This window comes from Drosophila innubila (assembly GCF_004354385.1).
Source record: "Drosophila innubila isolate TH190305 chromosome 2L unlocalized genomic scaffold, UK_Dinn_1.0 4_B_2L, whole genome shotgun sequence".
In the NCBI taxonomy this organism is placed as follows: domain Eukaryota; kingdom Metazoa; phylum Arthropoda; class Insecta; order Diptera; family Drosophilidae; genus Drosophila; species Drosophila innubila.
The window spans coordinates 1249893-1318561 of NW_022995372.1; the positions used below are offsets into that span (position 1 = coordinate 1249893).

General features: G+C 35.1%; 2 protein-coding genes and 2 long non-coding RNA genes across 5 annotated transcripts; all 4 read left to right on the plus strand.

Moving 5' to 3' along the window:
- Nucleotides 1-34308: 34308 nt before the first annotated feature.
- On the plus strand, nt 34309-34827 carry LOC117781854. Its single transcript, XR_004617210.1, has 3 exons — nt 34309-34354; nt 34608-34716; nt 34770-34827. It is a non-coding gene; the product is annotated as an uncharacterized LOC117781854 (long non-coding RNA).
- A 310-nt stretch (nt 34828-35137) lies between these two features.
- Nucleotides 35138-35688, plus strand: LOC117781208. The gene is made up of 2 exons (XR_004617156.1): nt 35138-35516; nt 35575-35688. It is a non-coding gene; the product is annotated as an uncharacterized LOC117781208 (long non-coding RNA).
- An 8883-nt stretch (nt 35689-44571) lies between these two features.
- LOC117780816 (ficolin-1-like) lies at nt 44572-45972 on the plus strand. 2 transcript variants are annotated; one of them, XR_004617119.1, is made up of 2 exons: nt 44572-45681; nt 45740-45972. XR_004617119.1 is itself a non-coding variant. In XM_034617482.1 (2 exons), exons 1-2 carry the CDS (start codon nt 45302-45304, stop codon nt 45855-45857), a joined length of 498 nt encoding a protein of 165 aa, XP_034473373.1. In that variant the 5' UTR covers nt 44577-45301; the 3' UTR covers nt 45858-45972. The 2 variants fall into 2 exon arrangements, 1 of the variants encoding a protein (XP_034473373.1); XM_034617482.1 differs by having other exon boundaries at nt 44577-45681.
- A 16769-nt stretch (nt 45973-62741) lies between these two features.
- Nucleotides 62742-63397, plus strand: LOC117780951. The gene has a single exon (XM_034617649.1). The coding sequence runs from the start codon at nt 62797-62799 to the stop codon at nt 63370-63372; it is 576 nt and encodes a 191-aa protein (XP_034473540.1). The 5' UTR covers nt 62742-62796; the 3' UTR covers nt 63373-63397.
- Nucleotides 63398-68669: the final 5272 nt, after the last annotated feature.

Consider the following 68669-nt stretch of genomic DNA (forward strand, 5'->3'; position numbering starts at 1 on the left):
TTATTAAAAAAATATATATACAGAGTTAGTAAAGCAAGTGTTTTGACAATATAATAATTTTGATATATTTTTCTTAATTCTTAAACTAACCTCAAATTGATTAAAAGACAACAGAAAAAATATTTTACTGAAAATAATTAATGCAGCTAGTTTAGAAAGTGTTTTTACAAAATAAGCATTCACAAATATTTTGTTTTTCTTTTTCTATTTCTTAAAATATTTAAATTCGATAAAAACACCGGAGAAAAAAATAAGTTAATTATATTTATTTTGCTGTTAAAATTATTTAAATTCAATTAAAAATCTACAGAAAAAATATAGTTTATCAAGAAATAAACTGCTTGTCAAGCAAAATAGTTTTTTTGTTATTATTAGAACTAGTTTATTTTGATGAAAATTACTATCTTTTTTTAACAGGTTAAAAAACTATAAGCAAGAATTATAACATAAGATATCAAATAAAAAGATTTTTCAAAACTTTCAAAAAAAAAATTTTGGATGTTGTCAAAACGCTTTCTTGACTTACTGTATACATAAAAAAATGGTAGCTAACCCAGGCATAACCTCTACTTAGCCCCAAGTCCGAGTGGTTGCTGTTGTTGCTCTTGTCTATGGATGATAAATTAAAAGCCTAACTTGACAATCACTTAAGCATAGTTTGTAAGGCGTCCTCATAGATTTAAGCCGTTTCGTTGCTGCTGCCATGCGCTAAAGTTGCTCCCTGTCGTTGTCGTTGTTGTTCTTGTTGTTCTCGTTGTTGTTGTTGTTGGTGTTGCTGGTGTTGTTGGTGTCGTTGTCTCACCAAGGAGCAAACCTGCAACGACGACATCGACGACGTGAACACGTTCCTATTAGTGGCGAAAGATCAGCGAAAAATAGAACGGCGGTTCATTAAAATGAAAATCGACTCAGGCTAAAGTCTAGAGTCTTGCCACAAGGAGTCGCCGCCGACGCCGACGCCACAAAGTTTAAGAATAATGATAGCGGTATTCTTGAGCTATTGTAAGCCAAGCAGCCGCAGCAGCAGCAGCAGCTTCAAGCCAAGTAACATGGCCAATAGCCGTGGCTTGGGCCTTAAGCCAGCGCCCGGATCAGTGTTCACTTTCGCGCCTGCTCTTTTAAACTGTGAACATACAAATTCACTCAGCGTTGATATCAGAACCAACCTTAACAACAACTTGCTGCACTGCAAAACTTGCCGATTTTACAACCCTATTAAAAGCTCCTATATTAAATACCCTAACATCGCCCTTCCACTTCAAGAATCCTAAGAAAGACACATATCCTAAATATGCAGAAGAGTAATAGGTAAGATTTTAATATTAACTGAAAATTGTTTACTTACTTTTATATAAAAATTTAAGTAATTTTTTAATCTTAATAATAATCAAATTTTATATTTTATTTGAAAAAATATTCATAAATATATACTGTTGTCAACCTTTAAGATTCACGTTTTAATTGATAAAGATATTATTTAATTTTTAATTGTTATTTCAGCACATTTGAGCATATTTAATTATAAATTATTTTCAAATTATTTTTGAAATTTTTTATTTCATAGTAATTCTTATTCTAATAATAAAGGAATGAGATATGTTAATTTGCAAATGAAAATCAAAGGCAATCATATAGTCTTGATAGCCATTTGAAGAGTGTAGAGTGTAGAGCAGACGCTGCCGGAGCCTGCGCTGAGTTGGGGGCGTTGCAGCTGCTTTTGGGGCGGGTATCGAAAACAAGTTGGCCGCATATTTTGTTCGAGTTCAAAGTTCAGGCAACGATCAGCCAGGGAGGCAGACAACCAGGGAGTCAGAGAGGCAGTTGGCCATTTGAACAAGTCCAGTTCAGTTCAGAGTAAAAAAAACAGAAACAGAGACAGAGTTCTGTTCAGTGAGTTTTAATCCAGAGGCAGCTACTTGGCCACTTGTCGTTGCAAGTGGCACGTTGCATGTTCCCAGTTGTCAGTTTCTCTCTCTCTCTCTCTTTCTTCTCTTGTCATTGTCACCGCCTGCGACGACGTCGTCGTCTGACATTTGACTATAAACAACAGTGAGTCGCCTCGACTCGAGACCCGAGACTCTCGACTCTCCACTCGCATATAGAAAATGCATTTGCAACTCGACTCGTATTGTTGCCACATATTTCAAGTGTCAAACGAGCAAATTGCATACCATGTTCCTGTTTCGATACCGAAAGTCTATTTACATGTTCTTGTAGGCGTACTTAAGATTGCTGAAATGCCACAGACCAAAAGACCAAAGAAACAATTGGCCAAGTCAACAACAGGCCACAGGCAACAGGCAGCTTCTCTTCTGCCAATTTGCTTACCAAAACCCAAAAAGGAATTTCTAGAAATTGTCACCATGATTTAAAATTCCTCAACTTCAATGCCAGCTGCCTGTTTTATATTTTTTTTGAACCTGTTGCCGGTTACGGTCAAGCTGTTATCCATTAACTATTAACCATAACGAAATCAGCTAGAACTACGAGTGAAATTTTTATGGCTTTACGCATATTAAAGTGAGAGCAGGGCAAAGAAATTAAAGAAATGGTAAACAATCCAACAGATGAACTCGATTAATCAAAAGATACAAAAAAGAAAGAAAAAAGACAAGTCCTTCAAAGTGTACCGCCTCTCTCTGCATTTCTCTCTGGCCATATGACACTGGAAATGCTGTTTCATTTTTAATTTCCTAATTTTATGCAGCCTCAAGGATTGCAGCCCAGTCTCAGTCCCAGTTCTAGTCCCACCATATGCTGTTTGAATATTCCATGAGCTGCACAAATTAAAAACACTGAGTCCGACCCTCTGAATCAGACAGAAGCTACTACACATAGTACAAGCCACTTGATTAATTTAGCCCGCACAATGATTAAGTACTTTTGCGCATCTATCAAAGGCCAGACCAAGGGAAAGGAAGGAAGGAAGAGAGGAAGACAGACAGAGAAAGACAGAGACAGAGACAGAGACAGACTTGAACTGAACCCTCGCTGACTCACTGAGCGAATCCTCATCATCTTCTCTGGAGTGCAACGAGAATTGCAGCATTTTAAAATACTTTGTTTGTACTCCTAGAAAAAATAAACAACAAATGGTGAAATATTTTAAGTTTCATTTTAATTTTTATTTCAGTTTTATGCATTTTATGCTGGATGAGCTTTTATGCCTGTCACATTTACAACGCACTGACAACACACCCTGTAAATGCAACCCTTTGTGTATTATGCTGCGTTTACACTTGAAAATAATAATGGATAGTGCATTTGAAGTTCTTTGAAAATATTAACAAAATTAAATAGAACACAATTAAAATACAAATACAAATAGATTATCACGAATTTAAGATTGACTTTGAGATAATTTTGATATATTTATAATTCTACTGTTTTTCTCAAAACTCTTTAGCCGATTTCAATTAGTTATTAAATTTCTTAAATGGTTTTCAGCTATGCGATTTTTATAAATATAGTATTGCACTTAAAAAAATTATATAATTGGCTGACTTTTCATTAATCATTATTGATTGTAATTATAAAAAGCAAACAAACTGTGCTTACTCCAAAATTTTTCCATTTTTAGTATTATAAATAAGAGAGCAAAAGTCGATCTGAACAAAAATTTTTAAACATAAATAAAACCACCAAATTTAATCTGCTGAAATCTAAGATCTTCTTAAATCAATTACAAATATATTTGAAATGATATCTGCTCATATTTAAATTAAAAGTTAGTGTGAACTCTGCATAATTGTTGTGTCTGCCTGTTGTTCTACCTGTTGGCAACCCACTCGACATGAAAAATTATAATTAATGAGCCCACGAGCTGTGCGCACGTCAGAAGGTGAAAACTTTGCCTCGCAGTCGTTTCAATTAGGCGTAAAAAGTTGCAGCCCTGGGCCAGAAGAGGAGTGTAGAGAAGGGGTGAGAAGGGGAGGGAAAAGTTGAAGCCAGCCAAGCGAGGCGTCACAGGAGCAGAAGTCCTCGATGAGGGTTGGGAATATTATTGGGACGCGTGCTCGTCGCCGAGTTGGGCTTTTGTCAGGTTACCTGACTGAGCCGACTGCCTGGTAAACCGATGTGCTGCGCCCATCCGGGCACATCCTTTGTCCAATACACAACACAACACCACACAACAATAACAACCAAAAACCATTAAAAACAACAGCAGGATGAACTGGAACTAAAAATGAATGTGGAAGTGGAGGAAGAAGTGGAATTATAACTAGAGTGTGGGTGTGAGTCACGTGACGCATTCGCGTTTGCTACGGATTTTTGACTACACTCGGAAAAAATATTAAAGTTTCCGTACTTAAGCTGGGAATATTCAAGTACAAACGACCTTAAAAGCTGAAAAAGTGCGGTTTAACCAAAGATGATTACAAAAATCTTATTTCAAGTTCGCTTTCCAGAAAATCTTTAAAGGAGAATTTTCTGGCATTCTTTAAGTAGGTTTTGGAATATTTTAAATCCATAAAAATCGAAAAGTACACAATATTATTTAAATAATTCTAACATGTACTTGTCTCTGGTAAGTAACATTTTCATATTTAATTTTATATAATCTTGAAAGAAACAATATAAGTAAAAAGAATTCTAACATTCGAATAAGAAACTCGGTTGTTTCTTGAAGTAACTCAGCCAAACTCACAGATTTTGTATTTAGCATGGTTTATTATGTTCTTAATAAGTTTTTTTTTAAATCAAATTATATAGTCATATAGCTGTAATAAGAATGTTTAGTCAGAATTTTAAATTTAGTTCGATTCATCTTTAATTTAAGGATTTGAGTGAACAGCAATTTTTATATTTTAAAAACAAAATGGTATAAATTCAAGTATCTGTTTTTCTGAGTGTTGGTCATGCAGATGGAGTTGGGGAAGTGGAAGTGGATGCATTAACGGCGCACTGCACGCGTCCATGGGCTGGTCGTCTATCCTCCATGCCACGCACGCAACATGCAAAGAGTGTCTCCTCCTCCCCCCCTACACCTCACCATTCTCCACTCACCCCTCATAATTCCCTGCCCACAAGCTGCAACGTCTGGCAGTTAAAATTAATAATAAACGATTTCTGTGTAATAACAATAATTTTACCCAAAAATTTAGTGCCCGCTCGAAGTTGGTTCAATGCTTCTATCTCTCCCGCTTCCACACTCACTCTCTCTCCCTCTCCCTCTCTCTCTCTCTCTCTCTCTCTCTCTCTTTCTGTCTGTCTTTCTCTGTTGCAGAGATGAAGCTGGAGTTTGGGAGTTTTGGAAATGGGCGTGGGTGCAAATGGCAAACAGTCGAACACGCAATGGGGCAAAATGGCAGGTAAAACTGCCTTAGAGTTTATGACGTAGGCGTTTCAATTAAATTGGTGACCAGAGACAGGCAGAAAGGGAGGTAGCAGGGGGTGGGGGAAATAACAACAAACAGCAGGAAGCTCTGACAAGCTGTCGAGGCAGGGGAACCCCCAAATTGATGGAGAAGTTTGTTTTGAATTTTCGTTGTCAGTTGCAATTTAGGAAACTGAAAAATGTTGAAAGACATTTGTAACCTTACCCTTACAAATTATTATACTCATGCTAATATTATTATTAATACTTAAACTAATACTTACTGATTCTAATATTTACATTTTTAATACAATAATACCTATAACTATAAATAAGTTTTACTGGGATTTTTTCCAATCCATGCAACAAATTTTGCATAATATAAAAATATTAAAAATGTCGCCAGATTTCATGCTTTTTAATGTTAACTGTTATTCAGTTTTAATTTAATATGTTTTTTATAAAATTTATTTTATTTAATTTCCATTTTAAAACTACTTTTGGTCAATAATAAAATAAAAGCACATTTTTCTCTATACTCAACTTTTCATTCACAAATTACCACAAAAGATCAGACTTCATTCATAGAATGCGCACAATATAATATAACTCAATATTAACAAGTCTCCCTTTTCTTCTGGTTCATATCTATTCAAATTTTCAATCAGTGCGTTCAATTCGATAGTAAAATTAATTTTCCACGCCATATTTGACTAAATTTCCAATCTCATTTAGTTTCTTATCTTGTTCGTTTCCTTTTTGTATTATGTTTCCACAGTCTGTCTACAAACAAGATCATTGAAAAGCCGACTGACCGTGTCAAGTTGAATATTTCGATAAATATACGTTTATTATTCGATAATTACGCCGCCTGTAAGCTGTAACCAAATAAAATCATCAAATTGCGTTACACATTCCCAGCGGAGCTTCATTAAAAAACAATCAATTCGAGAAGACGACAACTAGTATTGATTTAAAAAATAAGGAAAAATAAAACAGAAACAAAATTAAAATACAAATGCGAGCGAGCAAATCAAAGAGACAAAAGACCGGCAGTTCTCATCTCCTCATCATCATCAACAAACTAACTAAATACTTATAAATGTCACTTTATGATACCGTAAAAATTATACAAATTTTATGTCAGACCAACGACAAAACTGATTGGAAAAACAAGTTGATCGGTTGCTTGAATTTGTATGCATAATTTAGTCAAATAAGACGCCATTTGAAATCGATTTGGCCATGAAAAAACATGCGACAACAATCCACAGAATAGACGAGATTAGACTCCATTACGGACTTGAAATAGCCAACACCTGATTCGCTGTCTGTTTGCCAATAGGGCTGTCTTTGGAGAGTCTCCAATGTCGTCTTGGATCGTGTCTATAAACACGCGATAGCGACAAGTGTGGAGATTTCGATATTCACGGAACTAGTTAAAAAGCAATACGACATTAAATAGTTTGACAATATTTCAATGAAAAATACCCTGTAGACTGAAAATAAATTAATTTGTAAGAAGAGTTCCTTTCACTATTTAAATATATTAACTATAAAATGTAGACACAACGATATCAATTTACAAAAAAACTTATGTTTGTAAAAATTAAAATAATACAATTTGAATATGAAAAAATAATACAAAAGAAGATTAAACACTCACACGAACTGTTGTATGATTTAATATGAAATTAAAAAATTCTACAATAAATATGCAAGAGTGCAATAAATAAATTTATTAAACGAAGATTGATCATTGTAACAAGTTTGTAACATTAGGTGAATAAAAAATGTAGTTAAGTAAGATTTGGACTTACAATTTTAATTCTTTTAAAATGTATTACTTTCTGATATCTTTTGTATTACTTAAAGAAAAATTTTGCAAACCTGTCTCTTTCACTTAATTTATCACATCAAAATGGCTACAGGGTATAATGAGTTCTCAGCGATAGTCGTTCCGTTTGCTTGACATGTTTATAGCTACTTTTTACGAGCCTCAAAATGCGACTTTGTTGCCAAAAACAAAATAAGCAGTCAACTAAAATGATATTGTCAAATGTATAAATGTTCTCGGAGGATGCTCGAATGGAATCCCAAAGAAACGAATCAAATGAAACAAAATTAAGCGCGTGTATTCATTAAATGGCAACTTAACGCAAATATTGACCCCTTGAAAGCAAATAAATAAAAATGAAAATAAACTCTTAGAATTTATGGCACATTGAGCCGAGGCTAAAGAAGCTGGCTTTTATTTATTTTATGAGCCCTCAACATACACAAACAATTTGTTGAGCCGAATTTGAGAGAAACACGAAATTCTCATTAGGCGCCCCAAAAATTATTTCAATCAGCAGCAGCATTTTTTTTTTTTATTTATTATTATATGATTATTTCCATATGATTTTGTATTCGCCATTGACATTTTTATTTTGTTGGTGTTTTTTTTTAAATGAGCTTCCCCGACAGGTTTGTCAACCTCAAATGAGATCGCGAACTCGTTTAGAATTCATACGATTTATACAATGAGCAACTAATTTGTGTAAATTCTAAATTTACAAGGCCTGCTCTCAAAATGGCCGCTTGCTGTTTTGCCTTTTCATTTCCTCGGTTTATGAGACCGCCACATGCCAATTTTGGTAACTCAGCTAGTGAAAAGGGGGAGGAAATGCAAGGTGGGTAGGTGGGAAGGTGGATTGGTGGGTCAATGGACACGCAATGCGGTGGCGAGTGGAGAGAACTCGTGGTGGGTGCAGTGGCTTTTAATGAGCTGGTAAATGCGGTTGTTGCTCCACTCTATAACGCTATAACGCAATCCATGGTAACACTACACCTGACCAACCTTTAACCCATGGCTCGCCAATGTCATACTAACATACCTAATTTTATTATTGCAATCAGAGAATCAAACCGCAACAAATATTGGTTTTGGTAAATATTGTCTTTTTCTTTTCCGTTTTTCCCTTTGTTTTCAATATCAGTACAAATAAAAAAAACATTTTTTTATCATTTTGATAACCAGGCCGAAGCATTATCGGAAAGGATTTTGAGATATTGAGGGGAAATATTTTTTGTAGCAAATTAATAAAGTTTAAATGCAGAATGAAATAAGAAGCCAATCCATGATCAAAGCGATATTCTGCTTGAAAATCGGTTTAGTTTTGATAAAGTTATGACAGATTGAAGTTGGTCGATCCTTTGACTTAGGAACTTAACAAGTCAAAATTTTTGTTGAATTTTACGTGATTTTACAAAAAAATAAATGGTCTCAGAATCACGTTTAAAGTGTTGTTTTTATTAATTACGATATAAGGAGCTAATTAAATGTGAAAACGTGGGATTTAAAATTTAAAATTTTCAAAATTTCAAAGGGGGGACCCTTAGCATTGAAAATCGCAATCAGGATATTGAGGGGAAATATTTTTTTTTACCAAATTAATTAAGTTTAAATGCAGCATAAATTTAGAAACCAATCCATGATCAAAATGAAATTCCGCTTGCATATCGATTTAGTTTTGACAAAGTTATGAAAGTTTGAAGTTGGTCAATCCTTTGATATAACAACTTTACAAGTTAAAAATTGTGTTCAATTCTTTTTAACCTATTCTCCAATTCTATTTAGGCTATTACCACCACAAAGTGAATGTGATAAATTTAACAGTCGCAATAAAATGACCATCAATGGGTTAAGGTTGTGCACTTGGCAGAGCAACAAGTCCAGAACTGGAGCTTCAGTTCCAGACATGCAAAGTCTTCTTTCTGCTGTCTGCTGTCTGCTGTCTTCCGTCGCAGATGTTGCACGTTGCACGTACTTGTGGCTCGTGTCTGGTGGCCAGTGGTCAGTTCTGTGGCCCGTGTCTGGTGGCTGCCACATCTGTAATTGTTGTTGTTGTTGCAGCGGCTGCTGTGGCAGCTTCTTCTCGTTTTTGGACTGATAAAGTTATTGTCGCACCATGGAGACATTTAATAAATGGTGCAGGCATTAGAGCGACGACTCGTTGCACGTTGCACGTTGCACATTGCATGTTGCATGTGGCAAAGTTGCAAGAGTTGCCAGAGTTCCAAGGCAGCGAGCGGGCGATATGATACGAGTGCGAGTCCATGTTGCAGGCATAATGAGTGAGTAGCAGCCGTTGCAATGAGACGTTACAGACAGACGCGACAGTTGTCAACATAATTTAGGCGCATGCAAAATGCTGGGCGAGATTGTGGCCATTGGATTTGTAGACATACTCGCACACTCGAAAAAACAGGTCATTTTCAAATTCGGTACATCCTTACTTCAATTTAGACCGATTTATTCTTACAATTTAAGGATAGCTAAATTTCTTAAATTAAATAGGCATCGATCATACAGTTAGAATTTTGACTGCTTATTGCTATTATAGTATACGATATTATAGTCCGATTTCCCAAAAACTTGATCACAATTTAAATGAACATGTCATATAAAACATCTGTGAGCTTCAGTAAGAACAGAGTTTCATATTCTAGTATTAGATTGCTTGTACTTAAAATTGTTTCTTTTAGAATTAATATGCATTTAAATATAAGAATGTTTTGTACTAGAAATAAGTATATATTGGGATAAGTTCATAATTGTTTTGTATATTTTTATCTTTTTAAGCTTTTGAGCTCTTTTGTACTTGAAATCTTAATTTTTTCTGAGTGCAATTTGCGGATCGGGATTAGGATTTTGAATGGGAATGGCAATTGCGAGATGTGGGTAACATAAGTGCGAAGCACACTTTATTGTCACACAAATGCCATATTTTCTCATTACGATCGGACATGATGCATGTGGAATGCCAGTTGCCAGTTGCTGGTTGCTGCAACACGCAACAGTGCAACATCGAGTTGCAAAATACATATTGAAATAATTAAATCCGTCAAGTGTTGGCAACCTGTCAGGTCAGAATTCTAGCTGGTTGGCCAAGAGAACCTGAGAATATCGCACATTGGTTTGCTCTCCTGTAACTGGGCTGGGATCTTGTTTATGTGACCATGTTGCACATAAAGCAGACGAGAGATGCGAGTGTTGCTCTTACTGTTGCTGTTGTTGTTGCTGTTGCTGTTGCTGTTGCAAGTTAAAATGTTGTATGCAAAATACCGATACCGAGGACACTCAACACGTTTCAGCCTCCGCCTGCCGAGAGAGGTTTATTTGGCACCTCAAGATGATAATCGGTTACAAATTAATTGCAACTATGTTGACATTGTCTGACTGAAGCAGCAATATCTGGAGAAGGAGCAGCAGGAGAGCGGCAACAACTTAGGGATGGGTATCATCAAAAGAAAAGAATTGATATTGGCATCGGAAATCATTTCACAGCATACATCTTACTATAATAAATAACGCACTATTTAAAAAAATTATTTTTTGAGGTTATCGTCTTGTTTGTTAGAAAAATATTATTTTAATAAATTTAGCTTAAAAATTTTTCGAGGATTAAAAATTAAAAAATAAAAAACACTTCTAGTTTTGTAAAATAATTTTTTTTTTAATTTCTTGTTTAAAAAAAATTAAGACAATTTTTTTTTATTTTAAAAAGCGCTATTTTTGATCATGGTAAAACTTAAGAAGTGTGTGACTTAAGAGATCCAAAAATTTTAAATTTTATGTTTTTTTAAACAATACATCGAACATATAGCTAAAAGAAAAAATGGAAATAAGATCATCTATCAATAATAATTTTATTTTGCAAAAAACATAATTTTTTCTTGAAATATATTATTAATTATATTTATGAATTTTGAATATGTTGAGTTCCATTGAGTTTTTAAATATTACAAAAATAACAATAAACAACTATCAACATTTTTAAAAGAGTCCTTTAATTAACATAAATACAGTTTCTATATATCTAGAAAATATCGATATTACCATATCGATGTTCCATCCCTAGTACGAGCACCTTTCATCCTACTGGTACCTCAATTTATATAGACAGTTGCCAACTGTAAATAAATAAAATTGTCAACAACAATGCACTTGAGTCGCTCTTTTAGTTGAGAGAGGAGTGTTGAGAAGAGGAGAGAAGAGACGAGGAGTGCAAGAAAGGGTGGGAGAGAGGAGAGAAGAGGAGTAGAGAGATGGCTTAACACTGATTGCGTTGCTCTTAAATTGTGCTGCCAACTTTTGAAAAATCTGCAAATTTACACAGAAATCTTTTTGGGAGACAGAACGAGCAGAGTCACTTTTTTTTTTTGGTTTATTTCCGTTGACAGCTTTGGCGGGGGCATGCAGCGTGTGTTATAAGAATTCTGGAGCAAGTGGACGCTTGTGGCATGCGTAAATTGGATTAATGCATTTGATTCGCTCCGAATCAGAAACAGAATGAGAGACGCCACAAGTCCACAGTCCAGTCTGAAGTCTCCAGTCTGCAGTCTACAGTCTACAGGCTACAGTCTACAGTCTGGAAATGTCACAATCGGCTGTAGGTGCGGTCGGTCGGTTCACTCGCATTGTTCCAATTTGGCAGGCATATAGAGACGCGATTGTTGTTGTTGCCGTGCATTATGCCATGTTGTTGCAACTTGTTGTTGCACAGGTGATATATCAGACAAGTGACGACGGGCGGTACACGCATCTCCCCCCTTCCCTTTCCTCCCTTCTCTCACCCTTCTCTCCCCCTTCTCCCTGCTCTCATGATGACGTGTGGAGATAATGCAACTCTGACTGAGAGATCGCAAGGAATGTTGCCACTTTGAGTGAGGCAACAACAGGCCAAAGGCGTTGCAGCTTGTGGGTGTAGACTGTGGCATTGACTTAAGCCAACTTGCAGCTTGCAACTTGCAACTTGAGGCTTTTGTAGGTGTCTTGTCTGGGCGTTTGTTATTCTCTGCTGTTGTCTCTGTTGTCTTGATGCAGCTCAGAGGTCAAGGATGTCTGTGCAGGAATCTTGTTGCCTTGTTGCTCAAGTGATGACCATTGAGAAAGTTGAAGATCATCTGGATTGGCATTTAAAGTATGAGTTGACAGGCCAATGAGATGAGTTAGGCAAACGAATATGCTTAGAAGATGCTCAGCTTATGCAAACAAATGAAATGAATTACGAGTTTGTACTTGGAAAATTTAAATCATTCTATTTAAAGAGTTCACTCGATTTCTACTATTAGTACAGAGCAAGGAAGATCTATTACAGACAGAAATTTATCTGATTAAATCTCTACAAAGACGTACTCCAATTTTTTATTGTACTCTGTCATCTTCTTTGTTTCATTACAATTTATACAAATTGCAAAAAAAAATTTAAAATTTGAATTGGTGTTTCAAAAATGTAATCTAACCAAAAGTATTATTGACAATTTTGATATTAAATTTCATTTAAGTTTGATATGCTGTATATTTCTAGTTAACAATGTATGACTTAAAACTGTTTTTTCTTACAATGACTATTGAAAAATAAACAAATTTATTTTAATAATGTTATAATAATGTGAAAAATAAATAAAATTTGATGGAAAAGTTTTTAAGAACTTTGTCAATTAGTACGACATATATATATATATATTTTTAGCTTTGACACCAAAATTCATAAATCAGTATTATTAAATAAAAAAAAAAATATTTAATTTGTGCTTTTTAATTTTTGTATCTTAAATTTTTGTAACAAATTTACATCCTTATTTTGCACTTTAAAATAACTAAAAAGCACCAATTATGCTTACTATATAATTTATTTAAGTAAATCATCATAATCATCATAAGAAATATATATAGGCAATTCAACCATTTATTTGTGCTATTTATACGACCATATGTGTAACTTGCTTCCACTTTTTTCATCTTTGTTGCCTTCCACATTAGCACTTCACCTCTGACCTACTTAAGTGACCCATCTCCGCACTTTTAGTTGTTCCTGCTGCATCCCGCTGGTCAAATTCATTAGTCACCTGCTCATTAAACAGAAATTCACATCATATTTGCCATAATTTCCCCACTCCAGCCAAATATGCGGCGTGTTAAATCCCAACAGAGGAGCATTCAACGTTGACAGTGGAGGAGGAGGAGGAGAAGGATGAGGATGGAGGTGGAGGATCAAGTGGAAACCCATCATATTTTGCACAGTTATGTGCGCCTTATTAGCACATCATTTAAGCGAGTTACTCGACACTTCTGACCGTCGAGACGAGACGCTCTCACTGTCCAGTTGGTCGGTCCTCTCGGTCGGTCGGTCGGTCGGTCGGTTGGTCGGTCTTCCTGCTCATTAAATTTGAAAATATAGCCGCCGTTGTCATATAAATCTTGTTTCCATCAATATTGACCTGTCAATGTCGCCACAACGTCGTAACGTTCCATCCTGTTGGCCCTTTTGGCCAACGCGTATCAAAAATTCAATATAATCACACCATACGCATCTCTCTTAGTCGTCGTCCGTCCTCCGTCCTCAGTCGTCCGTCGCCCGATGTTGGCAATTATTTTTGATTTTTTGCGATTTTTGCGCCCGAGTCTCGACTACGAGTTGGAGTCGAAGTTGAAGTCGCTGTTGAAGTGTAGAGAGACGCACTTGGCCATTGTACACTTGCCCTGGCACTTGGCCAGCTTCCACATTCACATCCACCTCCGATGTGCGTAATAGCTAGAGATGAGAGCGGGATGTGACTTATCGTTCAACTTAAGCACGAACAAATATTTCTGATTACAAGAAAAACACGCTAAGGTCAACATTTAAATTTAATTAATATACTAATATATAAAATGAACCTACATTTGTTAGACATAAACCTACCTATAACATTATAAACTATTTGGAATTCTTCAATATCTGCATCCCATAAATTTAATTTCTGACTTATCTATATTTTTAATAATTTATTGTTAAACATTAATATTTATACATCTTACATCGAAATATTTCTCAATTAGTTTGCTAGGACCTTAGCTAGATAATATTTGCTTAGAAAGCTACAAATACAAAGCTATAGCTTTCTAACCACATAGTATTTAATTTTTAAACTCTTCTTAACTAATAAATTTTGATATTTCTGAATTTATACTCGTAAAAGTCGGTTAAACTACAATGTTTTAAATTTGTATATTACAATATACAGCTTTATACAGCACACTATCTTCAACTGCTCTGTCAAAAGCTCCCAAATAAACATTTGCTATTTTAGTTTTGTGTAAGAATTAGGTAGATTAGATTAGTAGATCTTTTGTCAATAAATATCCAATATTAACTGATTAATAGATATGACTTATCATTTAAATATTAAAAATAATTTTGAATCCAAGTCTGACTATCGATATGAATTGCATTGATGACCATCGCTAGTTAAAAGCTGTCAATAAGCAAACACAACTGCAAACTGTCTGCGATCCTTGGCTGGTTACGCTTGTGCCTATTAGTCCAAAGTGGGAGAGAGAGACAGAGTGAGGCAGAGAGAGAGAGAGAGAGAGGACAGTGTCCACTTGGTCGAGTGTCTGCTCCATTGATGTGTCAGCGCATATGTTCTTTTATTTCATCATTTCACAGCTAAGTGGCAGCTACCGACTGCGGATGTGGATGCAACTTCCAGCAAGTGTAAATTCAAATATTTGTTGTTGTTGCTTCTGTTTTGGCCCAGAGACTGCAACTGAGACTGAGACTGAGACTGGGGCGGAGATTGGGGCTGTGGCTCTGATACAATTCAATTTCATTCGCCGAAAACAAATGCCAGCCAATTAGATTTTTCACGCTCCACAGCAGCACCAACAGCAGCAGCAACAACAACAACAACAAGAGGTGAAACAACAACAAAATCTGCGCCTAATTGACATTTTCAGCGCAAGAATTTATTGTGCCCAGAGCGTACATAAGTTATTCCCTTTGGAAATGAATACATACGATGCTGACATGGACACGAGACTCACCGTCGAGTTATGGAAACTGTGGACTGTGGACTCGACTGTGGACTAGATGGCAGCCTGGTGCGTGGCCATAAAGTACACACACACACTAACACAGACAGAGTGAGAGACAGATCCAGGCACAAAGTCATACAGTGCTCACCCCCACGCAGCGCCAGAGGAATCGGAATCGGAGTGGGAATCGGAGTCCGAGTTGGAGTAAGAGTTAGAGTCCAACTCCAAGACGCAAGTGTTCCATTGTGTGTAGTTTTATGCCCAGTATTCAATGCTCACAAATGATTATAATTGTGTAGCAATAACATCTAGATATTAGCAACTGTAAGAGCTACAAAATATGGCGACAATACTTCTATGGAGGGACTTAATACCAACGAAAATATGGACAGTGATTGAAAAAATTTGAAATTAGAGGTTTAATTTTAATAAAATTGACATTTCGCAAGTAAATCGGTTGAGTTTTGGCAAAGTTATGGCAGTTTAAAGTTTTGATGAAGTGCAAGTAAGGAAATACGGACAGTGATCGGAAAAATTTAACTCTGATCAAAAAAAATAGGATTTTACAATTTTAATGCAGAATCAAAAAAGAGGTTAAAAAATTAAGAAATTGACATTCCGCTTGAAAATTGGTTAAGTTTTGGTAAAGTTATGACACTTTGAAGTTGGTCAAGCCGTTGATCTAGCAACTTTTCAAGTGAAACTTTTGTTGAATTTTATATGATTTTTTGAAAGAAAATGAAAGGTGTCAGAATCAATTTTAAAGTGTTGTTTTATACTAATTATGAGATTGAGATTTAAAGGGGGATCCTTATCACCAAAATCCATAACTAGAGGGGAAAAAATTTTATTTTTTTTTAAGTTTTTTATTATTTATCTATTAATATATTCATTATTTGTCTATTTTTGTATTTTCATTTGTTTGCAAAGATTGCAAAATACTAAAACTTTAAATATTGGTACTGGGCATCTGAAATTCTAGCATCCCAGCTGTAGCTATTTTTGTAGTAGGAGGTTGCACTCTCCAACAACAACAATAGCAATAGCAACAGCAACAGCAACAAATGTCAACAGTAGTTTATTGTTGTTGTTAGTGTCATTTGACTTGGGGGCTGCCTTTTGGGCCAACTCGGACAGTTGCAGTTGGCAGCGCGCTAATTTGTAAGCCTGATAACAGTCAACGAAGAGAGAGAGAGAGAAAGAGGGACAGAGAGAGAGGGGTAGGGAGAGAAGAGAAAGAAAGATCTATGCTGTATCCATATTGGTTGGAGAAACTTTCAACTTGTTGACCATTGGGCGTTTGACGTTCGTTTGATGTTTGGCGCGGCATGCAACATGGCAATGTGGCATTGTGGCAACATGGCAACAGGCCGCATCACGAAACCATCAAATGTCAGTCAACCAAATGTGGGAGAAAATTTCCAGCCACAGGGCTAAAAGCAACAACAACAACAACAATAGCAAAAACACAAACACTACACAAACAGCAGCTAACTTATGTTGAGATTATCCAATTGCAAGTATCCCTTTATTTATGGCATTTCCCCATTGAATAATGTTTTTAAAAATTATTGTACAACTGTGTACTTACTTTCAATTTGAGTGGCTACAAGAACGCACTTGTATTTTTGTAAAAGAGTTATGAGAGTTATTAACTCAGCCCTTAAATGCTTATTAATCATAAAAAAAAGTAGCAAAAATACATTTAAAGTCTATTGAATCAAATACAATCAAAAGCCTTAAGTGTGTTGAGAGAGAAGACATAATAACTGATTAGCTATAGTCCGCAACAAGAGAAAACAAATATAAGAATATTTATTATTATTTAAGTATTTTAGAAAAAACTTTCACATTAAATATTCAAATTATTTTGAATTTTTTTAGAGGGTATCTGCTTGCGGAGCACTCTCTTCAAAAGCATTTTAACTGCTTTTGAGTAAGTTTGTATGGTTTCTTTATTCGATTTGAAATACGAAGCGGGCTAGTTGCACTTGTTTATTTGTATTTTTAGTTAGCTGGCACAGGCAAAAGAAGCCCAAACAAGAAATCTGTGTACGAAAGATGCTAGTGCATAAATTAACACACACACAAATCTATAGAGAGAGAAAGAGAGAGACAGAGAGTGAGAGAGAGACAGACTGATGACAACGACTTAATTACGCCAAATTCAACGAGCAATTGCCATCAATAACATGGGCTATTAATATTCTTGCGCCAGGCTTGTTTATTACCACTTTAAGCCACAATTAAACAGTGGTGCTCAAAAAGCAACAGACACCGAGCCCAAGCGACCAGCAACGACAGTTGACGATGGCCAACAACAAAAGCAACAACAACAACAACAGCAACAACAACAACAACAATCAGAGTAGTAACAACTGTTAAAACAGGACTTCGAATGTGCGCGGCAAATAAAAATTTGTAGTAATAGCAAAACTATGTAAATAATCAAAAAATGCCTCCTCGCTGCGTTGTGCGTGTGTGATTCATGTTGTGCAGTTGGCAACAGCTAGGAGTGGGCCAGGCCAAAAGCCAGCCCAAAGACAGTAACAGCGCCACAGACAGCACCAGCCGAGGCACGAGCCGATGCCAAGTGGGCAACACTTGCTCTACACTGAGAAAAATAAAACAAGTGAAAGCGCAAAAGTTACTTTCTTCATATTTCTTGCATTTTAATTTATAAAATATGAATTTACATTTGTCAAGTCACAAATTATAATTGGTTAAAATTATAATAGACTTGATTATATTTTATTATTTTGAATATTATATTATTTTTCTTATTTATTAATATTTAATTAATTTATAATTTATATAAAAAACAAACTAAAATCATTTCTTTTTTGTGTTATGTAAACAATTTTTGCAGTGTAGTTGCTGTTGACTTAGCTTTGGAAATTCGCACTAGTTTTTCCAGGTTTTAAGTTCGAGCTGTAATGCGAAACCAGCGCCGAGCGGAAATGCAAATGAAATTAATGTGCTGACAACTCGTGCGCGCATGCGCGTTGACACCTTTGCCATCAGACAGTGAGAAAGAGACGCACTCTGCGAGTGTAAGCGAGAAAGCGAGAGAAGGAGAGAGAGAATCCCAATGCTGTTGTTGCCCATGTCTGGCCCAGAGGAATTACAATTACACATGGCAGCGTGTGCCATATTTCCTACAACTCTGGCAACAGTGGGTTGTTGTCTTATTGTAATTGTTGTTGCTTAAATAGTTGCTGTTGTTGTTGTCATCTGAGTGTTGTCGCCGTTGTTGTTAGCGTCTGGTTAAACAGGTACTCCGACTACCAACTACACTTGTTAACATGGCCAATCCACAGGAAAATAACTGCCCTAAGATTTAAGATACTCAAGAAAGAAATCATCAATCAGAACTATGTTAAGGAAAATGCATATCAACTACATATAGCATGTACAGTGACTCGCAGCCAATTTGTCCCTATACTCTTACTCGCATTACACATTTTAAATTAACTAATCTTTTAATGGAAAAGAGATTCAAATAAGGAAAATAACACATATTTATAAATAAATGTTTAACGTTAAGTAAAATATTTTAATTTTATTCTTAAAACATATTTTACCTGAATAAAACAATATAAATAACTAATTAACTAATTAATTTTCTACTCCAACTGTGTTCTCAGATTGACATTTGTGTTACTAGAATATCCTTCTAAATTAATCTACTAAAGACTAATTCAAAAAAATCTATATAATTTTAATTAATTTTTAAATTATCGTTCAAGTTACACAATATTAAAATATCTATAAATAAGAAATATTGGGTAGTTTAATAACAATAATTAATGGTATTTAATTGTTTATTAACAGTAAGCTTAAATTCATAATTGCTATTCCAGCACATTATTCAAACTATAAGCCATGATGAGGCACTTGTTAAAGACAGATCGAAATCAACAACAGCTAATAACTTAATTTCAATAAGCACTAAAAACGACAACAGCAACAACAACAACAACAAAGTAGCAACAGCAATAAAGAATTGCGAATAGCGCCTAAACGTCTGCAAATTAAACACTTTAAACGTAATAATCATTAAGTTATTTATCTTTATTAATAAGGAGAAAATTGGCACGCACAAGAAGTCAGTCGGATGACAACAAAGACGAAGAGGATGAAGATGAGAATGAATTTGATGATGATGGGAATGGGAATGGGAATGAGAATGAGAATGGACAGAAGATGTTGTTGGTGATGTTGTGGTTGTTGTTGTTATTATTGTTGTTGCCTTTGCCTAGAATGCGCACAATTTGAGCTACGTATATGGACACATAAAATGTGTGAGAGCGAGAGAAAGAGAGAGGGGAAAAGAGGAAGCAAGGGGAAGGTGGCAACTTGAACTGTTGATGAGCAAGACGTTCAACTTGTTGCTGTTGCAATATGAAAGGCAGCAGCAGCAACAGTTGCAACGGCAGCAACAGCAACGAGGATGATGATAAAAATCAGCTTAAGTGCACTGTGCCACAGTCACTGCCACAGACTGTGGCACACACACACACACACACTCAGCCCAAGGAGGCGACACTTGATACGCCAATAAATCAAGCAATCTGCTTAATTAATGTGCAACTTAGAACATTTAGATGCAATTTATTTTAATGCGATAATTTATTAATTTATTGACTTTTATTAAACGCAAGCGAAAACTCGGGCGTTGTCTGCTTGTCTGGCAGATAGACAGACGGACAGATCTATAGCTTTAAGTTGGGAAGAGAGGGAAGAGATGAGAATTAAACTCTGAAAAGATTTACGAGCTGACAGGCGTAGAAACTGTTAAGCTCTGTTGACAAAAGTGTCGCAGCCACTGTAAAGTGGCAACAAATTTAGCTGCAACTTCTCCTTAACTTTTCTTCGCTCCTCTTCGCTTCTCACTCCTTTTGCCTGCCACCTGCTGATTCACCTGTCAGGCATTCCTTGGCGTATCTTAATTGACGTGCACATTTCGCTATCGCGTAATGTGAAAATGCTGCTGGTTGCAAGTTGCTGTTGCAAGTTGCTGTTGCCAGTTGCTGTTGCTGTTGGCAGTTGCAACTAGTAGCTTCTTCTTCTTCTTGTGGCTAGTTGTAAGCTGTTCTACAACTTGTGGTTTCACATGATTTACGACTCATAGTTGTTGTTGTTGCTGTTGTTGCTAATTTCTTAACACAATTGTAATGTTATCATTAGAAGGCAATGCGTCAACAGACTCACAAAGCCCACTGTGCACACTTTATGGCCAACTCGCACCATTTATGGGTGAAAGTTTCACTCCGTTTTCCTCTCCTCTCATTTCCCCTCATTTCCTCTCAATTGGCGCACTGTTTGAAGTTTGATTTATGACTGAGAGTTTATAACAACAGCAGGATAAGAACATGAGCAGGAGACTTGACATTAAAAACAACACTGACTGTTCTTCCAAATTTAATACACATTTAACTAATGCATTAACAACCTATTTTACTTTTTAAGACCTTTTATTAAAAACAGTAAACGGGTTTATTAAGTTTATTTCTGAATAAAAATGATCCCACAGATGGTAAAAGCTAGGAGTATTAAATTTGGAATGTAGACTCTTTGTAATGAAATATATATTTGGATATTTGATTCACCGAGATCAACGGTTTCATATGACCGGATGGACAATGAACTCGGCATTTAATACAGATCATGAATATATGCAAAAAATATCAATGTCAATGTAATTTTTAAGTATGAAGAATCATACAGAATCTTTACGAGGTAAAAGTCTAGTGACGAAAGTCATTCCATGTCCCAAAATATCTGTTACACAATTTTGTGTTTACATCCACAAAAATTTGGCATTAGGCCACATTCCCCTTGACTTTCACCTTCAAAATACACACATCGCTAAAGCTGTCCAAGAATTCTAATATAATAAAAACCAACTCAATGCTTGCATATAAAATAAAAAAATAAATACATATATAAGCAAATAGTTAAAAGGAAAGAAAAGTTTGATTTTTGCTTTTATAAAATATTTTAGATCGCAACTTCAATTCCCTGCCTCCTTAAGGAACACTTGACTCTTGGAAGTTTCAGTTGTTCACATGTCACCTTTATTGCCCTTTTATCTTTATATCCTTGACTAGCATCGGTCTCTTTCCACTTGAGACTGTCAATATGGACACTTAAAACGATTATTTAAAAACTGTTTAAACTGAAATTTATGTTTATTAATAATATCAACAACGATTTCCAGTGTCCGTCTGTCCGTCTCACCATACGAAACGTTTTATTAACGCGCTGGCGAATACATTTTTTTGTATATTTTCTTATTTTTTTTTTTTTTTGTATGGTTTTTTGTCTGTTTTTTGTAGGTTTTTTGGAACTGAGCCTATGAATCAGCCAGGCGCAAATTGAGATCCAAGTCGAGTGGGGTCCAAGTGGAGGGCGAGACACACTTCGTGTATGTTTTTATTTTTGAGTCTCTTTCATATGCATTTTTGCGGTGTAACAAGTTTTTTTAGTGACAAGCAGCGGAGGAGTCAACCAACATCAACAAATAAAATCAGCAGACTAGTAGGGAATGCACGACTAGCAGACACTGTTTACTATATATTACAATTTATTAAAAAAAATATCAATAATAATTTATTTTTCTTATGCTTTAAAATAAATTGTTTTAAATAGTGTAATTAATTTAATTTAAAAAAATTCAAAGAAATTTCATTTCTATTTATTTTTGTACATAAAATATGTATTTTCTTTTCAAGTGACTAGTACTAAAATTATTGCGAATTATTTATTGATAAAAACAGTTATAAAATCTTTTAATCATCTTTAACCACTACTATTTTGGTGCTATTATAAAATATCAATTAATAATAAAAATGAACAACTCTGATCACAAAAGACTTTTAAATAAAAATATTAAAATTAAAATTTATCTTATAATTAATCATATTGTTTATTTAAATGTATACTGTAAACTCATTTTTGATACATTTCTTTATTTTGTACATTTAATTTTCTATCCATAAGCAGTTCTATTTTCTGATTAATTTTATTCTTTTTTAACAATTTTACAGGGTATTCAAAACTGAGCGCTACAATTCGCGTTTCTGCTTGGGATGCTGTGCTCTGAAAATTCAAGGTTAGCCGCCGTGGCACGCTCGAGATTGTCTGGACAGGTCTGCCACGCACCTCGAGCCGTGCCCAGACTGGATTGCAATGGCCCTTGGAAAGGTGGAGAACAGGACAGAACAGTCAGACAGTCAGCCAGACAGACAGACAGACAGACAGACATTGAACAAATGAATTTCATTATATTGAACGCATTCGTGCATTTTACCGCACACGTTGGACGAGATGGGATGAGATGAAATGGGACGGAATGCAATGGAATGGGATAAGATGGGATGTGTTGGAGGTGCGGTGTTATTCCCCAAAAGGAACTTGTAATCAGTTGGCAAACGCGAAAACGCATAAAGTAATTGCTAACCATTTGCGTTGGCACTACTTCCTTCCTCCTCCCTCCTCCTACCTCCCCTACTCCAACATCAACACTTACAAAAAAAGATAGAGTTTTGGAAAAAAAAATATGAGCTGAAAATATTAAGTTATTAAAGTAAGAAAAAACATCTTGGATTAAAAAACATTTCTAAGAAGACTATTAAATAAATAGAAAATAAAAAAAAACGTAGAAAAAAAAGGTTTTTATTTTAAAATATTTATAAAGTTATTTAATTGTATAATGATATTTTCCTGGCTTGGTATTTATCTTTAGCATGCTTTTTCTTTTCAAGAATAGGATTCGAACCCGCGGTTCTGTTCAGAACGTCAGACTCTAAGCAGAACGCCAGGCAACCCTATTGGCTCCAGATGATAATAAGACATATTGATATTTTCCTAAAAATTTAAGACTTTTATTTTTGGATTATAAACTGCGATTTCTAACTTAAATATTTTTAAAATATGTGATATTTTTTTAAAATCGTACTATTTCAAGAACAACATATGTAAGATGAATGTTCTTGATATTGGATCTCTTTTTTTTCCAGTGTACTCCTACTCCATGGAGGAGACCAGACTGCGAGGGCGTTCATTAACAGCAACCTGTTGAGCCGTCGGGCCGCGGCGACAAACGTTGCCTTTTATGGCCAAAAGCGGCAGCAGCAGCAACAAAAAAAGATGGCTATAGAATTAATAGCCCAGACTGGGGATGGGCTGGGCACGAGTTAAAGTTGAAGCTGTAGCTGAAGCTGAAGCTCATGCTGAAACTGGAGTTGAAACTGAAACTGAAGTTGAAACTGCGGCAGCAGGCGCATTAATCAAGGCCCAAACAAGTGGCAAAAGCAAAAGCAAAAGCCAAGACTGAGAACTGAAAACCGAGAACTGAGAACCTCAAATCGAAAGTCCAGTGCACTTGTCTTTAGCTCGGTTTTTTTTTTTAGTTTTTGGTGCGTTCCATAATTGGCCAAATTGACGTTTATGTGCGACTTGGGACTTGAGATCTTGAGATCTGGAGATCTTGAGACTGGACCGGCTTATGGTCAGGATTATGCCATTGACAGTGTTCATTTCGTTTGGCAAGCTGGCAAAGTTCATGCACAACAGGAAGCGGCAAAACAGCAACTGGCCAAAAGGCATTAACTTGGCTAATTTACGTGGCTTAAACTCGTATTTTGGGCTCGATACAACAGCAACAAATTATTCTTTTAGGCACTTTTAATTAAAATACCATAAATTCGTGAAGAGGAAATTATCATTAAAATTCCAAGCAACAGCAACAAAAAAAAAAATATTTAATTTCTTCCTTATGGCCAACTGGGTTCAGTTTCAGGTTAAAGTTCTCGCTCAAAGGATGCGGAGAAGCTCAAGGCTGTCAATTCCATTTTGGGATTCTACAACCTTATATATGGCTTCTCAACTTGATATTTTTAAGCGTAGTTTCGATAAAGTTATGAATTTAACTCAGGTTTGAATAAAGATTAAGAGGAACGCCAGAAATCAACTTATAGTCCAGTAAAAAAATTATTTTAAATTGATTTGATTTTATAAATAAGTAATTAGCTCCTTTATATTTGGTTTTCAGCTTCAATTTAATATATTTCTAACTTTAGCTTTAAAACATTTTTCAATCCTATATATATTAATTATTAACATTTTTAATATTTTCATCAGCAGCTCCTGCACATTGTCAGACACTTGATCAAGTCATCTTTTTTTTTCTAGTTGACGTTAGAAAATAAATAAAATTAAATACTATAGATACATTTTTGTAGAACCTTATTAGTTCTTCGAATATTTGGAAGCATCTCCATTCTCTCTCTTTCGCTTTTTTGCTGTTTTGCTCTGTTCATGCACATTATTAAGATTTTTTCTGTGGCTTGAAGGCATTCTCACAATGCTGTGGCTTTCTCAGGATAAACCTGGATAAATCGACAGGTTGCATTTAGCTGGACTTCTTGTCGATCACCTTTGCGATGAACCCATAAAGATTGCATTGCATTATGAAATATATTCGTACTCGTACTCGTACTCGATACCACTATGAGCCGTGGATGTTGATGGTCAACTTGGGGCACGTATTGCCGCAGGTAGCTCAATGCGGGCGCAACACGAATTACATACATCAAGCACTAACTACCGAACTGAGCCGATGCCAAGGAGGAGTACGAAGAGGGGGTGAGAAGAGAGAAGACAGCTTCTACGTAATCTGCAGCTAAGAGACTGAAACACGTACGCAGTTGACTGATAAGAGCGGAAAGCGAGGGGGAGGAGAGAATAAATAGAGGGAATAATGTACGAGGTTCAATAATGTTGCCACTTTTGTTTTGTAACCTGTCCAAGGTGTTGAAGATGATCACATCTCGCTCCCTCTCTCTCTCTCTCTTTCACCCGCTATGCAACAATGAATTGCATAAATGTACGGGCATCCAACAACAACAACAACAATTGAGCCGCCTTACGATCACTAGCTAAATACAATTGCCACCATAAAGCCTCATCCCAACAGCCCATCGATCCATCGATCGCACTTGCTGCACTTCTCTCTTCTGCATTCTCTCTTCTCTTTGCCCTTCTTCAAGTATATTGGGTTCGTCGGGTTCTTCCTCTGTTCTATCTTTAAAACAGATAGTTGTGTCTCCGTTTCTCTCCGTGTCTCTCTTCTCACTTCCACTTTATTTCAACCGATTGCCGCGATCAATGATCGCGCCTTAGTCTTCCTTCTCCCTCTTCCTCTCTGTCCTTAACATTTGTACACTTGTTGCTGCGGGTTTGCGGTCGCAATTCGGTTCATTTTTTTATTTCTTATTTTGTATTTTTTATTATTTTTACTCTGTTTTCCTCTTGAGCTCTGGGGGCACCCACTTCAGTCTACGCATTCATTTGCGGGCTCTCGATTCTCGATTCTCTCATCTCGTTTCTCGATTCTCTGGCTCTGATCGTCAACATCACCCTCACACTCATGGCTTTGGCTTTGACTCTGGCTTTTGTTGTTCGGCCCCAAGTTTTATTTATTATTTTTATTTATTTTCAACTTATTTTGTGTTCTGTTTCGAGGAGAGCTCTCCTACGCTCAGCCATTCCGAGTTTTCGATTTTGTTCAACTCGTTAAAACGCGCCCGGGTCGAGGCATTCTTTTATAATTCCATTTCGCGAGAATTGCCCATGCGCCCTTGGAGCCACTGCACAGTGTGACAAAGCTCAACATTCAGCAGAAAATCAATTAAAATTCAACTTGTCTAAATCTTTTTTATTTCATTTTCTACTGTTATAATAAATAAAATTAATAATTAATTCTTATGCAAATATTTTTAAGAAGTTTTATATCAGTCGTTATTCGTATAATTTAATTGCATAATAAAACCCGCTTTTAAAAATGTTAAGTAGATAAATTAATTATTTTTTTAAGCTGATAAAGATCTGCAGCAGTTGAAGTTGACTCAAATACGTAGAGCCTAACACAAGATAAATATCGATTATAAATAACTATTCAAATACCAAAATAATAACTTATTTTGCACAAATTTAATTTATAGCTTAAGATGGGCAACATAAGGTTAACTATTAATTTTTCTAGTGTCAATTAAAAACATTTGATAAAAATTAAAATAAAATGATAAAAAAAAATTGTAATTTAATTAAAACTGAAATGATAATTTAAAAAATTAAACATAGAGCAATTTAGTTTGTATCTAGTGCTTTTATCTAAAACGATATTCTTGTAGCACTACGAAATATGATAATTATATAAGATAAATACTTATATTTAAGCATATATTATTTTATATTTTTTTTAACTTTAATATTGAAAAATGCTAATGTGTTTATATACCGCACTAAAATTGAAATCAAAGTACTAAATTAAAATTTTATAGTAAAAATTTGAAGTATTTTGCATATTTTAAATACAAAAATTAATATAAAGTTCTTGTAAAATCCGTTGCATTTGACATTTATAGCTGAAATCAATCTGGTTCTTTATGTCTACTTTATTCCAAGTCATTATTAGTTCACTAGCTGCACAGTAGATTAAATGATTTGTTCCACTGTGCACAGACTCAGACTCAGACTCCGAGTCGAAGTCAAAGTCGAAGCTGCGCACGATGTTGTTTAGGTTCCATAGAAACCGCAGAGGCATTGTGGCTGTGCGTGGATTATTGGTTCGTTCTCGCATCCATGGCCTAGAGGCGACCGACTGCAAGTACCTGTTGTCGTTGCTTTTGTTGTGGTCGAGAGAGTTGTAGAGGTTGTTGTTGTTGTTGTTGTTGTTGCAGTTGCTCTGTTGCAGGTTCACATTGAGGTCTCCGATCCACAGCGAACGTGCTGCTGGCTCTGATCTTTTCTGGTTGATTTCATCGACCGCTTTTTGCCCTTCTTCGTCCACTTGAACTTGTGTTTAGACCCCGTTGAGACACGCTCGCCTTAATGTTGGTAATAATATTATTATTATAAGCATATGCAGCACAGCCAACGGCAGCAGCAGGTACATTAAATTATGCTGGTACAGGTGAAATAGATTCAGCACTCTCCCTACACTATTTATTTTCAATTCCAATATGAAAATTCTTTAAACTTAAGTAGATTAGATATAAAAAAATTATATGAACTTGGTTGAGTTATAAAAAGCATAATAAAATAATTAGTTTATGGTATGACCATTGTTAATTAAAACTGGAGAAGTACATATATGTATTATTGTATTTCCATTTGCTTGAAATTTAAAGAATGCTTAGTAAACAAATTGGAACCCTTTTAAGCATCACTTGACATTTTGACGTTCCAATTACGAAATGCAAACACTTCAAATAATATAAACAAAATATGTTATGTTATGTGTATGTACTTAGAAAAAGCGGCCCACACATGAAATCAACAATTGTAGTTGCCTCTTCTTCCGTTCTGTCCGAGGCAATTAAATGAGCTCCAAAAAATCACAGTGTTGACATATTGTATACGTCCAAGACGACAACGAATACCAAGCAAATAAACAAAAGCCTAGAGCGTCTCCAAAATGGCATTAGAATAAGTTGACTAGAGTGGGCCCCCTAAATATATAAAAAACCTCAAGATGTTCAAAATAAGCAAATGCCAGTCGAAAGTCATAAATGAGTCCAAATAAATGCGACCAAGTGACCATGACATGATTTCAAAGTGTCCACAAATCTAATTTAATTCATTTTAGGGGAATATTCCACAGCTGTGTTAGGTGGTCTTTTCTTATCAGAGAATGAGCTGATAAGTCGGAACATTGAATTGTTTTTATGCCCTGTAAAACACTAATTGATGTCGGCAGGTTTTACAAGTTAAAACTCAGCTCATAAATCACAGCTGAGTATATCAAGTTTGACTAATTAACGTAGTCAAAGTGAAGTTAAAAGGTTTATGCTAGGAATAGATTTAAACTCTTACGACGCAAAATATCGGCTTTAAGAATAAAAACATAAATAAATAAAATATTTAAATTTAACTTATATGCATTAATTCAATATGTTTACTGACTGATCATTGTACAGGCCAAGCCGTTTGGCGTGCGAGCTTGAAATTTGGACACAACATACCTAAGTTAATTTCATCTTGAAAAAAAAGAATTAAAGAATATAAGTTATTTTTCCAATGAGGAAAAACCAAAATAAACATAATTTAGAGTCACTAAAGAAAATGTATATTATATTCTATGCTTTAAAATCAAACTTTAGTTCGACTTATTACTAAGGTAAACCATTAAATAACTCAGTAAACAAAACTACAAATTAAGCTTGATAATAGCTGTAACCATTTTATAGGTAAAAGCTAAACCGGTAAGTACTCATTAACATTAGCAAGGAGTATGTTTGAATATTCGTATCTATCGCCTGTTGCCTTGCAGCAGTCACTCAACTACAATTTCAAGTTGCAACTTTCCTTTGGGAGCTACATTTTAGTATGTAGAAGAGAGAAGAAAAGAGGAAGAGAGAGAGAGAGAGAGAGAGAGAGGGATAGGGAGAGGGGAAAATTGCCAGTGGCAAATGTGGAAGAGTGTGACAGGCCCATGACTATTATTAGTCATGCAGCAGCTACCTCATCAACATTTGCCACATTTGCCACATTCACTCGGAGCTTCAAGGCGTCTAAGCTAATGAAGCCATTTCACACCTGCCTGTTAAATTATGCGGCAAGTGAGACTGCGGCCCATTAACTTGTTACAGATTGCTTATAATTAAATTATAATCAACATCAAGACGCCACAGACTCCAGAAGAGAGTCTCCAGTCTGTTATGGATCGCTGCTCTGACATGCATCTAACAAGCCTTCAACTATCTAATCAACGTACAAGTCAAAACATCAACACCTCAAGTAATCAAAATCACTTTAGAATTTCAAATCAGTTTGTTGATGGCCTGCAGCGAGGCACGCAAGCCACAAGACTCCAACTCGGACGCCAACTCGGACCGTGTCCAGCTGCATGCGACAGTTGCAGCAGTTGCAAAAAAAAAAAAGACTGAAGATAAAAAAAAACTAAGATTATTCAAATTTAATGGGCGCAACGCGCGTGGAGACTTCACAAGTGAGGCAACAACGTTACCAAATCATGTTAGGAAAACTTGGCTACCTGTAGCTGCAACTGGACATGGGGCATGTGGCATGAATCTTTGAAGCAGGACGTTGCTCTGATCTGTGCCTGTCATCATGATTGATACGTTTGATGGATTGATTCGAGTCTGGCTGCTGTGTGGCGTCCAAGTTGCAAGTTAGTTGATTGATCTGCGCGCGTTGATTACAATCGACGGCGCTGACGCTGACGCTGACGCCGACGCTGACGCAGGCGCACATGCAACGCACGCTGCTGGGAATTCAATCAAAAGTGTCAGCGCCGGCACAGCATCTCTAACTGCAATAGCACTAACTAGTTAACTACAGTATGCACTCGCTAAATGCTAACTACAAAATAATCCCATGGGTTTTACAAATAATTAGTGAAAAAAACAAAGCAAATATATATTTTCCTTAAGTAATAGTCGTTTTATTTTATGGATTCTGTAATTTCGGTGTGACAAAAATCGACCTTCATCAATTCAATTTAAATTTTACAAAAATTGCTGGCAAAATTATTCGTAAAAAAATTTAGTTGGATGCACTGTCCTGTCAAATTGCATAAAAGTTTTTTCTGATTGCACACCTTCCATATATTAACAAACTACAGACAACATTTCAGGCGTCTAGCTCTTACTATTTGGTCAATAAAAAATATTTCTATGCGGTGTAAAAATTTCAGCCTTCTAGCATTTATTGTTTGGATATTGTATTGATTGCCTGTAAGTCAGTCAGAACAAAGAGATTTATTCATATAAATTTATATACTTTATGTAATAAATTTATTTTAAATATATTTTTTTATTTAATAAAAATTTTATTCTAACTTTTAACAAAAGTGTTAACTGCTAAAGATTTGATTGATAAAGGCTGAAAGAGCAACATTTTTTTTATGACCGAGAAAGCGTAATTTGCGTTTCATTCTTATAAATTAAAATACACACATGACTCATAGGCGAGTGTATATTTTATTTTGATTTACTTTATTTCTGTTCTCTTGTTGCATGGAAGGATGGGAATTGAACCTAGACTTATTGTTTTACCCGTTGAAGTTGCAGCTAGATTTTTTGGTGGATTCGCCATAGGCTGTCCTTACTGTAGCTTACATCAGCACTCAGTTTGTGTTCCCCATGCGAAACAGGTACTTTAGTGAGCTTCAAGTCAGCGGCAAGTGTCTGTGTGTCTTTAGTGCCATGTTATATGCCACCTTAATGATCTTGTCTTGCCAAGCACAGTTCGCAGTTTGCAGAGGCAGCGGCAGAGGTAGAGGCAGCGACTGAGACAGAGGCAGCGGCAGTGGCAACGCCAAAAGAAACGTTCAAGTCTCTTGTGTTGAGTTGAGTTGGCAACATTTTGTGAGTTGACCACCAACGGCGCCTTTATTGACTTCACAGTCGAGTCCAAGCCAAGTCGGACTGGGTGGTCAGCACAACAGCAACAATAACAACAAAATCTCTTAGAGACAGGGCCTATTAAGTCATAGCGTTCGCTCATTTCTGATCATTTCACGGCTGTGAATTCTACTGCTTATGAATAATGGGCAACCCAGCTCCATATGCCTCATTTAGATTATGTTGTAAATGGCAGCAGCAACAACATCGACTAGCTACCAGATTTACATGAAAAATTGCCAATCCCATTACTACAAATGAAAATAAATCAAATTTTATGTTAATTCATCGACCTGTGTTTTTTTTTTTTGATTTTTTTTTGTTTCCTTATGCGTTTTTTCATTCTTTTGTTGTAACATTTAAACAGATTTTAATTAGTTTGGAACAGCAGTGGGCCGTCTGTCAATAATTTGTCAATAACTCTAACAACTATTTTAGTTTCAATTCCCATTTCAATTTCTCTGCTCGACAGAGTTCAACAACTTTACAACAAGTGTGTGTACTTGTTTTTTCATTCCTTTGAAGTGTCCGCCTTGTATACGAAATAAATATTAAAATAAGTTTAAAATGCGATCGGCGACTTTCTTGTAATGTCTTCTGCTTCTTCTTTTTCGTCTTCTGGATGTGCCTTCAATTTGGGCATAGATTAATGATGTATTAATGGAGCGTGAGAAAAATGTTATTATTTTTAGCGTAACTTTAAATAAACGCAAAACACCTTGCATTGTTTTCGGGCTCACATGGCGTATGATTAATCAAGCGTTCTAACAGAAAATTAGCAAATATTGTTTGAACATTTGACTTATACAAAGCAGATATAATTTATAATAAGTAACTGGTACTGCTTTTTGATAGAAAAGATTTTTAAACTTTTGCCAAGTAGAGAAGTTTCGTAGGTTAAGCCAGAAATGTGCTTACAATAGACCTTTGGCATTGCCACCCAATGTAGGGACAAGTCGAGAGACAAATCAACATAACAAATTCTTTAATTTCAAGTTACAACCTGTTGCAAGTAGTAAGGAACAAAACAGAAAAAACGGCAATGCGACAAGAGTTGCAAACAAGGCGCAAAACGAAAGACTTAAGACACGAACTTGTCGTACATACAAAACCAAACAGTGAACAGGCAAAGCGGAAGAGAGACTGAAAGACTGAGGGATTGAGAGAGATGTGGGAGGGATGAGGAGTAGAAACCTTTACGTAATTAAGCAAAGAACGTTGCGCTAATGTCGCACATAAGTCACACGGACCACGAGACCGGACAGAATTGCAAACAAGCAACAAAAACAAAACAAAAACCAGAAAACAAAACAAAATAAAACGAAACGAAACGAACAAAACGGTTAATGTTTTTCCGAAATTTGCCTGCCAAGTACGAGGTAAAAATACCAGCAGTCGGTTCTTGGCTCATTCACGCGAATTTGTTTGGCAATTGAACTTGGCTCTTGGAACTTTTTTCGCTTTTCGCATCGATTTTTTGGGGCCACTCGGCAGCGACGCGTTTTTGATTAGCTTTCCGCATTTAAGCGGCATTTGTTTAAGCCAATGTTGGACAGACTTTCGGACCACAGCGGCCAACAACAAATGATGCTTATCAGGAATCACGAATATTTGTTGTGTTGCTGCTGCTGCTGCTGCTGTTGCCAACAACAAATTCAAGAAGTTGCTGTACAAATGCTTTTCTTCCTATTCTTCTGCTTCACAAATGTAGACAGTGAGTATAGTCAGAGTGAGCGGGTGGAATGAGAGTGCAGGGTAGAGAAGGGGGAAATGGCAACAGTAACCAGAAATCCTAAACTTGACTCACGACGCATTTTCTATATAAACTCGCTATAAGTATATATTTAATTTCAACGAACAGCGTCAAGTGTATCGAATGGCAGCAGCAGCAACTTTGCGAATAAATTAAAAGGTGAATGACTTTTAAATACCCTACATAATTTTAAAATTAAAAAAATAATATTTTATTTATTAATTTTAATTTAATAATGATTTTATTAACTTATTTTATGTCAGTAAAAATAAAACACCAAAAAATTATTAAATGAAAAATGTTTTTAAATTTAAAATAACAATTTTAAATTATAATGAACTGTAAGAAAATGTAATTAAAAATTCAAAAGTAACATGTAAATAATAATAATAAATGTAACGAATTAAATTTATATAATTTCTAAAGAGCAATAAGCTACATTTAGCTTACAGATTTTTTCAATATAGAAATTATACATTTCTAAGAAATTACACAGGCAATTAAAGTTCTTTAGAAACTGGGAAAGAGTTTTTAAAATCAGTTGAAGTTCAAAATATAATTAACTAGCTCAAAAAAATTTAATTATACCCTGTAAATGAAAGAGTGCCGAAGAAAGAGTACATAAGTTGCATAAACAGATTATAGATTTGGACTTTTGGTCTTTTGGCGCCTGTTGCCGCAACCCACGCGATACGACTCAGCGGCGCTATGTGCAGCGTTGCCACATCGCCGCAATCGCAGCGTGGGCGACAAGCTGCCGTTACAAATGATTTCGCCAAAATATTCAACGTATGCATATTTTTTATAATTTTCACAAATTGATAAACCAAATTGCAAGTGATTTTTCATAGTTGTTGAACACTGCGGGTTTTCTTCTCCTCCTTCATACCCATTCTTCCTCCTCTCCCTCTCCTGCTGCTGTGTGAGTCATGCTGCGACACTGTGTGGATAATTATGATGCCAGATAATGCAATATTAAATAATTTAGCCTGGCCCAAAGTCGCATTTTATTTTTATTCGCCACTCGACGCGACGGTGGCAATCTCTGACAGCTGCATGGACACTTGGCCCATACAACGACAACAACTACAACAATAACAACACTGACAACACTGACACCAACAACAATAACAACATTTTGGTTGCAGCCACTTGGCGCTACGTTTTTCTCAGTTTGTTGGTCTTTCAACTTTTGTCGCGCTGATTTGCAATTGCAATCGGTCTAACCCACACTCTACACTTCTCTCCCTCCCTCGATCTCGTTCTCCAGTTGCTCATGTGCTCCAATATCAATCCGTAAGTGCATAATGTGCTGCATTGTCTGGCCAGAGTTTACGTTTTATGAGCGGCTTTGTTTGCGCTTTGAGAATTATTATGTCATAAATTAATAGGCGCAATTTTTACTGACCAACTTCCCCCTTTATCAACCCCCTCTTTCTCTCCTCTTTTGCCTCCAACACATACGAAACAAAAGGGACACTTGGGGCTGTGAAAAATGCGATGCAGGCATTGCATTACGCTAATGGTTGCTAAATTTGCATGGCAATGTGTGTTAGATGATCCAGATAGTAGGTGAATTAATGCTGTTGGGGGACATTTTTGGATGGATTTTTGTATGGGAAAAAGTAACTCTACATTGGAGCATATATGTTATCTATCCTATTATCTGTTTCTTTCTAATTAACTAAAATATTTTAGACGATTACTCTATATTTGAGAATAGTAAATTTACAAACAGTGATTTCCACTTTACTATACTTTATTAATAGATTTTTTCTCTTTCTATCGCTAGCTTTAGCTCTCCATCTCCATCTCTAACTGAAAATCTCTATCTTCATATCTCTCTAGTCTTCTTATCACACAAAATAAATTTGACATACATTTCTAAAACTAATAAAATTATGAACTCGTTCCACTTTGCTCATTCCCATAATATTTGATGTCTACAAGACTTTAGTCTATTAAATAACGACTTCATAAGAGAACATAATGTGCTACTTATTGTTGTTAGTTCAACTATTTTACACTATATTTCTATCGATGCAACCGTGCGAGGCAAATAAAACAGTTTTTAAAAACCAATGCTGTTTTGCGGAAGAAGTAGTTTTTTCTTTAAAGGACAGAAAAGATATCTGCATGAATTACTATGGCGCAAAAAAACTACATTTCTGGATCAGAGACGTTTGTAAAGCGGAAATTTGCGGAAATATTACAAGAGCATCGCCATGTTGCGGAGTAAAAAGATGCGATAAGGAGTGTTGCCACTGCAAAGGCGGTTGCATCCCAACACACAATACGGTTATAAAGCGGTTCGAAAGAAAACATGGAAAAACCACATATAATGTTCATTACCAACTATTAATATGTACGTATTAGTAATAATTTTCTCTTTACTTTTTACATATTTTTGTTTTCCAGGAGCAACTGAAAAAATTATGCATATCTTTTGAAAATGTATGTTAAATTTAAGTTTCTAGCCAATTATTTGTTAAAAATAATATCCAATAATATCTATAACATTATTTAATGCTTTATAAATAGTATAGTTTGTTTAATATTTAACGTAAACAATTTCATGAGTCTCTATATAAAAAATTTGTTTGCCGTTAGAAGTAACAAATTTAATGTAGCTTGGCTAATAAGATTATTAATTATATAGGCTATGGCTTCGTTCCATTGCAAAATTTCAGTGAAATTAATTAATAAAGGTAGCTATTCAGATAATTCATTCGACACACTCTTCTGGATAAAGAGATATAGATTATTTTCAGACATCAGTCGATTGTAAAACTGATTCAAGTTAGTTATACCGAATATGTCCTCTAAGTGGCTTATATTATTGCAATTGAAACTGCTTTTAATATCGATGCAAATGTGGAAAGCAGAAGGCGATTGCTGTCATCGAAAATCCATGGAATTTGCAATATCTGAACACAAGACATGCGAGGAATACGATGGTGTAGAAAATGGTAAAGGAACATGTGTTAGTTTAATTTGTGACGACTTAACCAAACCAACGCCTTGCTGTGGAATGACCGATTGTGACCACATGTGTTGCAACTGCAACTGTCGAAAACTAAATATCACAACTATTTTAAAGCGTAGCTTTAAAACCCTAGGAATCAAATTACTTAAAATTGATAATGTTGAAAGCAGAAAGATTCGGTAAATATTTCTTTTCATTATTGTTACATTTCATATTCAATTTATTCTATTATTTTAGAAAACGTCACCATGTTCACTGTTAAGATTGGAATAACTAAATAAACTTCCAAAAAATTCTGTACAAGTGTGAATAACTATAAAATTAAATAAAGCCCGTTGGACAACAAATTAATAAGTTTAATATTTCATTTAGTGTTTCATAATTCATTATGCCTTTGCAATAAAAATCTATTTCCACTTTTGCCTCGAGACTTTTTAAAACTTCAAACCGCCATACCTTTGGTAAATCTTTACCGATTTCCTTGCGGAATATAAGTTTTTTCATTATATGGCCATTTATTTAGCTCTGCATCAAAATTGAAAAATTCAATTTTTTTCTATGAGTGTTTAATTTTTGCGATCACTGTCCATATTTCCATACCAACCCCCTTAACACTTTATCTAAAAATTAAAACTGTCATAACTTTGTTGATACTTAACCGAATTGCTTGCGGAATATCAATTTTATATTGTTTTTGCGTCTTTTTCGATTCTGCATTAAAATTGGAAAAAATAATATTTTTGCCTTCACTATCAATTTTCTCCATGGGTATGGTCACTGTCCATTTTCTCAATACTTTCCCTTAAACACTACTTTAGAACTTCAAACCTTCATAACTTTGTCAAATTTGGACCGATTTCCTTCCGGAATGTCAATTTAATATTGTTTTGACGTCTATTTTGATTCTGCATTAAAATTGGAAAATATAATATTTTTGCCTTTATTATCAATTTTCTCCATAGGTATGGTCACTGTCCATTTTCTCAATACTTTTCCTTAAACACTATTTCACAACTTCAAACCTTCATAACTTTGTCAAATTTGGACCGATTTCCTTCCGGAATGTCAATTTAATATTGTTTTGACGTCTATTTTGATTCTGCATTAAAATTGGAAAATATAATATTTTTGCCTTTATTATCAATTTTCTCCATAGGTATGGTCACTGTCCATTTTCTCAATACTTTCCCTTAAACACTATTTCACAACTTCAAACCTTCATAACTTTGTCAAATTTTGACCGATTTTCTTCCGGAATATCAATTTTATATTGTTTTGACGTCTATTTTGATTCTGCATTAAAATTGGAAAATATAATATTTTTGCCTTTATTATCAATTTTCTCCATAGGTCATGGTCACTGTCCATTTTCTCCATATTTTCCCTTAGACACTATTTCAGAACTTCAAACTTTCATAACTTTGTCAAATTTTGACCGATTTCCTTCCGGAATATCAATTTTTTCATTATTTTTCCTCTTATTTGATTCTGCATTAAAATTGGAAAATATAATATTTTTGCCTTTATTATCAATTTTCTCCATAGGTATGGTCACTGTCCATTTTCTCAATACTTTCCCTTAAACACTATTTCACAACTTCAAGCCTTCATAACTTTGTCAAATTTTGACCGATTTTCTTCCGGAATATCAATTTTATATTGTTTTGACGTCTATTTCGATTCTGCATTAAAATTGGAAAATATAATATTTTTGCCCTTATTATCAATTTTCTCCATAGGTATGGTCACTGTCCATTTTCTCAATATTTTCACTCAAACACTATTTCACAACTTCAAACCTTCATAACTTTGTCAAATTTGGACCGATTTTCTTCCGCAATATCAATTTTTTCATTATTTTTCCTCTTATTTGATTCTGCATCAAAATTTAAAAATCCAATTTTTTTCTATCATTGTCCATATTTCCATACCAACCCTTTGACACTTTATCCAAAACTTCAAACCGTCATAGCTTTGTCAAAACTTAACCGATTTCCATGCGGAATATCAATTTTTTCATTATTTGTCCTAAAATTTCTTTCTTCATCAAAATTTGAAAGCCCATTTTTTTTTAATCACTGTCGTTTTTTCAATCACAGATCCCTTGATGGTCGAGATTGAAATCTTAATTGTAAGGTATTTATGTAATCATTTCCCATGATATCACTGAAATCTTTATATATTTTTTGTTTAGCTTCTCTGCAATGACACTTTGCATGTTGTCTAAGCGTTTTGAGTATTTGGCTTAAAGCGCGCAGTGCATGTTTGTTAAAAATGTTGCACATTTAATACATACAATATGATATTTTTGCATAGATGCATTGAAACACGCCCCGTAGCACTACACAGATCACTTTGCAACTCCCCTCCCCCGTTGCTGCCCCTTTCTAACAGTAAACTGGGGCGCTGAGTCTGCACAGCTGTCTGGGCCAAAAGCCTTAGCCAAGTTTTGTATGACTCATTGGGGTCTCTGCAGTTTGTCTGCCACTATTTGTTGCATACATATGATTTTATTAGTTTCGTCTACCGAATGATTGTATGTGTGTGTGTGTGTGTGTGTGTGTTGCAAGCGTGTGTTGTTGGAGTACAACTACAGAAAAACGCCGCTGGTTGTTGGTCAGTCAGTCGCCGTCAAAGTGTGTTTTGTCAATTAAGCAGCAAATTGCCGAACAAATTCAAAAATCGCGTTTTACAAATTTCTTGCAAATGAAATCAAAATGCATTTGGCATTGCTCATGATCTCTCGAATCGCTTAAACCAAGGCTCTGTCTTATCACAGACACGCCATCGTCAACATGGCCAAAATACAAGAAATAATAATAAACAGGGGAAACCATCGACTCAAATGACCATTATTAGCGGTAAATAAACTTAGTATGTAGCTACCAGCCAGAGTCACAGACAAAACAAACACAGACAAACACTGCCAATAGTCGTAATAAAAGATCATGTTAACACACTGCAGACAACAGCAATAGTAATAATAATAAAAAATATAAAGTGAAATAAAAATAATATAAGAAGCGTAGCTACAAAGAAATAAAGAACAGTGCAATAACGAAGTTAAAGTACGCTTAAAACTGAATTGTTTTAAATTATCATATAAACATATAAGAAGACTCAAATTTTCTATTCCCTACTTATATCTCAATGATTTTACTTTTAACCAAGACTACTTGAAACCAAACTAATTATTAAAGCAGAAAATTAAATAAATTAAATTAAAATAAATAAAAATACTGCTCAACAAAAATACTTTATTTTTATTTAAAACTTGGTATATTTTTGACAATTAAATAAAATTTGTGGGTGTATTCAAAATTTTTTAAGACCTTTATCACACATGCTATGAGCTATAAATGATTATTATACCCGTTATTTAAAAATATGTTTACTGGTATATTACTATTACTATTATCATAGATATGCCAAGTTTATTTTAAATTTGAAACATATAAAAAATTCTAGTATATATTTTTATTGCAATCCGAATAACTGAAGTTTAATATCCTTGATATTTTGTGAGGGTATTAAAGTGCAATAGCAATGCCAAAACGACAATGGAACTTACATCTGATAAATGATATAGTAGCTCGCTAGCCAGCAAAGCAAACGCAGCACAAAATATTGTCAGAGTAAAGGCAAAGAGAGAGGGAGACAGAATGAGCGAGAGAGAGGAGTTAAACCTGAGCAAGTATAGTATCGTTCTATTGTTCTGCCGTTAGCAGGACCAGGTTAAGAGCTGAGCTCGCTTATCGCTGGGGTTTTTCAGCCCACCAGCAGCCAATTAGGCGACATTTCTGGCACCATCTGCTTTCTGCTTTGGCAATTATGAAAATGGCAATTTTTATTGGAAGACAAAGCGCGCCAAGAATCTGGAACTTGTGGTTTGTTGTTTTGGAATTGAGGGAAATTACAGGATGGCCGGGAGGAGTTTTGGGAATCTTTAATATTTACGCTAATTGGCAGCCAGGTGCATAGTTGAGAGATTCATCCGACTAGAGGACCAAAGGAAATTAATTTCGCATGCCGCTGCACGTTCCAGACCCGGGCAAAAATCTACTAATGGTCATGTAGGAAAGCGTGATTCACTTTGACCTCCAATCGACATCAGTAAAACCCTTGTCCCGTGCCTGACGCTGACTCCGAGTTTGAGTCTTAGACTGTGAGCCATGCTCCAAATTTACATAAATCTGTAACCGAATTTCGCCAGCCAAACGAATATGGATGCAATCCATGTCCAGGTGAGGAGTAAGCCAACTTTCTGCTCCACCTTTGTTCAAATATTTGTGCCTTTTGGCCAATGCGGAAGAATCCATGGTCTGCATTACGAATGGCCTACAACTTTGACTATAGCTTAAGCTTTGCTATTTTTTTTTTTTTTTTTTTTTTTTTGCTTTTCGGATTTATTAAAATGAATTCATTTGAAAATTGTCAAGTACTTTCTTGGCCAGGTAAATGTGAGGCATTTTAATGATGTCGCCAAAGTCCATAGAATATATGGGCATAAATTGCATTTGCATTTGTTTAACCTTTTGGCTTAGCACAAGGAAACTAATCCAAAGATGCAATGGATTCTTCAAATGTAAAAAACTCAACACAAAAAAATCAACATTTTTAACCTAAAAATTTACTACATATGGAATTTATATGAAAAGAAACTATATTAATATATTAATGGAAATCTTTGAAAATGTAAAAACTCAGACTGTAACATTTAAATTAATTTAATACAAAACAAAGTTATAGAATAAGTCATTTTATTTTCTCAATTATTTTAAATATTCATGACATGCTTATTGAAAAATTCTAGTAAATAAATTAACTAAGATTAATAATTATATAAAATTACTTTGAAGACTTATGGGCTATTTAAGTGAAAGTAAATCAGTAAATTCGTTGTGATCGCTCTACTTTAATTAGTTTGGAGATCATTGCATCATTTAATACGTATTCAACTAACTAACAACCACTTGACTGCCGTCTAATCTCACTCACAATATGTTAACGTGGCCAATCATTGGACCACACCCACAGCTAATCAGCACACACACAAATCATAATTCCCCCCTCGTATTTTTCACCTTTTTTGAACACCTGACGTAATTTGCCAATTGCAATGGTTTACAGAAAAACAGCCGAAAACAAAAAAAAACACATTCGGCAATCGATAGTCGACAGACCAACAATCACAATTGCTTAGCAATTTCACACTTTCAATCGATACAAAAAGTGCAACCGGCGGGCAATCGAATAGATGAATAGATGAAAATGGACCACAGTGCGAAGTGGTGCTACCCACTGTGCAATTAACACCTCAGCGTCTATATCGCAGACGTGGCAACTGAAATTATGTACAAGCATTTTAAACAAGCTATTGGAACGCTGCAGGTTTTTCATTTTTTTCTTTCGTCTAATTAATAAATATAGTACGAACCAGGTTTAGTCCATATGCAAAAAGCCAAATATAAAATTTTATTGGCTATACACGGCAATGCACTTTGAATTTGTTGGCCCAGTCGTAAATACTTATCTCGTGCATATATATTACATAGCTACAAGAGCTCATAAATACACATAAGTACTCATACTCAAACTCAAACTCATAAGTATTTACTAGCGCACATATTTATATTTCACCTGCGGCTCAAAAACTTTAATTATCGATTTTTTATACCCTGTACACAATAAAAATCAAGCTGTAATAATCAGTTAACAAAGAATTTTAACAATACAATAAATTTGCAAGTGTATACATTTCTATCTAGATTTTTATGGTTTGATCGTGATTCATCGGAATCTCAAGCAAAATATTTACATAAAAAATGAAAAAAAATTAATTCTTCAACATATTTTTAATATGAAATTATGAAATTCGACTTCAGCTGATATATTTTTAATAATATTAAATAGGACTATAAATATAATAAAAACTTATCGTTGACTATTGCAGGACATCAGCCCGTCAATCACATTGTATGAAGCTATTGAAATAAAAAAACATAAATAAATAAGATACATTTTTTTAAATATTTCTTATAAATGAGTTGATAAAACAAAAAATTAGCATTAAAATAATATAAAAATGCATATAAGCAATTAATTTATTATGCTTTGAATTAAAATTTAAGACTGATAAGATTAAAAATATTGGAATATCTATAAATAGTTTAATTTTGTTCACTATTAAAATCAGTCTATAAATATAATCGACACTTAGAGCATTAACTATTACAGGGCAACATCAAGTCAATTGCACTCTTTGCAGCGAATTGGAAGTTGTTGTGTTTTCCCGTTTGGCGCATTATTAATAATCACATTTAGCCATAAATGTCACCTTGGATTGGTGGCCAATTGCCAACCATTTGCCAATTGGCAGTTGACAATAATTCAATGGCTCAATGCATGCGTTTAATGGCATATCATTGAGCCAGCTGTTGTTGTTGTTGTTTGCCAACTTGGCCCGCAAGCTAGTGGCTAATTGATTTTCAATTAATTTATGCCTGCTTGGCATTCGTGACACCTTTGTTTGGCTCTGCATAATTAAAAGTGCAGCTCGCATTGCTTGGCCAATTTTTAAATGATTTATATCAGCTGACAATAAATCAACTCAAAATGCGCCGATAACAAGCAGGAAATATTTTAAATTTTGTTGAATGCCGCAGAATAAATGCACAATTTAACTGTCAAACTAATGAAAATAAAAGAGATGAACGAATAAACTCTATAAATAATATAAATGAATAAAGACGCGATTGAAATTATAATATATGGTGTGGAAATTATTCAAGTAGTTCATGTTTGCAATTTTAGAAATTTAAGAAATGAAGAATATAAAATCATTTTAGAAATACTAGAATATAATTAAATGAAACTAAACAGAATCATTTAATTACAAAAGTACTTTAGTTAATATATCCTATAGATTGCATTTAAATCTTGGATTGGAAATTATTCAACTAGTTGTCATTACAAAAATGTCTCTTATGTGGGAAAATTAAAATCAATAAGTTATTAAATTGTTATAATAAGGTTGAGGAATATAATTACTTGAAACTGGAAATCATTAATTAAATACAAAAAAATACATTACATAACTAAAAATAATTACATAAAATAGTTTTATATTTACGTGTAATTTTTAAATGCATTTAATCGGATAACGTCTCAAAGTACCTGTAATAATCCACTTATGGGGATTACACTTTCAAGTCAGAGCTTCACAGGCTTTAGGCTTTCATGTTGCCACAACAACAACACCAAGCAAAACAACAACAACAGTCGTCGCTTATGGCATTAGGTAATCATGCAAAGTTTGTGTCCAATGTGTGTGTCCTTTAGCCTGTTTCAGTTCTAGTATTTTCAGCATTTTTAGTCTGTTTAGTTTTCCTCTGCTTCTTTTAAATGTGTTATATTTTTTGCTCGGCCCGTGGCGCTGTCTTTAGAATCATGAAGCCATTGTCAGATTCATAGACTGTTGCTCCACTCACTTTGGCATATTAGTTTCAATTCATTTTAGTGTCCGCTTGTCCGATTTTGTGGCTTTGTTTGTTTCTTTATTTTTTGTGTTTTTTTTCTTTTGCCTCGAAGTGTTGCACTCAATTGACAGTCCGACTGACAGAGTCGCCTGCAGGCCGCCAGTCCAGGACTTTTATGGTCGTCTGTCTGAGTCCCAGTCTTATAAATTATAACTGCCTTTAACTCCAGACTTGCAACTGCAACATCGACTCGCCATGTGTTTCTGTATCTTTGTTTGTATCTGTATCTGTGTTTGTATCTATATGTGTATCTGTGTCTGTAAATGTATCTGTGTCTGTGCAGCACTTGCCATTGCCATTTGAAAATGAAAAGTGAGTTGCACTTGGACTGGACCGCATATTAATGGGTTTCAATTTGGCCAGCATATTACCCAATTTCATTGACCAACTTGAATCTCTGGCATTTTAAGAGACTACACTGTTGACATTTCAGAGCATTAACATCTTGTCAGTTTTAAGTATTTGGGCGAATTCATATATATGAAAAAAAAACTTAAAGAATTTATATATAATAAGTTAATGGCTCAAATAATAAATATCTAGTCAATTCCTATAAATAAATTTTTTGAAAATTTCTTTATATGTATTTTTGAGTTGAAAAATTCTAAGATATTTATTTGCTTTCTTATTCTAAAATTTAACTTTAACATTTTTTTTAACAAACAATAAAATAATTATATATAAAAATGTATGTAAAAATCATTAAAAACAACTCTTCATATTTATTAAAAAAAAAAAAAATTATGCGCCTAGCTTGAGTTTGGTCCTATTATTAATTACTATAATTGTGTTGTTATGTAACTATTTTTTGTATTGTATAGATTCAACGCTTAATATAATAATAAACAAAATAAATTTAACAACGAAATATTCTTCTTAATTATACATAGTCTTTATACCTAATGTCCTGTCCGTCCGTCCGTATGAACGCGTGGTATCTATAAAATCTAAGGACACAACACTTGTCATGTTGTTAGTATATAAATACATTAGCAGTATGTCTAAAAAAAAGCTGATAAAGTTTATTATAGAATTTTGGCACGCTTCTCTCTACCACACAAATGGCCTTGATTCTTGACACACTTGATAAGTAGTCTGGATGCGTGCCAAGAATTCAGCATGATCGAATGATGAACTAAGAATATATCCAAAAATAATATTTTACTTAAAATAAATAAATTAATACCGTACAAAGTTTGTAAGGTTTATATTCTGTTGATCCTACATAGTTTTCCCAATATTTAATATTAAATATTATGTTTGAAATGTCAAAATGCCTATAGTTTCTGCTAATCTCTTCATCACTGTATGTTTCTACAATACGTGCTGGAGTATCTAAATTTCTAGATGCGTGGTATCTGACAGTCGTGCATTTTAGACTAGTTTATTCAATGCATAAATGCATAAATATATGTATAATTTATAATTTTTATATGTTTACTTCTGACTTCTTGGAAAGCTTTGATAAATTGACATAAATTCTATGCTTGTATTTTAATTATATCAACAAGGTTAAATCAAGAGCACTGTGTCTGCATAGTTCAAAGATGTTATGGATATAGAATGTATATGTATTTGGCCATATAAACACATGACAATTTGGAATCAGTCAGTCTTCTTGGGAATTTTTAAAACATCGGTATCACAATGTTGTGGAAAACAATATGTATATTCATTATATTGAGTCCATTATCTTCGTACTCACAAACCACTCGAATCTCCGATCTTAATATGACGAACTTACTTCTGTCAATAAATGATCAATTATCCGTGCTGAGAGTGGAACATGGAAAGCTAATAGATCGAGATATTAACGAATCAGATATAAAAGCAATTAGAGTGGAGATAGAACGTCACAAGAAAGACGAACATGATAAGGAATCAAGTATTGAACTTCTCAGAGCGGAGGTAGAGCGACAGGGAAAGTTGATGGATGAACTTGTTAAGGTGACAGACATTCAGTTTCTTAAAGAGGAGCTGGAACGACTAAAAAAAATTGGAGTTGATAGGGAGTCTGACATAAAATCTCTCAGACTGGAGCTAGAAGGGCAGAAGAAAGACAGACTTGACAAGGAATCAAGTATTGATCTTCTCAGAGCGGAGGTAGATCGTCAGGGAAAGTTATTTGGTGAACTTGTTAAGGGATCGGATATTAAAGCGATTAAAGAGGAGTTGGAACGCCAGAAGAAAGATGAAGTTGAGAAGGAAGTGAATTTTAGAGCGGAGATGGATCGACAGGGAAAGGTGATAGAAGATCTTGTTAATAAATCGGATAAACAAGAATCGTGGTTTAACCAAGACCATGCACCGAAGTGACGTTAAGTGGGATCTACAACTTAGCTCTTCCAAAGTTTAGAAGTAAACCTTTTAAAGTTGCCTGCGATGCAGTAACTCGTGGAGGAGGATGGACCATTATTCTAAGGCGGATGGACGGGAGTGTTGAATTCAATCGCAGTTGGACTGAATACAAAAACGGATTCGGAAATCTGGATGGAGAGTTCTTTTTGGGGCTAGACAAAATCCATGCAATAACAACGGAGAGGAGACAAGAACTACTGGTACTTCTTGAGGACTTCGAGGGAGTTGAGAAATTTGAGACATTCGATGAATTTGCAATTGGCGACGAGAATCAACAATATGTCTTACACACTGTGGGAAAAGCCTATGGAACTGCTGGTGGGGATCCCCTTGTATATCACAAAGGCCAGAAATTTACCACATTTGATAACGATAATGATCCGGCGCTGCAGAACTGTGCCACAGAACACATTGGCGGCTGGTGGTACCATGCCAATTGTCACCACAGGTATGAAAAGGAGTTAGTTGTTTTTAAAGGCTTATTATATAAACATGTACTTTTACAGCAAGTTAACGGGAATATATAAGGACAACAGACATGGCAAAGGCATCAATTGGCACACCTTTCGTAATCACAATTACTCTCTCAAAAGAGCGGTAATGATGATACGGACCAAAAAATAAATAGTAAGAATTAACTTAATTGATAAAAGCTGTTCCATTGTTAAGATTTGTGTTCATTTTTATTTAAATATGCGTAATTGTGTAGAATTTATAGTAAAAAAAGCTGTTTCTCTTACTTTTCTCCTTTTTCTTCTTTTTTTTAGAGCTAGAGAGCTCTATTCTCCTCTATATAACAACAGTTTTAGATATTTTAAGCAATGCAAGCACCTGAATGTAGATAGCTTACTTTTTTCCGTCTGCATTAGTAAAAAACAAAAATACAGTCAACACTTTATCAAAATCTGTCAGCTGATATCATGTTTTGTTATCTGTTATTTGTTTGGTGTTCAACAATAATACAGAAGTGTTTTTAATGAAACAACTAAAAAATAACACTTTGTAGAAATTTTCAGCTATCAAACGGATCAGTTAACCGTACTCGACAGTAAGATACCCTGTAACCAAGGACTTGAATATTTCAAAATTTAACTGATTGTTCCTAAACAAGAAAATACTATTCTTTAACTCGATTATTTTTTATTGATTTATTAAACTCAACTTTGATATTGAAACTATCTATTCGTAGTGCATTCAAATTAGTTAGATTAAAGTTGTTGTTTTGTTCGATTGGGGAGAAAGTTATCTAGAAAACATGCATAAATTTAAGATCCATCGATCACACAATCAGCAAATGGAAAAGCAAAAGCTAAAGGGACAAAGGACAGACGACAGAAAGTGTTTCTGTCGAGGTCCCAAATGCAATGCAATAAATTTACTTTAATTTCTCATAAATTTAAGCTTTGCATATTTTGCAGCCAGGTCGAAAAGACAATAGGTTTCCTGCATTGCCTATTTTTTTGTTGTGTCTTATATCTTAGCCTGGGTCTGGGCCAACACCCGCGCACATTTTCATGCAAATGAGTTGAAGCCTGAGATGGAAATGGAGATGGAGATGGAGATGGAGATGGAGTCGGGCTTGGTCTGGACCAGAGTGGGTGCCGCTAAGCACCATTTGACGCCAGTACCAGTCCAAGTTCCAGTTCCAGTCGAGATCTTTGCACATGCCGACTGACTATATATGACAGTTTTTGGTCTGGTCAGTCGCGACTAGCGACAACATGTCCATCAACGCCTGCGTGTCTAACGAAGTACCAAGATCAGTCGACGACGACGATGACGACGACGACGCCAACTTCAAAGCCTTTGGCGCCAGCAGGATGCGGATGCAGATGCGGATGGAAGTGCGGATGCGGATGCGGATAAAGCGCGAATGCGGCTGGAGGTCCAGCAGGAGCTGGAGACGTGGCAACTTTATGGCTGACACCAATCAACTTTGCGTCGCTTCAACTGACGTCTAATGCCTTTGTTTATGCGCCTGCCAGGCGCCCATCTGTATCTATGTCTGGGTACATAACTTAGCCTGGACACTGTACGAGCAGTCGCTGCAATAGTTGCCGCCTTTAAGTTGTTGGCGTCTCTTTCTTCCAGCTACACTAATAAAAACAATTTAAGTTTTCATTTTGTAAATTAGTAAATAATTAATTAATTACGTAAATAAAAGAACGTAAGGCAACAACAATTTCATTTAATTACATTCAAATAAATTTAGTTTTCATTTTAACAAAAAATTCTTAGATTTGGGAGTAAATATTATATATTAAATACAAAAAAATGAACGTCAGGCAGGAACAATTTTTAACACAAATTTTTAGCACAAAAAATAAAATTTTTTAGAAATAATATTCTTCATATTAGAAATGGGTATTTTTTATCAGTGTAAGTTTTGCAAGTCCAAGTACACTGCATTTAATTTATTTTAATGATTTGTGCCTGCTAAATGTATCAAGTGCTGTGTCGTTATTCGATATTGTCTGCCGTTGACACCCACAACAATTTGCACTAATGCGGCTCATCAACTCCCATTGACAGTGGCAACAATATGTCTTCTCCCTCCTCCCTCCTCATACACCACACCAGCAACCATTAAACTCCCCTTTTTGGGCAGCAAATGCCAACATTAAGTGGCCCTCATCCCCTCATCGTGTACCTTTTTCTCAAATCCTTGACAAATCTGCACATTGCAGTTTTATTAGTTGCCAGTTGCCCTTCATCCGGACACGTGTCTTTAAGACGCAACGGAAATGAGCGGCATTTGTTGTTTTCATCGAAATCGGAATCGAAATCGAAATTGAGAGGCGTAAAAGGATTTCGCAAATATTTGCCAAAACTTGTGCACTTGGCGAAATTATGCAGAGGAACAGTTACAGTTATAGAAATCTCTTAGCAATAAATGGTTTTAACTTCTAATTTTAACTTCTAAAATAATTCAATAATAATATTATCTTATCATCATTATTTTTGATTTGATATATTAATTATATTTCTAGCAAATCATCTTAAAGTCTTGATTGTATTATTATACTTAACTATTTTAAAAAAATAATTTTTCCTCAATACATCTTTAAATTTGATTGATTTTTTCTTTTTTAAAAATTATATATTTTAAATAGATAATTATATTATTTATAATCTTTTTATTCGTGGCTATGGTTTTTAAAACTTACTTATTTTTTAAAAATAACAAAAAGCCTTAATGTCTTGACTAACTGTATATCGTTTGATATTTAGTCCCTGCAAACCAGTTATTATGTGATTTGTAGGGGGTTAAAACATTTTTTCAATTCAATAAAATAAAGTGTTAACTTTTCTTATTTTTCTCTATTCTTTAGGTATGGGATTATATGCATTACCTATTTTCCATTGACACTTTCTTAATACTATAGCCAAATTTCCCACCCTTGCTTTATATTTTGTGCCAAATCGCAGTCAGATTTCTCAGTGTAGTTCGTGACATTTCTCCCCAGAGAGGAGGCATCAGAAAGCAAACCGAAATCTGGACATCAGTCGAGGCAATCGTATCAGCAAAATCCGAATCTCATAAACAGACAAAAACCTCAAATAAAACACACACACCCAGGGCAAAAGAAAAGAAGAAGAACTGGTCTCGGGGTTGGAAAATATTAATTTATATTATTTGCAATGCTGCAGCATGCCGCCAAGTGTGATTGTGACAGGTACAGAGCACAAACTGACTGTCTGACTGAAATCCTGGAACGACACGTGACCGACCAACTGCAAATATGCATAAAAATTGAAGATGCCGTTGGCCATTCAAATTGATAGTGCACACGGCGTAGCCAGGGAATAAAAGGAAGAGGAAGAGGCAGAGGCAGAGGCAGAGGCAGGGGAAGCAGCAGCGAAAAGCATATGCTCAGCTTCACAAGGAAACGCTTCCCACACCCGCAACCCCACAACCCTGCAGACCCATTGACGAACCACCAAAATTCGATTGTAAAACTCAAGTGGTCCTGGACACGCCACAGCATGCAGATGATAATAAGTGCCGATCCGAGGCAAGGATAATGCCTGGATATGCATTGAGAAATTAAAGCGCAGCACGCCACTCCCTCAGCTCTCCCCTCCCGCTCTTCCAGTCGCTACACTGACAAAAACAGGAACTTCGAGTTTTGGTATTAAAAATGTATCGAGTACATACAATTCTTAAGCTTAAGACCAAGTTCCTATTAACATATATTATTTTCTTAAATATTAATTTCAATGGGCCAAATTTAAGGTTAAGAATAAATGTTCCTAAGCACTCAAGACAATAATTACAAAAAATATAATGGCACTTTCTAAATTTAAATGCTATTGGTTTGGTATTTTTATAAATCTTTCTTTTTAGTATTTTATTATGACAAGATTGGGTATCGAACCCTCACATTTATTTAAAAACTGAAGCTGAGACTCTAATATAAATATAACATAAAAATTATTTACCTAAAATCTGACCGGTTTATTCCTACATCATCTTACTGGTCTTTTTTTTCAGTGTACCCCTCGACGCGCATTACGCACCAAATTGATGGCCAACAGACGCTCGCTGTCTGCCACAGGCTACAAATGTATCTTTTCTCGGCATCGTCAAACCGCCAACAGGCACTTCAGGTCTATCTGTCTCTCCCCGTAGTTCCCCGCAGTTCCTACGACTAAAGAGTGTTGCTTATGTTCCTGTGCTGACAGTAACAACATTGCAGAGAGAATTACAGAAGAGGGGGAAGAAATTGCGCCCCGTTTTAATTGCCGCCCCTGTTTGCAATGGTAACGGCAGCGGCAGCTTAACAGCCGGATCATCCCTTGTTGTCCTCCTCATCCACATCCACATCCTCATCCTCGTCCCCTTTGGTCTCTACACGCTGTCAGCTTCATTATTTGCTATTTTAGCAATTTGATGGTAAGCTTTGACCACGGCTGAATGCCTGACAGTGCCAACAGTTCAAAGTTTACCAACTCCTGAATGCTACCAGTCCTCTACTTATAACCTGCCCTTAACAATATCCCACACAATTGCATTAGACATTAGACATATTGTTGCTTTGCTGGAAAACACTCTGGGAAACGAGACAGGGGGTGGCAGAAGAGAGCATGCCGAGTCCATTATTAATTTGTTATGGACCAGGTCTATCTATCATAAATGATCGCCCAACTCAGCCTCCCATTTGGCCAGGAAATGACAGCTGATGCACGCATAGGTTAATATTCTATAATTAAATTCGAGTGGGATTTTTAAAAAATTTATTAATTAAATTTATTTTTTAATTCGACTAGAATATAATAATGTTGAAGCCATAAATAGTAAAGAAACAGTCCATTTGTATATCAATCATTTGCAGCAAGAATAAATGGTAAATTAATTAGTTTTTATAACTCTGAAGAATGTAAATATGTATATATATATTATGAGCTATCCACTTAACATAAGTAATTTCTGTATATCCTAAAATTTGTCTAGCAGTTGGATGGAGTTCTTTTGTCACTGTCTACGCTATTATGTAGTTAAAAGATACTCAGATCTGCTACCCATTATCTGTTGTCCTCGTTGTCTTTGTAGAATTCTGCACACATAAAGATATCCACACGCCCACACACACACTTGTTAGGCAAAAAAAAAATGCTCATCGTCACAGCTTCCGAATGGCTAGAGAAAATGTTGGCATTGTTGTTTTATTTTTGGATTGTGCTGTGCTTTGTTGTTATGAGTCTCGGTTAACGTATGTAACAAGCGTTGTAAAGCAAACATTTGTTAACAAAACATTGATCATTGTTCAACATGTAAATTCACTAATTTGGCAACGAAAAAACCGCCAGCTATAAATGGTAACAGCCACGAGACTCGGAGACTCAGAGACTGGAGACTCTTTCCCTCACGACGACGAGCCATAACAATTTTTTGTTTTTCTTTTTTTTATTCTTTTTTTGCATACAACAACGAAATGAATACGTCGTTGTGGCATTTTCCTTAACAAATAAAATAAAAATTTGCATAAAAATCAAGTAAATAAAATACGCATGCGTGGTTATAAAGTCAAGGCGTAGAACTTGTAGAATCAGAACACAGCACTCGGCAAAATCTGTGAGCTGCGAACTTATTAAAGTTGTTGGCGGCTGCTGAAGCTGCCGTAGGAGGTTGCACTTGACAAGGATCAAGGTTGCATGCCCCACTACCAGTACCTGTACCTATACCTCAACGTATACCTGTACCTGTATCTGTACACGAACCTGCATCGGCAATTGCAACTTGCTTTTGGGAAGGGCAACTTCTTGATCTTCTTTTATTGTCTCCACTCTTTGTTATGCCCTCACTGCGGGTATTTTTATTTTGTCACATCAGCTCGAGAAACATATTAATAAAATTAACTGTAAGATATATAGATATTATTTCTTAAAAATATTTACAGAAAATGTTAAATAAATCTAAAAAAATATTTTTTTAATTGCAAATATTTATCTGATATATTTTTGCAGTTATCTCACCCAAGCTATATTATTTTTAATGTACAAAAAACATATTTTTTTCGGCAGAAATTATGAACAAATTATATTTAACAATAATTTAAAAAAAATGTATATTTCATACAGTGTTTTTAATTTTAATGTTTCATCCAATGCACCCACAGAGCATAGTAGGCTGTAACTTGGAAGTGTAATTAATATATTTTTACAAGTAGTCGTTGTCGTTATTGATTTGGCTTTTGTCGTTCATAGACGCTCAAAAATGAACAAATATTTAATTTAACTAAAATCAAAACAAGGGTATTACAACTTTGCTTTTTACAAAGGACTTTACCTAGCTGTATTATTATGCCATTTTCCAACTGTGGGATGTGGAGGGTGTACTATGGAACGTCATTCGCAGTGCTTGTGCTACAGCAATGGAAATTGCTTTATGGCTTGTATATGCAGATTGGGAGCTGGGCAACTTGCCAACTGCTGACTGAGAACTGAGAACTGAGAACTGAGAGCAGCGAAATGGGAACTGCGAACTCAGAACTGTTGGCTGCCGCTTGCTGATTTCTGCTTGCAACCTGCAACCTGTCGCAGTTGCAAATGCTCTTTGTGAAATTTATGCGCAAGCGCGCTGATTCTTATTTTTTCGCCTTTAACAAGGCGAACAACAACAACAACAACTGCGATTCGCTGACTGTTTCAGTTTCCCCTGCCACGTTGCCCGTTTTTGGTTTTCTGCTGAAAATTCAATTTGCTACAAAATGTGCGCCGCTTTTGCATATCTTGCTGCAAAAATTCGTGATTTACAATTTTCGTTTCGTTTCGTTTCGTTTTTACCGTGCCTCATCCTGGCCCAGGCTCAGTCTCCAGCTCAGACTCAGCCTTAGACTCAGACTCATTTGGTATATGCTTCATACACCGCAAAAAAAAAAGCAGTCGAAAACTTGCTCCTCAAATATTTAAATATATTTTTAAAAAATTTGTAATAATAATAATTATAATTGATTTTTAATTTGCATAATTATGAACAGTAATGAGTAAAATTGGTATAAAAATAATTTCAATATTTTTCCGTCTCTTATTAGAGATGATATTCTGAATAATAGTTTTCGAAAACATAGATATTGTTTTTGAATTTAAAAAATGCATATGACGTATGTACAATTATACAATATAAATTTTTTGCTAGGATCCTGAATGTTTTTTGTAAATTTGTTTTTCTTAAATTAAAAATCTTGTTTAAATTTTAAATTTATTATTTTGCCAGGATCCTGCAAATATTTTAAATATTTCTAAAAATAAAAATCTAGCTTAAATTTAAAATTAATTAATGTTTGCCAGGATCCTGAGAATTTTGTTGCTGTGTAGCTGCAACGTTTTGTGGACTCTGATTTAATTTTGTTGCTGTTATGGCTGCTGTTGTTGTTGTTGGCTACCTTCGTCTTCTTGGGTACGAGGTTCACCTGTTTATGCCAGATTCCTGGCATGCGATTAAAATCACCTGCGCAGGCATGCGCCCACGCAGCAACCTCCTCTTCTCTTCTCTTCTGTCAGTTGCCTCCTCTTCTCGCAGTTACCCTTTCTTCTCTCAGTTGCCACAGTTGTCACAGTTGCCACAACTCTCGTCTTGCCTCTGCAGCTTCTCGTTTCGTTTCGCTTCGCTTTGCATCGGTTTAGTTTTGTTCGGTTTGCTTTGCTTATGCTTTGATTTGGGGCTCGTTTCTTCTTATTATTTTGTGGCTGCTGTTGCATTGCCATTTAAAGGCTGCGCCTGCGTCCTCGTTCATTTATTATGTACGAGTATTTTATTTTTTTTCGTTCTCGTTCATTCTTTTGCTCAAGTTTTTTTTTTTTTTTTGGTTACCTCTCGCTGTTTATTCAAACTAATTTAATTTGTGCGCGGCTTTCGTGGTGCGCCCGCAGGTAAGTTGGCTCCACTGACTCCACTGACTCCATCGGCAGGTTGCTGTGTTATTTTGGCGTTTCACGCACTTGGCGCATGTTGCAGTCACGCCTTTTGTTGCCCGCTGTCCATTTGGACAGCATTCTGTTTTTGTTTTCCGTTTTTTTTTTTTGGAGTAGGAACCAAAGCCAAAGCCACACGCAAAAAGTTGTTAAAATGCAAATTAAATTAGAGACAAACTGGGCAGGCAGACAACACACACACAACACACGCACACTCCTTTACAGGGGTGTGTGTTGTTGTTGTTGTTGTTGTGTGGGCTGCAAGTGGGGTGGGGTTTTTGCCTTTCTGTTGTTTGTTGTCCATTGGATTAGCTGCTTTGCAAATGACATGAACAGTCGGGACAATGATTGCTGATATGCAAATATCTCACCAGGTGCAATGATAGAATTTGACAGCAATAACGCATTAATGAAAGCTTATATAATCCTTTCAATAGCTCAAAGACATTTGAAAATCGCAACCAAGATTTTGAGAAGAAATATTTTTTTTTGCCAATTTAGTTAAATTTGAATGCAGAATAAATCTAGGCTTAACAATGATCAAAATGACGTTCCGCTTTAAAATCGGTTGAGTTTTGATAAAGTTATGACAGATTGAAGTTGTTCGAACCTTTGATTTAGCTACTTTACAAGTCAAAATTTTTACAGATTTCACATGATTATTTACAAAAAAATGAAAGGTCTCAATATCAAGTTTAAAGTGTTGTTTTATACTAATTTTGATATTGGGAGTTGATTAAAAGTGAAAACTTGAGAATTAAAATTTTGAATTTTCAAAATTTCAAAGGGGGGACCCTTAGCATTGAAAATCGCAACCAAGATTTTGAAGGATAATATTTTTTTTACCAATTTAATTAAATTTGAATGCAGAACAAATCTAGAGGCTAAACAATGATCAAAATGACGTTCTTCTTCAAAATCGGTTTAGTTTTGATAAAGCTATGACAGATTGAAGATGGTCGAACCTTTGATTAAGCGACTTTACAAGACAAAATTTTTGTTGAATTATTACATGATATTTTACAAAAAATTTAAAGTTCTCAGAATTAACTTTAGAGTGTTGTTTTATACAAATTACTTTATAAGGAGTTCATTTTAAGTAAAAACTTGAGATTTAATATTTTGGTTTTTTTAATTGCAGAATGAATTAAGAAGCCAATCCATGGTCAAAATGACACTCCGCTTGAAAATCGGTTAAGTTTTTATCAATTTATGAATGTTTGAAAATTTCACAAATTTCAAATGATTTTTTACAAAAATATGAATGGTTTTAAAATCAAGTTTATAGTGTTGTTCATTAGGAAAAAATTTAAATTTTCTAAATGTACAAAATTTGAATGCAGAATAAATTAAGAGGCCAAATCATGATCAAAATGACATTCCGCTTGAAAGCCGATCCAGTTTTGATAATGTTATGAAAGTTCTATGAAGCAACTTCCGATTTGAGAGACTACAGCTTGTAAGCTTGGTGCTATCACATCAAAGGGAAGATTATGCAACAGCTTAGTAACTGTTTTTATCTTGGGCATTGCCAAAACGAAACGTAACCAAATAAACAAACGAACGTGTTATAAAACAAAGCAAAAATCGTCTTGCACAATGCGACAGACAAACCAAGCTAAAAAAAAGATACCAAAGGAAAAAAGAAGCTACCCAAAAATGGCGATAAAACAAATGCGGCAAATCGAGAAAGAAAGAAGTAATAAAAATAACGTTTGCTTAACGTTTGTTTTGTTTCTCACTTGGAGGAGCGGCGCAGCAATCAGTGCACCCACTGCCATCGCCATCTCTTGCAACACTACCGCCTCCATCACCGTCTCCATCTCCGTCTCCATCTCCATCCCCACAGCATCTCCAGCGGTGGCTGCCACAACTTTAACACTTGTTTGCCCAGCTAATCGCGGCAGCATCGTCGTCGGATTTCAGACCCCAATATGAAAGGCATTTAAAAGCGCACAAAAAGACCAGACAGACGGAGTTTAAGTAGAATTAAGCATCCAAATTCATGAGTCAAGATACCGCACGAAGGCTTCTTTATATATATAAATAAATATTTTTTTTCTTTGATTTTGTATTTATTTTTTTTTTTTTGCTGGATGCCTTTGGTTTTTTGATTTGTGTGGCTTAATAAAATACCGAGAAGTCGCCATCGCCGTCGCCATTTGGGACACATTGGGAAACAATGAAATCTTCCGGCGCGCTGTCAATGATTCTACCCCAAAAACCGATATGTGAGTGTGTGTGTGTGTTTTTGGTGATTTATGTGCCTCGTTTTTGGCCAATTTTCGTTTTTAGCTCAGCGCTGTGGTTAAATAATGCGCTTCCAAGAATATAAACACGCAGCAACAACAAAAATCGAACAGCAACAAAAATACCTAACAAAACTCCAAACGAAATAAATTAACAACAAATATAAAAAACTGTTGCACATGTCCATTGTGGGCTAGGGCCTTGAATATGCATAATAATACCCATATCTATGCCATAATTCGTTTCGATTGTGATTATAATTCGCCTTTAATTTTATTTTTGACGTACAAATCAACATGTTGATTTTCTAAGCAATTAATTTGATTAACTGCCAAGTTGGGACTGCGGTTTTGTGGGCACCTTTGATCTGGCCACAGTGGAGACCGATGTCAGTACACACATATATCATGAGCATTAAGCATCAACCATTGAGCATTAAGCACTATTAATTAAAAGTTCTTTACAGCTAATTGCAGCTTATGATATCAGCCAAAACGATGAGCTGTTGAATTTCAGCTGAATTCCCTAACGGAAATGTCTGATATAATGAACAAAAATTGGATATATCCTTAATAACATATTACTTAGCATAATTGAATTCCTAATTCTATATGCAGCTCATAATACTTGGCTGAAATACTTTCAAAAGTCATATCAGCAGCGAGCTCGTTGCCTAAGTCTTTTGATTGCAATGGGATTGAAAAGGTTGTTCATGGATTGCAAGTCAATTTCTTGACAATAAACACATTGCAACGATGTTATCAACAGCAACAATAACAACAACAACATTTACACAGTATGACCACCTGCTGGACACACCTCTTTTTTTGGGGCGTTTATTCGCCTGATTAGCTGTTACCAATATTTTTGTTAACGTTTTTCGCTGGCTGCACTAAAAATTAGTCGCAATTCACGAATATTTGCTCGCCGTTTGTGTAATTGTTGTTGTTATTATTGTTGTTGTTCTTTCATTTGCCACAAATTTGAATTTGCAACTTTAAAAAAATTGAAAAACTTTTACAGTTGCAACTGCCACTGCCAGAAACTGACTGAGCTGCAACTGCCAGCAAAGCACAGCGGCAAACGTTAATTAATTACGATTTATTGACTAAATTTGTTGATTAGACAATTGACGTTTGCCGTTGTTACGGTTGTTACAATTGTTGTTGTTATGGTTGTTGTGGCTGATTTTGATGTTGCCACACAATTTGGCCACTTGCCACACAACAATTGTCGTCAATTAATTTAGCTTTGATTTCGCTGATTCGATATGCCGCCCTGCAGGTGGCATTTGTAGCTCCAATTTTATTTTGCCGTCAACCAATCAGCTTAAAAATTGCATGCAAATCGAAAATTGATTAAGAGAAAAACTAAAAAGTATCTAATAAAAAATAACTAAAGGATAAATGAACACATGAAGGAGAAGAGGGGAAAATTAGAAATGCTAAAATCCAATTTAAATTATATTACAGTTGTTCTATAATTTCTCACTAACTCTTAATTCAAGCATTTTCGAACTTGATTAAAATTTTCAAATATTAAGTATAAATTTAATGTAATTTTATTTTTAATTAACTTAGTTCTTTAACAAATTTAAAAATATATTTGCTTAATTTAACATAACAAAAGACTTAGGCAACGAACTTATGTATTGAATTACTTAAAAAAATTGTGAAAAGTGACTCACACAATAATAGTTCTATACAATTTTATTTAAATTAATAATTTAACATCAAAATTGGGAATAAATAAACTTAAAACTCGCTTGCCGAGTGCAAGCAAACAAAAGACTTAGGCAACGAACTTGGGTATGGAATTGCTAGAAAATTGACTGACTGACTGACAAGTGGCTCACACAAAATTTCCATAGTCCGTTGGTGTATGGGTGTCTTAGTGGTGCTAGTGGTGCTGGTGGTACTCTGTGGTGTTGCTTGTGGTGTGGTGTGAAATTCCTAACTGGCACTTTCCTGTGGAACGAACGCCGCATCAATCAGCGGCGGCAGCTTAAATGCTGCATCATGACAAAACCATTACACTTGACCAGAGAGAACGCGCTCCGGGTACGTTGATGGCGTCGGCAGATGCTCAGATGACTAGGCGACTCAGTTCAGTTCAGGTCTCGACGTGATTGATTGATTGGCAGCGTGAGCAGCGGGCAACGGGAAGCGGGCAGAGGGCAGCGGGCAGCGGACAGACCGAACTGAACTGAGCTGAACTGAACTGATGCTTTGTCTAAAAGCCGTTTAGAATAACACCAACATACACACAACATAACGAGCCCAGCAGCAAGAAATTATGCATTGTGTTGGAAAAATGTTTAATCTGTGCAATGCCAATGCCAATGGTACATATCAAGGCACCCTCACCTGACCAGATATACAGTATGTCACGAAAGAACTCTCACACACAATTTCTCTTGGATATAATTTATACTTATTATGGATTTTAATTTTGTTATTCATGTCTCTGAATTTGAAAACAAGTAAGAAATAGAATAATATTTTCAATCCATTTTTAATATTTTTAAAAATAAAATACAAGTATTTCAACTAGTGCCATAATTAAAAAGCTTTAGCTTGTAGCAATAGGATATAATAGCAAATAAGTAAATAAGTTAAAATATATAAAATCTAACCATACTTAAAATAAAAAGTACAGAAACTAGTTTGTTTCTCTTATAATTTATTTATTTCTTATTTTATTATTTTTCTCTATGATTTCTAAAACCAGTATAAAATAAAAAAAATAATGTTCATCAAATTTAACAATTTGTAGCAAACATAAATATAGTTAGTCAAGAAAGTGCTTTGACAAAATCACAATTTTACTCATTTTCTTCTTTCAAATAAATATATTTGTATGAGTATTTATTTTATTTTTTAATGTATTAGTCATGTCTATGGCTATTAAAACAAGCTAAGAAAATGTATTGAATTTAAAGACTTTTAAATTTAAAAATTTTTATTTTGTCAAAACACTCGCTTGACTAACTGTACATCCATTTCGTTTCAGCTCATTTCATTTCAACCCATTCCATTTCCATTCCATTCAGTCAGCATTTGGAGCCATCCAAAAGCCGGCGGCCGTCAGTTGATTGCGCTTCATTACTAATGCCAAACTGTGCGCCGGCATTCGTTGAATTTGGCTTTTGCAATTTGCTCTCAATGCCGCCGTCGTCGTCGGCGTTGTCGACGTCGCAGCAGTTGTTCCAGACCCGCCCTGGCCTTCCATCTGCAGTTGAGGGTGGTTGGGAGAGGGGTAGGGACGGGTAGGGAACTCAAGAGGTAGGCATTAAAAATGAGCTCGGCGTAACAGGTGGATGCCGATGCCGATGCTGAAGTAACGACGATGGCAACGTGATTTTCGCCAAATCGTTTAGATTATTTTAAGATTGCTTGCGCCAGTCTGCAACAACAGACAGACAGACAGACAGACAGACAGAGAGACAGACTTACAGCCAGCTGAGCTGTCCAGGTTGTCCAATCAGTCTGGCACTCCTTCTCTTGGCCAGCTCCGCACCTTGCATTTGAACTTGAAACATTTCATTTTGTTGCTAGCGGAGAGAGAGAGAGAGAGAGAGAGAGAGAGATAGATAGAGAGAGAGAGAGAGAGAGAGAGAGAGCAAAGCATTGGCTCTTCGACCGATCGATTAGTGGCATTCTATTGCGTTCAATTTTCATGTGCAACATTGAAGCGATCGCCGTTGGCACAATAAACACGCGATTTATTTCATGCCAAGCATTCAAGTGCCGCAGTCGGTCAGCCACAAGGAGGAGGAGCAGCCACCGCAACACCAACAGCACCACCGCACCACAGCACCACCGCACCACTAGGCAGCCTTGTCTTGGCCTCACTTGGCTTGTGGTATGTGATAATGGGATGATGGTATGATGGTATGATGATGCATGCAACGCATACACAACATCCCAACAAAACAGCAACAACAAACGACAGCAAGCAAATAACAAATAACAAATACTCTATAAAGCATAAGGAAATAAACTTTTAGTTAACTCTGTTGTACTTAAACCTTACTAAATTTATTTTAATTTTAAAGTGTTTCGACCCAAATTTATATCAATTACAGCCTCATTATATTTACTAAGAAATACTACATATTTATAATAATAATACTGATAACTATCAGTGCATTGATTTTTTGGATATTCAGCAGATCATTTCAATTAATAACCACTACGTTTTGTGTGATAATTCAGTAATATTTTAAATTTCACAACTTTTTTTAATATTAAATATTTTATTTGTTTGGGCTGTTTTCATCTTTTCGGTTTTAAATTTAAATGCCACATAAAATTAAATGGTTAGTTTCAGCTTGATAATATTTTTATAATGTTATTTCAAATATTTAAAATAAAATTATGAATTTATTTACGACTGCTTTAACGTAAATTAAACATTAATAAATAAATATTGTTAAGCACAAGCTCAAACCAAACCCAAATAGGCTTAATGTTGTTAATTCTGTTATTTTAAATTTAACTTAAAGAAAATTTTATGTATATGAAATTGGTCATTTTAATAATCCTGTTTTTAATATTTGTAAATTTTTTTGTATTTTATGGCTTTCTTTAACTGCATAAAATTATCGTAAATAAATAAATTTGTTTTGCCATAAGCAAATTATACCTTTTATTTTTATTTTAAAGTGCTTTACCAGTAATATATTTTCCATATTACAAAAAATCACAAACGTTAGAAAATGTATCCATGATATATATATTTGAGATTTTTGCTTATTTTAATTTCTTGACAATGTCAAACAAAAGCTAAAAAGTGTTACAGCCCGTTTCAATTTCGAAACGATTAAAAAACCATTTCCTTGTGGAATTTTACCAAAAATTCTTTGGCACAAATCATCGATATGCCTGAAACAATCGCAGTGTATGAACAGCAACAATAATAACAGCAGTCCACTCTTTTATATAGTTACATATATATTTATTTTATTTATATATATTTTTTTTCTTTCTGGTTAGTTGTTGTTGTTGCTGTGTTTTTCTCTTTTCCTCCGTTGCTTTTGGCCAAGGTTAGTCGTTGTTGTTGATGCTTACTCTGCCGCATTTTAGCCGGTAATTGCTTGTGATGTATGATTTTGAGTTCTAGTTTTCTTTCCTGGCCTGGGAATATCTCACAGCTGGACAGACTGAGGGACAGACTGAGGGACAGTCGAAGCTTTTGTTGAAGTCATTTTGCTAGCTGATTGCTGAGGATGCCTATATATGCGGGTGATGTATGTTATATAGCTACATGTACCGGTAAAGGCCATATATCTATAGATATTGATTTGACAGGGGGCATCGGTAATGATGAGAGAGCTCTTGTTTTCTATATTTCGACCACTGTCACACTTTCTAAGCACTTTCACCCAATTAGGGCGATCAGTCATATATGTAAATATATATGCCATACACTACACTATATAATATAGTTTGTACTATCAAGATGGTGTTGATCTGCTCTCTGGTCTCTTTCTCTCTCTCCCTCTCTCTGTCTCTTTCTACCTCTGAATGTTGATGACAATCTTTTGTTTTCACTTCTGCAGAAACAAAAGCCATAAAGGATAAATTGTGAATATTTGGCAATGGATTGGAATTGAAATTGGGAACTGGGAACTGGGAACTGGGAACGGGGAACTGGAGATTCGGCTTGTGCCTTGTTTTGCTTTGGTTAGGTAGCCGCATTTCAAAACAGTCGGAGGCAATCGTTGAACTTTTGGCTTCGACAAGTGCACAGCGGGGGTTAACTTGGCCAGGAAACAAACCCACAAGCCAACAAAACCAAACAGAAAGACAACAAGACAAACAGACAAAAAGGAGGCAATTTTGTTTTCATTTTGGCTAAATGGACTCGACTTCAGTCAACTGCAAAGCACTAAAGTGAAGTGGACGCGATTATATCAAAGACAATCGTTTGAGTCCATTGTTTGGCCCAGACCCAATTGGGCCAAGTTTTGAAGCTTCTATCGCATGATTGATTGACTGAACACACACACACACACACACACACAAACAGAACAAATATGCTTCTTACAAATAATTTCTCTGCTTTTCATGCCATTTCGATACGGGCTTCATTTTTCTTGCCACAATTGAGAAGAAAGTTGCTTACCCTGAAAAGAATAATAACTTATACATAAAATCAAGAACATTCATCTGACATATTTTGTTTTAGAATTGAAGTCCACTTCTGCTAATATTTAGAACTTTTATTTAAGCAAACGGATTAGTAGAGCTCACCCAACAGTCGGATACCCTGTAATTAAATTTGACATTTAGTGAAAAACTCGATCTTAAATACGATCTTTATGCTCTTGCCTCTATCTATAAGTACTTAGAATTGGTCAGCCACATTGATCTATATCTTACAGTATTCACAAAAATACATACTTGGGTATTTTAATCACCGAAATCGACGCGCTAATAAAGACGGATGGTTAATGAACTCGGCTTTTGATACTGATCAAGAATAAATGAATTTATAAAGGGTTGGCAAGAGGTCATGACATTTAATATAGAATACACTTTGAAAAATTATGCATACACCCTGAACACATTTAAAGTGTACAAAAATGGGCAAATAAAAGGTATAATGTAATGTTACACTATATCATATAGATGCTATAGGATCGTTCAGCCTAAAATCTAGTTTCACTATAAGAAAGTTTCTTTGTATTCTAACTAATCTCACAGAATAGACATTTCAGTTGTTCTTAAACATACTGACCAGTGTAGAAAACTCGCATCGATTAAATGTTAAAACTTGAAAGACTGAAATGTCAGACAAGTGTGTAAATTATATATATATTGATAGACAGCACACAACTAGTATCCAGTTACCTTTCAGACGTATCTAAATTGTTCACTTCAAGCCACAAGCAATGTCCAAAGATGAGTTGCCACGTGACGCACAAGTCGTGCATGCCCTACGCCGTGAGCTCAATCGCAATACACGGCGGATAAGCCAGACATTTTGGCAGGAGTTCGAGTCGATTCGCAACCAGCAGCGGGATCAATTGGAGCAGGAGCGCAGGAGCCGCGAGAGGATCACGACATTGATGCGTGACACGAATCTGGAGGCGCAACAACAACTGGAGGCACTCAGTCGCAGCATCAGCTCTCACGGCATCAATCCCGCTGCCCCCTCTCCCCGCATGCAACGCGAGGTTCCGTCCATAATGCCGGCTTCGGAGGAGCAGCCAATGCCGGAGAGAAAGTCCTCGCCAGGACCGCGTGCCAAGAGTAATACGAGTAATGCCAGAGCCACTTTGAAACGCAGGCAACCAACTTCATCGGTGCAATTTCCGGCCTCCATGCCGCATCTGCCACGTGCCCCGCCCTCCTCCCGTGCCACCATCGTTCCGAGCAACGCAACTCCCGTGAGAACCTCGACCAGGTCGACTCCCTACACTTCCAAACTGAGACTGGCCGATAAGCCAAAAAATGTTAAAAATTAAAGCATCAATTTATTTATACACATTCTCATTTCCCGTTGTGCTTAATGCGCTACATTAGTCGAATTTAATTATGTTTATGTGTGCAATAAAATTGTCAGTCGATATTGCAAGCTATATAAATAAATAAACGCATAATTATAGTTAACACGTGTATATGTGACAAGTATTTATTACTATTTAAAGAAATCATTTAACCTTAAATCTTAACTAGACAAATGTTTCGTTATATTTTGTCAACATAAAAAATCTGTAAAATTTAAAATTAATAGAATTTTTTTTAATAAAATAACCCTATAAACTATCATTATTAAAAAAGAAAAAAATTAATCTAAAAATAAAGGCTTGCTTATAAAGAAAATCAATAAAATTTTGTTTTCTTTAATAAATAAGCTTTTCGAATAAAAACCGAATTAAATTAGAAAAAGTTTTATTTTAATCAAAATTGGATGGATGTCGATATACTCGTATTGACAGCTTTAACAAAATAATTTAGCTAAGCAAATTTACACAACTTTTCATACTTATATCACGAATTGCATACACATATTAACCAATATATATAATTCCGAATTCCGAATGTGAACTCTTCACATGCCCCGAAGCCGCACACTGTACACTAGTAAACAAATTCAAACTAAGCCAAGAAACAACTTGCAAATTAATTAACGGTACATGGCCCCATGCACAAACAAAGAAGGAAGGCGAGAGAAAGAGACAGACAAAGAGAGAGAGAGAGAGAGAGAGAGAGACGCACTCAGACACCTGAGTAATCAACTTTTATGTGGGCATGGCAAAGAGGCAAAGTCGTAATGTAGCCGAATGATTCTGATGCCAGATTCCGCTGGTACTTAATAAATGCGATAAATCACGATAAGCAACAACAACAACTACAACAGCTACAACAACTACAACAGCTACAACATAATGAATAACAACAAATCAACAAAATGTAACGTTATTCATCACAGGTGGTAAATTTAACTGACAACAAACGCGCGCCGATCCCCGAAACAGATCCGCACTTGGATCGTCAGATTCCGAACCGATCCGTTCCGTTCCGTTCCGTTCCGTTGCGATACATATATATATAATACTTAACACACAAATCGAACAACAATTTCTGGGTCAAAATAATTAATAAAAGCGAGCGACTTTTGTGCGCATGACGCGGCCAAAAAAAAACCTGGCAAAGTTGTTGGTGGCCAAAACGCGATTTTGACAGGCCAAAAACTTGAGGAAGCATTGCGATTTAAAGTTAAAGGAGAACGTGATGGTGTCGAGAGTGTTGTGGTAGGGTGAGGAGTGAGGGGTGGGGAAGGGGCACGGGCAGGGGTAGGGGTAGGTGCAGTGGCGGGGGCAATTGGTGGCAAAAGGCGGTCGCAGTTTTGTCGTCGCTTTGCTAAAAAAAAATAAATAAAATAAAAAATAATCAATCAAAATGTCTGAAGCAAATCACTCGCATTTCAACTACCAAAAACGTAAGAAAAATTACAGAGCCAACTGAGTACTTTTAGTAACTGAGCGACTCGGAGCGTTTACACGATGTGCACTTATCGAAATGATGCACATATCGCGATGAGTCATGTTCCTAAGCATAGAAGGATACAATTAATAATCTATTAAAAATGGATAAATAAATACAATAAAGAATCAAACGAACTTTAGATATTAAATAAAAAATAAAATAAATTTAATGCATATTTAAAGATTTAATAAATATACAAAAAAAATAAGGATTAAAAAAAAAAACAAAACAAAATAATTATGAAAGGTAAAAATCTTGGAAATGGATAAACAAACAGATTTAATAAAGTAAATACCCATACGAAAAATTAGGTAACAAATTGAAGATATTAAGCAAAGAATAAAATTAAAAACTAAATAATTTCTAAGAAAATATATAAAATTAAAGATACGACTGGACATATAAAACAGATAATTTAAAAAAAAATTTAAGATATGAATTAAAAATAAAGATAAAACCCTATAAAGTGTAAAATTTTATGATATTAAATAATAAAACCAAAATTCAATTATTGACCAAAAATTACGAGTGAAACTATAGATGATATAAAAATTGGATAAGTAAAAAAAATGGATAATATATGGTATTAATATCGAAAAAAAAAGCAGTGTTTAATAAAAACAAAACAAAAATAGAATATATGGTATTAAAGTCCAGATTAAAGAAAAAATTCAATTTACAGTGCTCTTCTTAAAATTGATTGTGTTAAGCGTCACTGTGTAAACATAGCATGAGACTAACTGAAACTGAACTGACTCTCGACTGACTTGACTGACTGGCAAGTTTGTTTGGCAACTTGTGATGGAGGTCGGTTGGCCAACAGTCACGATTTGCATGTGCGACAACTGTTGCCAGCAACAACAACAGCAACAACAGCAACAAATCGCGAGCACATTGAACTGTCATTGACACGGCAGCAACTTGGCTTTCAATGTTGGCTCAGACGATCAGAAGAGAGACACCTGTAACAGAAGTTGAAAGGCAAAAGGCATACGATGAATGCTTGGGTGGTGCAGCAACACCAGCAACTGTTGCTGATGGGTGCGGTGGCAACAACTGCAACAGTTCCCAGTTTTGCCGGCCAATTACTGCAAACAAATTCGAATGCGAATGCGCTTTGAAAATTGTGGCAAGGTTGGTAATTTAAGACTCACGCCGCGAGAGGCCAACAACAACAACAACAACAGCAACAACCACAACAAAAAGGAAACTAAAACACCAAACTGAGAATTGAGAATCGAGAACCGTTTCTTTTGTCGCCAACGTGTGTTTTTGTTGTTGTTGCTGGTGATTGAATTGCTGATTTAACGGTTGCTGTTGTCAAATTAATGACATTCATTCAATTCATACCATTGGCAACAGCAAACGTGGCCAAAACGTGGCTCAAAACGGTAGTTTTTATTGCATTGGCAAATTGCAATCGCTGAGAATAAAAAAAAAGAACAAAAAACAGCGCGTGTTATTATGATTGTTGTTGCTGGTGTTGCAATTGTTGTTGCTGCTGCTGCTGTTGTCATTGTCATTATTGCTGCTGCTGTTATTAATGTAGTTATTAAATATTTACAACTGCCGCCGCATAAAGCGTGCCAATTGTGGGTGCAGTGTTGCTGTGGTGCACCTGGTGGGTCAAACCACAATGTCAAAGTGCAAAAGTTTAGCACAAACTTCTTGTCATTATTATGTAGTTCGTTTCGTTTCCACTTTGTTTCGATTTTTCTTGTAAAAAAAAATAAAACTGTAACCAATTTAAAGTGAAAGGCAACTCTGGAAATACATATATAAATCTTTGGACTCTACCTTAGAATTCAATTTAGTTTCGTTCTCTGCCTAATTAATGACTGCATTATATAATTTAATTAGTTGTTAATGATTTGCCAATTGAAAACCATGAATCAAATGCTAGATTTTGTTGTTTGGGTGGGCTTGGCAGATGTCAGGGTTGCCGCCTGTGCTTAGATATCGAATCGTTAACATGGCGCTAACTAATGGACTAATTCGTGACTTTGGCGATACCAACTAATGGCACAATCACATTTATTTTTTTTTTTTTGGCTAAAAACTGGACTTAATCTAGCAATTAAACTAAATGAGATATTTTGCACTATATTATTATCTATAATAAATTGTTAGGTAACTTAAATATATTTCGTTAACAGTTCTAATATTTATTATTCATAAAACCTATTGACAATCAGTGCATGGATTGGCATACATGTTAAGTGAAAAAATGTTGTATAACAAATTGTAAACTTTGTTAATATTAATTCCTATTTTTCTCACATTTCAGACAAAATCGAACATGATCAAAATTTTGTATAATTATTGTTATTTATTCGTGAAAAATTATTTTTCCTAATAAAAAAAATTTCTTTAGCACTGATTGATCCTTGATTTTAGTTAAGGATATTTCAAACATAATTATATCCATTCTGATTGAGTTGTCTTTATTTTTATTCTAATTGAGTTGTCTTCTAAAACCTTCTTACTCTCATTGAGTTTATGTTCTCATTTTTCCGAAGACCCCAAAAATCAGTCTGAAATTAAAGGCCAAATTAAACATGGCATGTCTAGACAAAATGCTTGTTGTTCTTTTGATTTTAAATCGCCAAAAAATGTACAAAATAAAATTAAACAAGCAACACAACAACGCGTACATGTTGCAACTTTAACACACAATATTGTGGCATGATTTGCACATTTAGAATGCGTAAAGTGGTCGATTAATAATATTTACAGAACAGTTAAATTTTGTACAATTTATGCCAAGATTTTCTATAGATTGCATGACTAAAATGTGAATCAGTTTCAAATTATTACACATATATAAGTTTTTTTCTTTTAGGCGCCATAAATTAAAGTTGAGAGGCTTTTTATCGACCATCGATTTCCTCGGCAATTAGTCAAAGCTTATGTGGGCGCAAGCGGGCTTAAATAACGCTATTGGTATTGGAATTGGTAGTGAAATTGGAATTTCAACGCCAGATGTGCAAATGATAGCGGTGTTGGCAGTGATGATAAGGTGAATCCACATTGTCGCCAGCCGGTGGCTTAAGTGGTGGTTTCAAGCAAACGACCTGCCAATGTTTGATTGATTTTATGAAGTAAATCTCCTACTTAGACCAAAAAAAAATCAAATGGTACAAATTGATTTGTTATTCAGTCTGCTGATCAATTACAATCTCATACATATTATGATTGTAATGTTCTAAGCTCTATGCAGTTCCTTGTTAGAGTATCACTTTTTTATTAGTTATTTTTATTAATTTCATGGTTCTGAATTTGTTCAAAATTTTGATTTTTTCATTACTTGTTTTCATTAATTTAAATTTTCATAAGATCGTCATAATATTTAAAAAATAAACTCATTGTCTTAGGAATACTAACATACTGTATCACCTCCATGTGTCTAAATTAATGTTAATACATTTTTTGATTATTTATATATTTCATTTGTTTGTAATAAAAACACTAATGTAGAATAATCTTTTTATGAACTCTAATAATAATAAAACAAAAAAATAAAATAAAACCAAACTCCATTTGTCTTTATTAGCTCAAAACATTATTTCAAAGTGCATTTATCTTGTTAAATTTCTTTAAATTTTTTAATCTTGGGTAAAATTACAAATTGGCATGCCAAATATGATTTGTATCTTGAATTGATATTTTATTTGGCAAAATATGATTGGTTAGCTGAATTTATTTAACTTTTATTTTGCCTCAACATTTATCTATATTCTAAAGTAAAATAGAAATTTAATTTAATTACAAC

Excerpts from the sequence above, each read along its gene's own strand:
- LOC117780816 (XM_034617482.1), top strand. The coding sequence starts at position 45,302 with ATGGACGGGAGTGTTGAATTCAATCGCAGTTGGACTGAATACAAAAAC. Across the intron at positions 45,682-45,739 it reads CATGCCAATTGTCACCACAG|CAAGTTAACGGGAATATATA; the intron begins GTATGAAAAGGA and ends GTACTTTTACAG.
- LOC117780951 (XM_034617649.1), top strand. The coding sequence starts at position 62,797 with ATGTCCAAAGATGAGTTGCCACGTGACGCACAAGTCGTGCATGCCCTA.